Raw genomic sequence first — 72,089 nt, 5'->3', positions numbered from 1 at the left:
TGATTCTTAATGAAATTATTAGTTTGTTTTAGTGTCACTAGAATTAAGATTTTAAGCATTGAATAAAATCATTTAAAATTAAAATTATAGTATAATATAATATCAATTATAAATATTAATAATTATTATATAATCTTTTGTTAGGTAATAGGCCATTAGGCCCAAGATTGTGTTTAGATTAAAAAACATCTCAATTGGGCACCAAAGATCAAAAATAGATAGGTATCCTTTGTGTAGCTCCCTTACATAAATATCTCATACTAATTTAACCAATCTCAGTGGCTTTTTGTATTTCCAAATTTATAACTTTGCTCTTGATACTTCCTTTTGAATATAACTTGAAAATTAAACTTGGCTACGATATGAAAAGAATCATGCTTCATAATCAAAATTGAAACTTATCTCTTATTAACTTTAATTTTAAATTAGCAGTTCCAAAATGGTTAGTATCTTCTCTTATTTCTATCACAAGTCCTTCATTATCTTAATTTCACTTTCATGCCTTTTCCTCAAATTGTAAAGTGTTAAAGAAAATAACTAAAATGGGACACAACGTAAGGCAACCACCAACTACAGAGTAAATCTTTTTCAAGCATCTGACAACATTGAGATGTCAAAATAATTTGATGACAGTCCTACTAGTAATAAGCCTATCAAGAGTTAATTAAAAGTATAATTAGTACAAATATTAATGATTCTTAATGAAATTATTGGTTTGTTGTAGTGTCACTAGAATTAAGATTTTAAGTATTGAATAGAATCATTTGAAATTCAAATAATTGTATAATATAATTTATCAAATATAAATATTAATAATTATCATATAACCTTTTTTTTTAGATAGGTAATAGGTCACGAGGCCCAAGCTTGTGTTTAGGTTAAAAAATCATCTCAATTGGGCACCAAAGATCATAGATAGATAGGTATCCTTCGTGTAGCCCTTACATAATATCTCATAGTAATTTGAACAATTCTAGCACCTTTTTGTATTTCCAAATTTATAACTTTGCTCTTGATACTTCTTTTTGAATATAACTTGTAATGCCCCACCATGTGACCCAAAAGAAATTAACCTAAATTTTCATTAAGTTTGACAAACATATTTTTTTAAGATAATAACTTAACAACAACATCTATAATATAGCGGAAGCAATTAACATACACTCATACATCAACAACACAGAAACAAGTTACAACTCTGAAGGGTCCCATGATGTTGAATCACATTTAATTTTAATTAACACTAAATCCAATATATAATAAATCCTCATCAAATAATAATGTACAAGTATGAATCCATTTAAATAATCTACAATCATCTCAAATGCCACTTGGTAATAATCATAATGCACCATCATCCACTATATAGGTCATAGGGTATGAAGGACCAAAATAATATACATCATAAAATGAATAACATCATCTTATAAGATCTATGAAATCAAATACAATGCACTAAGTATAACGATCCATCATAAAAATACATGAATAGATAGAAAAGAAAATCTACACAAACACATCCAACAACAACATCCAGTGGTTGAGTTTCAATGGTATAAGAAAAAACACTACCACCTGACCTCGTAAAACCCAAAAAGGTCCACTCCCACCGCACTAAGGAGATAAACTCAAGTCCCAAATAGGACAACAAACTCAAATGCCAAAACCAACATCTAGGTTCAAGGAATCACCTAAAAGAAAACTATCTCAAAGGGTATCAAGACACAAGTATCAACTAATCCCAAAGGCAACATAGACACGTAGGAAATCTACTATGCATGTGGACAAGTGTCATCATGTGAACCAACTCTAGGGTTACCCGACTAGTCTTTTAATCCTCTGGCCCCCTAGTGACTATGCGACACTAGTATCCTTTCCTACTGACAAGGCATACTAACAATGCAAGGTCACAACCAAGCATTCTCTCTACTCCCATCCTAGCCTATACTAGCACTCGAGGCATGGGTGAGGAAAAACAATGACTCTTGTTAATTCATTTAAAACCCATTTAATAAAATGTTATCACTTATTAGATAGCCTACAATGGGTTACCTGTTAGCCTCTTTAGGGCCTTGGCCTCCATTGCAAGCCACTTCCCAACACGAGATACAAATAACCTACCCTAAGCTCAGTAAAATCAAAAGATCACAAAAGACCACATATTATACATTAGTTCTTAAACAAGCAACTGACAAGTACTGAAAATCACTGATCATAATCATAGATTCCACCAAAATGATCATCCTAATAGGACTGATCCCAAAATTAAGTATACATAAACCAATACATGTCATAACATGACATTACCAGGAACAAATCATACAAACACCTCAGTACTATACAAGTGAGTAAAAAGCACTCCAAATACAACTGATCAAAGACTCAAGGGTTATATTAGATATATGTCACACCGTTCACCTCAATTTCACACAAGAACATTAGAAAGAAATAACAATCAATACATCAAAACACCTCATAGAGTATACTAGACACATTACCATGGTTGAGTATAAAAGATCGAGATCAAAATGTCATCATGACATCACAAAATAGAACTCCCAAGCCTTTGGTAAACATCCTGAATGATCAAAGCTAAGTCAACCTAACACCCAACAGTAAAATCACACATCATAAAAAAAATGCACACAAAAATGAATTTCATAATTCATTAGGTTTTAAAGACCCTAAAGTTCAATATTTACTAAAGGTTTTTAGATTAAATCACAGACAATTCTATAATGGAAATCAATTTTCTCAAACAAGGGTTTCAACCTAGAGAAATTCTAAAAATAGAAACACAACAAACATGGAGAAGATAGGAATTCAAAGAACAAGCAACTATTGCACAAACCCACAAGATCCTACTTGGATCTAATGCTAAAACAATGAACACACAAACACACAAGAATCTTCCTTTTCCTTCGAAAACCCTCTTTTCAAAAATTGGCTCCTCCAAACTTGTGTGTCTAGAAATGAGCTATCATTTCCTTAATAAAGAGTTTTTTTCCTCCAAATTAGAGCTTTGATCATCTACTCATGCGAAAACTCTCTATCTTTAATTATCATATTTTAATTTTCATGCACACACTTTATGCAATTTAATTAAAATAAAATTTATTAAATTAAAGCTTTCTCTCCCTTATTAATTTTTGAAGCATTTTTAATAATATATTTATTAATTTAATTAATAATATTATTTAGAGTTTATTATTAAGATAAAACTTCTAAATAATTATCATTAAATTGAATAAATATAACTATGCCACAATTAGAACCATAACTTCATCTTTACATTTTCATTCTTTTATTTAAATAAATTCATGAGATGTTTTTTACTAATATATTTATTAACTTGATTAATAACAATTTTTTTTTTGAGATGGTGCAAATTTTGGCAGGAGTGTGTGTTATCTCTGGTGGATCTCATTGCTTCCCTTCTTAGTAGATGCCACTACACTTAGAGGATATAGATCTCATCGATCCACATCATGTCTGACAAGGATTTGAAAGAAAGCCTAGCTGGCAATACCTCCTTTCCCAGGAAGTAAGGAGATGATAAGGTGGTGGTGTTAAGAGGTAATTTCAAGTATTCGCTAGTAGGTAAGGATGGATCAAGGTGCGATCATTCTTCTCCCAAGTATTTTGGTATTAATTCCTCATTTATTTCCATTGTTTTGAATGTTTCCATACATGCCACGAACATCTCGGATGCTTCTAATATCAATGGTAGCAATGCTATCAGAGACAATGATATTGCTGGTATTAAACCCAAATCCTTCCTTAAAGCAGTTTCAGGTTCGGTTCCTGCAGTGGTCTCTGGCGCTCACTTCACCAAATCTCCCCATGCCAAAATCCTTGCGAACGGTAAGTAGCCTTGGGACCCTTCTATGTTTCATTTCATTCCTAACCATGAAATGTTGACTAAGATTAGAAATGAAAAAGAATGATTAAGGAATATTGCCACCTTTTTCTCTACGGTTGAAATTGATAAAGTGCCTGCAAGGAAATTTTTAGATGACTAGTTTTATAATTATTGGAATCTTAAGCTTGGCTACCAGATTTCTTTTTGTTTTCAGATTCAAAGAGGTTTATTTGTCCTATTTTTCAATAACCCTGAATCTCAACTTGTAGTTCTTAAGAAAGAATTTTGGAATGTGGGCAATACCACTTTCCAAGCTTTGGCTTGGAGTGCTGAAGCTAATTTAGAAGAAATTATTGCTCTTTTGGCCCCCAGATGGGTCCTTATCAAGAGCATTCCCCCTTTTCTATGGAAACTCATCCCATAGCTTGTGGAACCCCTTGGTAAATTCCCGCGCATGGATGATTGAGCAAGACTGGTTCCTCACCTCGACGCTAGGATTCTTCTAGCCCTAAAAACCTGGTAATGATCTTCCTAAAGAAGTTACCATTTGCTTTATGGATGAAGTTATTTCTTGCCATGTTGAAACTTTGAGTGGATTAAATGCGTGTTTTCTCTGTAGAAAGGAAGGGCATCTTAGAAGAGATTACCGAATCCTCAAGAGCAAATCTCCCAAAAAACTTGAACCCTCAAATACCCCTTTCACCTCTAATATCAATGATTCCACTATTGATAATCCTATTTCTTCACCTTCTCCATTTGTTACTTCACAATCTTCCCCCTTCACCTCAATGTTGTCCCCATCCTTGCAAGTTACCTCTTTTACTAGCATTGTAGATGTGGATGGGTTTCAAACTGTTACTAAGAAAAGGAAGAACTAATTGAGTAGAAATAATGCTACTCCTAAGGAGCCAATTTGACCTCTTCCTTCTATAGACAATAGAATTGTTCATGTGTAGGAGTCTATCAAGCCTTCTAATTCTGGCTCTTTAGTTCTAAATACCCCCTCTATTTTGAAACTTCCTATCAAAAGTTTCTAGGAAATCTCAAATGACTATTATGTGGAAGTCATACTAGCTACTTCCGATATAACTAAAAACTAGCCCTTAATGATGGATAGTGTCTCCCCTCCCATGTCTGAAAGTGAGGATATCCCCACATCAAAGGGGAAAGGGAGACCACCTGGTTCCAAAAACAAAGGCCAAAGCAATAAAGTTCAAACTAACGTTGCTTATTTTAACATTTCTTCTTTGGAGGATAATATGGAGTTGGAAGCATCCATTACTAAAAATATGTCTCAATGAATTTCATTTCCTGGAATATCAGAGGACTTGAATGTGCCGATAGGAAATATGTGATTAAGAACTTTATTGGTGCTAAGAGTAATTTATATTTAATTATGTTGCAAGAGATTAAAGCTACTGGATTCTATTTGGAATCCAACCTTAATTTTATTTGGAAGGATGCGGTGAAAATTCACACTAACCACCCTCAGGGAAGAGGAGGTGTGGCTATATTACTTACCCAAAATGGGGTCCTCAGATTAAATGTCATGGCATCTCTCCCTATAATAGAGTTATTTGGTTAATTTTGGAATTCAATAATAGGCAATTTGGTACATGTGTTGTTTATGCTTCTAATGATTATATTGAAAGATCTTCTTTTTGGTCTTGGCTTAGCTTGCTTCCTGATATACCTTGGTTCTTTGGAGGTGATTTTAATATGATAGAAAACTAGGAGGATAAAATGGGAGGTCTTCCTTTCTCTTGGAAAGAACAAGAAAGAAAGGCTTGGTATAATTTTAAAACTTCTAAATCCTTGTTTGATCCCTTAAGTGGAAATAGAAACTCTAACCCAAGCCTCTGGTTCACGTGATGTAATTTTCAAAAAGTTCAAGCTAGGATCTATTCCAAGCTTGACTTTTTTTTATCTCAATAGTAATTTCTTTTCTATTCTTCCTAATGAGCATAAGAGCATTGTGAGTATCTTCCCTTCCACCCTCTCGGACCATCACCCTATTTCCATCTCTATTAGCCTTGGCTCTTCCCCACCAACTCGCATTAATCAAGATTACCGTAAATTCTTGCTCAACACCAATCTTCTAAAAGATGAAGACACCCTTGCTGTTGTTTGCATAATAAGACCTATTAATAATTCATAGTATCCCTCCCTATCTCACATTGATAGATGGAGGATGAATGTTGCTGCTTGGAAAAATTTACTCAAAACTGTGGGTCAAAAGAAAGCTAAAGACTTTAGATTTATAGAGTCTCAGCTGAATGAGAATCTCTATGATGCTGAGTTGGCTATTCAGAATAAAGCTGATGATCCTTATCTTTGTCTCCAACTAGCTAATGCTAAACATGCTCTTAGGAAGCATCAACTGCTTAAGACTTTTGGGGTGAGGATTCGATGTAGAGCCCATTGGCTCCAATTTGGGGATAGAGGTAGTAAGTCCTTCTTTAATATAATTAAACAAAAATAAGCTAAAGAGAATATTGATAAATTATTAATTAATAATGAGATGAGCACTGATGTGGATTCTATTAAAGAAGAATTTTCCCATTTTTATGCTAATCTTTTCACCTTCGAGGAATCTCAGGAAGTTGAGCTTCTTCGTGACCAATGTAGATGTCTCATCCCCAATGAGATCTCAGATAATGATGCTTTATTCCTTGAGAAACCTTTAACTATTGAAGAAATTGAGCAAGCCATTAACTCTTTTAAGAACGATAAAGCCCCTAGTCTGGATGGGCTCCCCGCTGAATTCTATAAAGCTAATAGCAATTGGATTTGCAAAGTTCTTCTTAATTTGTACAATGAAGCTATTGATACTGGTACTATGGGTAGTAACATCAATTCTAGTATTATTAAACTTATCCCCAAGGAGGGTGATAAATCCCTTATTAAAAATTGGCATCCCATAACCTTGTTAAATCTTTCCTATAAAATTCTTGCTAAGATTATGGCTCGTAGGTTGGAGAATATTCTTCCTAAGCTCATTTTCCCTTCTCAAACGGGCTTTGTTAAAGGGAGATTTATCCTTGAAAATCTGATTACTAGTTGGGAAGCTCTTGACTAGGCTAAACACACTAATAAAGATGTTGCTATGTTCTTATTAGATTTTGAAAAGGCCTATGACAGAGTTGAGTGGAGCTTCATTATCATGATGCTAGATGATTTTGGATTTCCCCCCTTCTTTTGTAATGTTATTAAAATGCTCCTAAGACAAACTTATGCTCAAGTTGATGTTAATGGATCCCTTTCAGTGCCTTTCACTTTGAGTAGATCAATTAGACAAGGATGTCCCCTTACCCCAAGCCTCTTTGTTATATCCTTTGAAGCTCTTTTTTATATTCTTAGAGACAATACTCTCTCCCCTACTATCAAAGGTATCACCCTCCCAGATAATAAGGACCTTATTAACTGTCAATTTGTTGATGATACTACCCTCTTCTTTGAAGCCTCCGAGTCTAATTTTGAAGCTATGATTAGTAAACTCAATTTCTTTTGTAAAATATCCAGAGCTCGATTATCCCACTCTAAATCTATTTGTCTTGGGTGGAATACCCAACCTCCGAATTGGTTTGATAATTTTGGTTTTTAATGGGGTGGCTCATCTAAGCTCGTTAAGTATCTTGGTATTCCTTTTTCAGTTGATCCTTCTTTAAAAGAAATGTGGAGATGGGTCAAGGATAAAATTCATAGCAAGCTTAACAAATGGCACAACAAATCCCTATCACTTACAGGCAGAATTCATGTGTGCCAAAAAATTATTTCCTCTTATAATATTTACTATGCCTCTGCTTGGATGTTCAATGATTATCAAGTGCTGGAAATTCAGAAAGCCATTAGAAATTACCTATGGTCTGATGGCAAAGGCAACAATAAAACTCATTCTGTCAACTGGACTTGGTGTCACACTGACAAGTTGTTGGCTTGGGTCTTAGGTACCTTAAGTTAAGCAGCATAGCTTTGGCCTCCAAATGGATCTTTCATGCTTTGGAGGGTGAGGACCCTTGGAAGGTTCTGATCCGTAGTAATATTGGAAGAAGCTATCCTAAAAAGGCTAAGTTTTGGAAGAATCTCCCCCTTGCTGACCTTATTTGTGGTGATTTCCCTATCATAGTTCAAGGCTCTACTATTTTTAAGTCCATTTGAAAAGCCCGAGACTATGTTAGGCATCTCATCACCAATAAGGATTTCTTTGATAAGAATGCCCTTCATGGTGAAAGGTCCATTTGGTGGAATCTTAAGCTAGGAAATAAACCCCTTGCTCTTACTCAGTGCCATTCTACCAAACTCTGGGCAAATCATGGGATCAAGCAATTTGTTGATATTTTTGAGAAGGACTCCCTTATTCAGTGGGATGAGTTAAAAGCTAAATTTAACCTTCTTGATGTTCATAAGAGGACTTACAATATGATTGTTAAAGCTAGTAAAAACATCCCTACTTTATGTCATGTTGATTCTGACAGTTATCAGAAAATTAAATGGCCTGGTGGTATTATTGTGCCTAATCTCAAAGCTAAGGATATATACAACGTTATTAATCACAATGAAGATATTTTAAATCATATTAATAAGGTTTGGTATACTGATTTGGAAAACCGTGCTTGGATGAAAAAGTTTGATTATCTTTGGAAAAGTTCTATTGACCCAAAAATCAAATGTTTTAAATGGTTGCTTATTCTTAACAAGCTTCCTATTAGAAACTCTTTCTCTACTATTGATTATTGCAGCATTTGCAGAGTTCCAGAAATGGGAAGGCATATTTTATTTGAGTGCATTTTTGCCAAAGAAATTCGGCTTATGTTTGGTATCTCTGTTCTTACTTCCTTTACTATTTTTGAGATTATTATTGGTTTTATTTGCAATGTTTAAAAAGATGTTAAACATTTTTTGGAATATTCTCTTAGCTAACATTTTATGGCAAATCTAGAAGTGCAGAAATGAAGAAAGGTTCCAAAATATACCCAGGCTGCTTACTGAGTCTTTTCAAAGTCTCACTTATTTTAATTTTTTTTCACAGGTCCAAATCACGATGAGAGCTAGTAACTCCAAGTTCAAAAGGCTGCTTAAGGATGGATATGCTACTTTCTTTGCAAACGAGGTTAAAGATGGGCACATATGGAGACAACATTTGGATAATGTTAAGCTATCCAATTAGACTATTCAAGCCATCAGCAAGGAGATTAAGAGAACACCTCAAAGCTTCACCAATGACATGATATTTATGCTGAAACAAATCCAAGATCAGAAAAACTTGGTTTGGATGGAAGGAAATCTAGGTTGGATAGCATGGATGGATACGTATGTTGATGTTCTCCATTAGTTGCTCCTCTTATTTATCTCTCTTTTGCTCGGTTGATATGTAACTCCTTCCTTCTTTCGTTGAGGCTTGGCCTCCTTTGAACTGGTTCCGTTCAAACTTCTTGTGTTTTATTTTGATCCTACTATACTAAATACAAAAAATAACAAAATTTAGATTTTATTATTAAAATAAAACTCCTGAATAATTATCACTAAATTAAATAAATATAAATACATAAAAAATAGAACTTTAATAAAGCCTTTTAAATTTAATTATTTCATGCACATTTAAAGAACTTTTAAATTAAAATATTCTTTTATATTTTCTTTTCCTGCACTTTATTAATTAGTGCAAGCACTATTTAAAACATAGTTTATTATTTAAGTTAATAAGAATATTAAAGCTCATTATTTAAATGCAACTCTAATCTAATAATTATTAATTAAATAATCATAATAAAATAATATTAAATTTTTAATCTTTTAATATTTTAATTCTATTTTTATTCAACTTCTTAAACTAGACTTTTATAATAAATATTTTAAACTGAAGTACATATTTAATAATGTAATTAAATAACATCATATTCTAATTTCTCTTTAACCAATTTTATAAATTTAGACCTCTAAATTTAGACTTCTAATTTTAGACCTCTAAATTCAGACTTCTAATTTTAGACCTCTAAATTTAGACTACTAATTTTAGACTTTTTATTTAAAGCATAAATTTAATTAAACAAATACTCACATATTCTAATATTTTCTTTTTAATCAAATAATATTTATTACTAAATTAATAATATTATTTAGGATTTATTATTAAAATAAATTTTTTTAAATAATAATAATTATTAAGTTAAATAAATATAAATACACCAAAATTATAACTTTAATTAAATCTTTCAAGTTTAATTATTTTATTTAATTAATTTCTCAATTAATTAAATATTGTATTTTCTTTATAAAATTTTCATAAAATTAAATCATTAAATTATCTTTTAATTTGATTTAATTATAATAGAAAATCACAACAAACCCACAAAAACAAATATGACAACTCAACTGAAAGTCAAAGAACAAAGTCAAACTCTAGGGTCAAAGTCACGAATTCATGTCACTTGACAAATTCAGAAAGGTGAAACTTACTCAGATACTTGTCTTATTTTCTAGGACAATTGGCAAGAGTTATCTCCCTACTTATACCCTTGAAATGTTGCAATAGGGTATGCTCATCTTGGCAATTCATTGAAGTCGATACTCAGTGCCTACAATCTACATAAAATCCATGCATGTACAAACACAATAGTCTAAACTGCTATGGCAAGAAGTGGTACATCATGTAGATCCCAACTAGTAGGTGACTACGACTCCCTTCCTTAACCACATGAGAAATGTCAGATATAAAGAAAACATACATGCACACCATACACAATCAAGTATGGGGTAAGTATCCATAGAAATTGCATAAAAATCATTTGTCTAACTAACATAATTGAAAGTCACTAAATGAACATACATACATACATACATACATACATACATACATACATACATACATACATACATACATACATACATATATATATATATATATATATATATATATATATATATATATATATCATCAAAACAATCATGAAATAACTAAAATAACTAGTACTAAAGTAACTCAACACATCTATTAACTGAATATGAAATACAATTAATCAATTTTAGTAACCCAAAACTACTAAACATAAAGAGAAATAAGAAAACTGGCCTAAAAGAATTCGACAATTCAATCAGAAAAGTCAAGTAGGGGTAGGCATTACATAACCTGAAAATCAAACTTGGCTACGATCTCAAAAGAAGCACGCTTCATAATCAAAATTGAAACTTATCTCCTATTAACTTTAGTTTTAAATAAGGGGTTCCAAAATAGTCAGTATCTTGTCTTATTTCTATCACAAGTCCTCCATTCTCTTATTCATGTGCTCCCATATTCTGGCAAATCGCATATTGTATGTACACCTTCATATTGCCTTTTTTACTTTTTCCCCCTCCAATACTTCACAATATTCATTATAATTCTCGGTATCCCCTCTTGTGCGTATATATGACCCTAAAGTATAAGCCCTAATAATTATGAAATTCTTACATATAAATATTAAATCAAACTCTGAAGCTATTGTAGATGCATATGATTGGGTGAGGTGGTAGAGTCATATTCATACAAAGGTAATAACAAACATGAACACAAATTATTAGTTATAATGTTCTTTGGGTAAATTTTCAGTAATATTTGTTAGGCTTCAAGACACATATTGTTTTTTTAGCAGGGATACATTTTTATTTCTAATGACAAAATTTTTATGTCATTTGGCTTCAAGAAACATATTGTTTTTTTAGCAGGGATACATTTTTATTTCTAATGACAAAAACTTTATGTCATTTGGAGTAATATTTTTTTTCAAAGAAAAAAATTATGAATACTTTTTAAAACAATATGATATGCAAACAGTTGTATGCTTTTGTACATGTAATAATGAGCTAGTGAGAGCATTGAATAGTGTCTCTAATTTAAACATTAAAAAATGACTTTCTAGAACTTTAATAAGTTGGTAGTAGTTTTGAAAGACATTTTAAATAAATCTTCCTAACACCCCCATTAGGGAGTAGTTCAAGTTGGTAAAAATGAAGGCAAAATAGGAGTTTAGGGCAATTTATAATTTATTTTGGAGTATTTTTAGTAAAATTAAACCAACTTCATTATGTTGTTAGTCGATAGACTATTCTTTGAGGGAATCACCCATGATGATTGTAATGTCTCATGCAGATAATTTGGAGACCAAACAGTCCAAGGGACCATGAGATCACATCCTTAGACTAACTCCAAATTTTGACCTCATGCTATGTAACTTTATGATCAAACTAGCATTTTCATTAACGTTATCCTCTCTGAAAAAGTTGTGCATGTTGTCTGCCCTCGAACTGATTTCATATTGAGCCTTGATGTCATCACATGTTGAACTTGTCTCACGAGAACCTACAGATCCTTTTTTCTCATGGTCGTACATTTTCCATCTACGTGTCTCACATCTAAGATAATGGGAACTCATCCTCAACTAAACCACTAGAAATCTAGCTTTCCCTTTAATAATTGACATTAGATAAGCCTTATCATTATGTTCCCAGGTTGAACTGAAGAATTTGATGTAGTGAGCCTTTTTTCACCTATGTTATTAGTCCATATGACAGTTCAAAATTTCTCTACGATGAACTTTTTTATTTCCCTATTAGAATTAAGGCATTCTTGTAACTTGATGTTTCACTTATTCAACCACTTTATGTTTTGTTTTGTCATGTTTTCCTCGTGAATTTTAAATAAAAATTAAAATTTATGACCTGCTTAGAGACTGAAACTTAGTTGTGACTTCATCTCTTGCAATAAATGAAACATTAAATATGAGACCAAATTTATGGGGATGCGGCTATCCTCCCTACAAATTACACCCTAGACTAAGTTTCATAAAAACAAAACCTCCATGATTTTATTTTTGAAATTTTCAACTTTTTATCTTTGTATGTATATTCTGTGATCAAAAGCAACAAAATTTTTGAAAAAATTTCATTGTGTTTTCATGAATCTGAAAAAGAATCATGTTTGACTTTTTTAATATCTTTCATACATTTTGTCCGAATATGAGCCATTAGGCAGCGCCAATTTATTGCGCCCAAATGACAGCATGAGATCTCAATATCATCAACCCATACGTAGGCAGATGAGACGTAGGCTAAAGTAGTTGCATATGTGAAGCATATGAATTCTGTAATAAGTGCAGGATAAGAACACAAACAATGCCAACTCGGCAACAAACAGACGACCCCCACACCTAAGTTAAGACCGCCTCAGAGAAATAGCAACAATGCACTTCTCTGAGACAAAAATATATCGCAAAGGCCTTCCTCTCAGTCGCAGAGGGTGGTTCTAGATTCTTCCTGGACAGAAAATGTAAAGCTTTTAAATCCTTAAATAGCCTCTCAAACGAGTGTATGGTTCACGCTTCACGCTTCGCGCTTTGCAAGATCAATACCTGGTCGTGATCAAGTGTACTCTGGATGTTCCACTTCTCTCTGAGGCAAATACCAAGATTTTCTCTTCCTCACTAATCTCTAACTCGGACTTTGCAAAAGTGTGATGATGGTATCATAGGAAGAGGTTGACATCTTCTGCGCCCACGAACGGTGCATTGTAATTGATACATCTTTCATTCCTCACTTGTTTGTCGTTGAGATGGAGATTGTTGACAGCGTCCAAGTTGGAAGGGAGATTGACTACGAAAACATCAAATCCATAATGCGTTCAACCTAAGGACATAAAAAAAACCACTTTCCCTTTTGACTTCCTCTCCACCTCCCTCATTGCTGCAATTGCACCCATGATAAAGGAATTCTTAATTCTATCCAAGGTGATGAAATACTCTTCTTTCTACACGTGTTTAGTGTAGAAAGCATAGGATGAACGAAGAAGGAAGAGGTGTCTGTATATAAGCTACTACTTCATGTTTAGATTGAGGGGTGACCTGAGCGGTGATGTATGCAAAGTCTTTTTAAGTAGAAAATTCATCTTTCTCTAACATAAGATAAAAGTGCATCTTACAATTTAGGTTTTTTAGAACCAAACATAGAAAAAACATCTTCCTCATCAAATTCTTGGTGAATCAATTGGATTCATCTATTTTCCCAAAATCTAATTCTGAATTACAAATCTAGAATCTGACAAATTCCAGAAATGAAAAAAAATTTCGATTTGCTAATTCTAGATCCTTATCTTTCTGAACAATGTGTAAAAAGACAAGCAAAAGATTATCTAGGAAGAAAATAGTAAAATCATAGAATTACTACAAACTATAATCAAATCAATGGATTACATTTTATTATCTTGAGCTAGGTTTTGCCTCTTGACTCAAAGCAAATGTCAAAATTCATTTCAAGCTTGCAAAGTTTGAACCATCCTTAACATGAATATTATTTCAATAGGGATCAACAAAATTTTGACATTTTCCTTGATTTTACAAATATCAAAGGCACTCATTTCTGCCCTTTGGTGTTCGTAATCTATGTTCTAAACAAACCCACAGTGAAATTTCCTAAACAAGCTAAAATAACTATTGTACAGGACAATGTAGATGCATTCCTAACTCTTTGAATAAGTTTACACCATAATTGTCCTACAATTTTAATTCAATAAAGTGGAAAAATGTACCAAAAACTGTTAGCTCTTGTCGGAGATGGCCAACTACACCAATAGATAAGCAAAATTAATATTTAACTTATTTTTAAGCTAATATTTTTTTCTAGTGTATTATTACATAATTGGAAACATTGTATTTCTTGCAAATTTTATTGGTTTATGGAGGTGAATAGTCATATTAAGCCGATGTCATCTTTTGAGAAAAAAAATAATAATTCAATTTTTCACACTTATCTCCATACTAAATTGACATAATGTGAAGTTTTTTTTCTTGTTGTCAAACAAGCTGAATATTTGGGAGATAAGATCTTATGCATAAGAAACATGATTGAGTGCATTATAAAATTTTTAAATTTATTTTAAAATAAATCAATAAATAATTGAGTGCATTACAAAACATTTTTTTTTCCAATAAATTATTGTTGAACTATGACACTGTCTTCTATTATATCTTTTTCCTTCTCCGTTATCCAAAAATTTCCTCAAATAATTCTCCACAACAAACAAATTTGATACAAAGGACATTAGGTCATAACAAAAAAATTAGCACTTCAACATTGTGGAAGACATAGCAAAAAGCATAACATTGTGCCACATGGCTTTCCAGAACATTGTGAGAAGACAAAGTATATTGGATTTGATATAAAAATATTCAATGTAATCTACTCTTTTTTACTATCATGTAAAAATAAATAATAGTAGGTCAATACAAATCACATCACATTTTTAAAAATTTGTGGCTTTGTTGAAGTTAAGATCTATTAATATGTTACACAATTAGTAGTGTGTACTAGAACTAGTTGATATCTTATATGTTTCTAGTCGTGGTTTGTAAGGCATTGAAGCTCAAATATATAGGAAAAGAAAAGAGGTACACAATTTCTATTTGGTTTTGAAATTTTTTTCAATAAAATGTTGAATATGTTAGACAATATGTTTCCTCTCTGCATTCTAAATTGTGAAAAACTACATAATATAGCTTGGTTTATGGTATTATGTGAAGTAAACCTTATATTTTTATTTATAATGTTGTTGCATCATATTTGTATTGTGAATATTTGACATCTATCTAATGTGTCTACGCTTTGAATCTATGCTTGCAAGAAAGTAGTGGATGAATAGCTATGAGAAATCTAGAATGACTAAATGATAGTATAAGCTATGTTCTTAGTATTTTTCTTAATATGTTGTCATAGTGTTAATTGGTGTTGTCATATTTTTCCTCAAGTGGTTGTTCAAAAGGCTAGGCATAGAATTAACTATGTGGTCAAGCACAATAGGAAAACTATACCTCCACTTTAATAAGGCATCAAATTAAATAATGCACTCTATCTTGCTTCCTCTCCATGGACACTTTGAGCCACTTTTATCATGTCTAGTAAGCCAAACAAAGGGTAGAACAAAATAAACACTCTGTAAAATGGAACAATCCACTAGAAATTAGAATGAGCATAAGCCGAGCACATCTACCTAAAATGAAAGAATAGAGGACCATGAGGTGAAATCATTGTGAATGATAAAGAAACAAATACACATAAAATACATCACAATGTCCATGCACATGTGCAAAATACAAAGACATCAATTGAGTTGTTTAAGAAACAAGTTGAAGATACACCTAAGTATACACGTTTAGTTTGTGAGTGTTGGTTAATAGTTTATCCCTCTTGCTAACTTGGCTTTACCTTGACTCTAGATACCCAGAATGTGAGGGAAAAGAGGATGTCACCAAAAAATATTGGAAATAAAAGAGGAGTGACTAAGAGGGGAGGGGTGAATTAGTTACTACTAAAATAAATCCTAGATCCCTTAGATGTTAGTACAAAATGCAAATTAAAAATTGAATAATGCTAAAGCTCAGTAAAAATATACAGAATGCTATAACTTGGTAAATTCTTGACATATAAACTCTAGATGTTATATTTAATTACCACTACTTTAACTTAGTTGCAAACACATAAAAGAAAATAGCTTGAACATAGTACACACCAAGATTTAATGTGGAAACCCAATTTGGGAAAAACCACCAATTACAACTAGTTACTATTTTTCACTCTTCTGAAGTGAGCCCTGTTACGAGCCAACCTTGTTAAAGGTTACAAAACACACTGTTAGGTGTGACCTTATTAAAGGATTAAATCACCCTATTAGGAGTGGCCTTGTTAGAGGTCTTTACACAATTCAATACAACTGCCATCTTGTTAGAGGATTTGCAAATAGTTGTTAAGCGAACTTTGTTAATAGATTTAGATCACTACTACAATGGTTAGAAAGTAAAAATAAGATGACTTGATTTGAATGCAACTGATTTTCTGATTACAAATCTCTATTCTGGCTTGTACAAGTGATCCTTCTTGATTGAATATAGCTTTTCTGCTTCACAAGGATACTCTACTTATCCTTCAAATTCACCTCCTCTTCTCATCATTAGATCTTCAATAACATCTTCATGCTTTCTCACACACTTTGAAATGAAAACTTGACCTTATACTTATATCTTCCACTTTGTCAAGTTGGCTCAAATACAACTTAGAATAATTAGTATTCATCACCTTAGTCGGCTAGAATCAATAGATAAATCAATTAAGCTTAATATGCTAAAATAAGAAAATCCTTTGTTAGCCAACCTAGCTCGGTAGAAACTAACCCATAAAAAATTTCCTTTGTTAACCAATAGGAGCTTGGTTAACACTGTAAACTTGCCAAATTCCTTTGGCAAATGAGTGAGCTCAGTTAGCACTAGTTCCATCTAACTTTCCTTCATTAACCTACTGAGCTTGGTTAACACTCATCTTCTGCATATTTTCCTTTGACGTTTGAGTGAACTTGGTAGACATTGCTTGTTGAACTAGGCAAACATAGGAATGCTTGGTAGACACAAAAAACTATCTTCAATGCCCAAGTGAGCTCAGTATATGTTGATTGATGATGATTATGACATTTGTGTAACATCAAAGATAATACAACATTAATCAATTGTATCCAACATAAATGGATTAGTGTATGTGTTATATCACCGCCCTCTGAATTATAAGCTATAGCTCCCTTATATGCAATATATGAAATGAATTGTGTTTTTAATAGATCATTGGGATAGGGGGTATGCTCTTAACCTGAGAGTAGAAGCGAATAAACTAGGATGCTCATAACTACAAAAACCCTAGGTAAACATCGATTTGGATGACCTATAACACCCAGTGGAATGGATATCACAAGCTACCTTAAAGCCCCTTTAATACTACTCCTAACCTAATCTAAATGTAGATCAGTCCTACTGAAATGAAATCTAGGGAGAGAGTAGAGATGCACATGAAAGATGAAATGGAATTGACCATGACTGATAACCCTCCACTAAAATGGAATTTAGTAAGGTATCCTCAGCTTCAAATACATCTATCCTACAATCCCATAGAGACTACTTTACTATGCATGGTTAGCTTAGTCAGAGGAGACAATAAATAAAACATTAGAAAAGCTAATCCTAATGGAATTAAGACCACACAAAACCTATTTGCAGATATCAATTAGATCCTCCATTTAATACAACCTCTTGATTCTCACTCAGTATCTAGAAATACAGGGGGAGAAGTTGCATAAAATTGTCAATCCTTTCCATTAACTTGGAAAATTACATATATCACTCTCCACCCCCCACGGTTCTTGGCTAGTTACATATTCATCAGTTACATTGATAGAGTAGTTGAATCACTCAGAAATCCAACAACCATTCAATAGTAAGAAAATATGATTAAGACATGAAAAATATCTAATTTTCAACATGGCATAGATGTGAGACATCATTCTTAATGATGATCATGCTCCCATGGCACCATTAAGAACACCTAGCAACCTATTATCTTCATGCAGCTTCAGAAAACCTTGTTAAATTCTTTGTTTCCTCCATATTCTGTTGTTTGGTGTAAAGCCCATATAATTCATATTCCAACGCTCACTACAATTTTGAATTCTGACCATAGATCTTAAATCGATGATCATAATTAAAACATAATAGACTTCCCTATTTTTCTTTTGTAAACTCCTCCATGGTTCCACCCATGTACATGTGTCCAATTGTCACTTTCTCGCTTTGGCTATTTCACGTGCATCTTTAAAAAGTGAGAAAGTGAGGGACATTGAAATGCTTTTGATTTGAAGATTGTGAAATAAAGCATAACTTCCTTATTTAATTTCGGTACAGGTCCACTTTCCAACTATGTATATTATGTACCTCAGGGCAGACAAATGGTAGTAATTCATTGGCTGAAGAATCTAACGACTGTAGAATGTAATGGGCCCATCGCGTATCTTCACGTCGTTATGTCACTATAATTAATGTTCAAGAAACTTTCCATAGTGACATAATAATGAGTGTAGATCTCTTTTGATCTGATGATGGCAAAAAAAAGTCTTAACCCTTTGTTTTTCTTTGCACTATGGGTCCATTTTCCAGTTATGCACATCATGGCGAATAGGTGGCACTACTTAATTGCCTAGAAGATCTGACGTTGACTTAGTTTTACATCATGGTTAGGTTATGACTATACCTTGTGGAATGTGATGGGCCCAATGAGACATGTGTTGCTCCATCACTTTGTCACATAAATTAGCAACTAAGCATTTTTTCATAATGACAAAATGACATCCGTAGATCTTGTAACATCTGATGATCATGGAAAAGGTCTTATTTCCAAGTTGACTTGACTATTCAAATTGATGACATGGATGTTCAGATGTGTTTGATTTGTCGATTCAATTTCAACTTTGGTCTTCACCACCTTTGACCATGTTCTTTTACTATTTCAAGGGTTTTATACGCTCCTCCTTCATTTGATCTAAGTTCTCTAGTTTCTATGATATTATTGTGACCTACACCTTGGTCCTGAGCTTTAATCCATATGCTTTTAGTCACCATCTACTCTAAATGTAGTTTGATCTTCTTCTTGAATGCATCCTATCTTCACCATGAACACTTGGTCAAAGCATTAGGGTTTTAGAACAACTTCCTTCTCATCTGGAAAATGCATAAACTTACCCTCCCTTTCCTAATCACCTAATATGAACAAATGCAAATGATTTTTTTAAAATGCCCACCTAGCTAGTGTACACAAAGGGATAGATGAGAAGAGAAGTTACTTAAGGGAAATCTAGATACAAATCTTACATCACATTGACTCAACCCTAATCCTAGAAGCTTGAAAAATAAAGGGGACTTAAATCATGGCAGTAACTAGCTCTGATTGGGGAACTAGGCATGTTAATGCATAGGCATGAACCTAGTAATCTTTGGGTTTTGAAAAGAGCTCAACAAAAACACACACATAGAAACATACTACCTACTTCTTTTATTACAAAAAAAACCAAATAACAAAGATCATTGCCTAGTCCATTGGGTTGTAGAGTCTTAAATAACATAGGGAGATGCATGCATTTGGGTGGTGGGGAAACAAGGTAGACAACACAAAAGAAAAGAAAACACAAAAAAAATAGGAAAGCAAGCAGATAAAACTACACTACACACACACTTAACCTAACATATTTATTAAGGTGAGATGAATCTCACCTTATGAAACCAGCAACAAAACATACTCAAGTGAATCCACTTACTAATTGACTGAAGTAGGATCCCTTCCTCCATAGTTGATTTTTCTCTCTAAGTAGGATTCCTACTTGTAATAGGAGGAACAACGTGGGAACTCCATATGTTTCTTTGATTATATGCACTAGCTAGCTATATATCCATTCTGGTCCAAATAACCATGCCTAATCATATACTTCATTAGCTTCGTTTGCATTTTTTATGTCACTCTCTTGATGGTATTCTATTGTGTCAAGGAGAGGAGGAAAGACATACACTTCTTTTAATAAAGTGAGCTCATTTTTGCAGTGACCTATACTTTCTTCATGAGCCTAAGAATAGAAAGATGTCACATTCGCCATGGAATCCACTAGTTGATGATCAATCACCTCATTGCTTTGAAGAACTAAATCAATTTCATCTCTTCCCCTTTTCAATGTATTATCACTACCTTCACAATTTGAATGCATAGAAAGAGAATCAGAAGCCAATGATCCTTCTTCAAGTTTTAGTTTCATAGCTGGGTCATCTTGAGAGGGTTCATCCATTTGGAAGGGTGACAAGAAACCACATACAATCTCCTCTTCCTCACTATAAGGAAAATTTATGTCTACCAATGAAATTGATTCTTCTACAAACTGACAGTTGGTCTCAAGACTGTTTTCTTCAATCAAATCTTTATCAAGGATAAGAGTCTTACCAGTGGGTTCGTGAAGTTTCTCTTCATGCTGAGACAACCATTCTTTAGGCTGAACTTCATTGCTTCTTTCTTCAACTATAGTCAGATTTGTATCTATTGGTAGATCATAAGTAGAATTATCTAGTGTAAGTAGATGATCATCAAAAGATTCTTCTTTAGAGGCCTCAAGTGGAATATTGCCACCTTGATCTATAGCATCAGGAATAGCCTCTTGTCTACCAAAGACTGCAATAATACAAGAACTCGAATCAAGTGACATTACCATGGGAGCTTCATAATCAGGTGTAGATGCTATCTTCAACTTTAGCTCCTTTCTTTTGTCCTTTTGATGATCCTTCAACTTGTAGAATTGGTTACAGAGGTGGCCCCATATCTTCTTTGCTTTAAGATCATCTCCTCTATTGAGGTTCTCTACAATATTCAACAAGATCTTCTAAAAGACCTTGTCTTTAATTGTATGGAGTTCCTCAAGATTAGGCTTAGATCTTGGCTTTTCCTTGGTGTTCACATTAGGGATATTCACTAGCCCATTAAAGGTTTGGAAATCACAAGAATAAAAGTTAGTTAACCTTACCAAGGGTTTTTCATGTTCAACTATTTGTACTTGTTTCAACTTCTTTCTTTTAGCTTCTTGCAAGTCCTTGAGTCTATGGAAATGAGTATAGATGTGGTTCCAAAACATCTTTGATATATGATCATCTTCTATGTTGATATTTTCTTGGGTTGAATAGGATATGCTCTCTCCATATCGGTCAAAAAGCTTACAAAGCACTTTGTCATTTGTGGCATGGAGATCTTCAAGAGTAGGAATGAGTTTTATCTTTTCTTGCTTCAACTTCATCTTTTCTCTTTGCATGCCTTTCAGCTTGTAGAATTTGGAGCACACATTTCCATAGGGATGTAGAAACATGATCATCTTCAATGCTAATATTCTTTTGGGAAGCATGGGAGATGCTTTCTTTATATAGAAGTACAAGCTCTTGCAATAGCTTTTCATTAATCTCATTAATTTCTTGAAGAATGGGCTTAGGCCTTGGCCTTCTCCTAGTATTTGAATTTGACATGGCCATTGAGTTACACTAGACCTTCTCAAACCAAAGAAAGTAGGTCTTTCATATAGAGTCACTAGTCTTCATCCTAGGGAAGACACCTTTAGATTTCTGAGAATGAGAAACCAAACACCGGGCTTAGATACCAATTCCCCAATAGAGTCACCAAAAATTGTTGGTTAACAGTTTGTCCCTCTTGCTAACTTGGCTTTACCTTGACTCTGGATGCCTAGAATGTGAGGAAACAAAAGGATGTCACCAACAAATGGGTCAGTGTATGTGTTATATCACTACCCTCTAAATTATAAGGTATAGCTCCCTTATATGCAATATATGCAATGAATTTTGTTTTTAATAGATCATTGGGATAGGGGGTATGCTCTTAACCTAAGAGTAGAAGAGGATAAACTAGGATGCTCATAACTACAAACACCCCAGACAGAAATAAATTTGGAAAACCTATAACACCCAGTGGAATTGATATAATAAGCTACCTTAAAGACCCTTTAATACAACTCATAATATAATCTAAATGTAGATTAGTCCTACTGAAATGTAATACAGGTAGAGAGTAGAGATGCACATGAAAGATGAAATGGAATCCACCATGACAGATAACCCTCCACTAAAATGGAATATAGTAAGGTATCCTCAACTTCAAATACATCTATCTTACAATCCCATGGAGACTACTTTACTATGCATGGTTAGCTCAATTGGATGAGATAATAACCATAACATTAGAAATGCTAATCCTAAATGGAATTATGACCCAACAAAACCTAGTTGCAGATATCAATCAAATCCTCCATTTCATACAACCTCTCAATTCTCACTCAATATCTGGAAATACAGGGGGAGAAATTGCATAAAATTTTCAATTGTTTCCATTAACTTAGAAAATTACATATATAGACCCCCCCCACTAGGGTTCTTGGCTAGTTATGTAGTGCCTACCCTCGTTCACATCTTTTCTAGACTCATTGTTGCTATTATTATCAGACTTTGATGGACTAGTATTATGTTGATGGATTAGTGGTATTGTTTTGAGACTATCAAACATTATGTTATGGATTCAGTGGTTATGTGATGTGATCATTTAGACTTTACCTTTCATGTATGTATGATGATCATTATATTATTTTCAGTTATTAATGATGATTAGTTAGATGGTTTATTATCTCATGTGTTTTATTATGGATACTTACCCCATACTTGCATGTGTATGGTGTGCATGTTTTCTTATTGTATGGAATTTCTAATGTGGTTAAGGAAGGGAGTCGTAGTCACCTACTTAGTCGGGATCTACACAATGCACCACTTCCTGCCATTGTCTGTTTAGCTTAGCATTATATATTGTATGTACATGCATGGTTTTTTTGCAGGTTGCAGTTACCGGGTATCGACTTTCTTGAATTGCCAGGATGAGCGTACCCTATTATACTATCTCAATGATAAGAGAAGGGAGATAAATTCTCAAGTCCAAATCCCAAACCTTTAAACCAATTGTCCTAGTGAGGTAGGACAAGCATTTGGATATTTTACCCACCGAATGTGTCGGATGACATAATTCATGATTTTTAACCCTTTAGACTGATTTTGTATGATTTGTTCTATGATGGGTTTTCATATTTTATCTTGGAGGTCTATGGTGAATTTTCTATTAATTAAGTCTTAATAAATAGATTTAATTAATAAATTATTTATTTGAGAAAATTAATATTAAATATCATGATCTTTGATATTTTGATTATAATTAATTAAATGTGAATTATTGAGGAAAAAGAATTAAATAAAAGAAAATTAGTAAATTAAAATTAATAATAATTATAAAATAATAATAAAGTAATAAATAAAATAATAATAATAAAAGTTATAAAAAATTAAAATGAAAGTTATAAAATTTAAATAGAAATTATTTAAAAAGTAAATTGGAGTTATAAGCTTGCATGGGAATTAACGCACTTTTCTATTTCTCATGTGTCAACAACACGGGGGTTAGTGCATCAATTAAGCACATGGTGTCTACAACTCTATGACTCATCAAAAAGGTTGGAAAAGACCCATGCTTAGTTGGTGACACCTTCTAGCTTTTTCTAGAAGCATTCTAGAGGTTTCCTAAGAGCTCTTTTATATTCAGGCATCCCTAGAAGCTTAGACATAGTGTTTGGAGTGCAATTGGAGCATTGGAGGATTCGAGAGTTCTGAAGAAGGGAGCTTGCTCTGCAGGTTTTCTGAGGAAAAGTGATTTAGCATCAGAATTCGAGTAGATTCTTGTGATTTTACTTATGCTATTTTCGCATCTTGCTTTCCCTGTCTTCTTTGTGTCTTCCATATGTCTTCTAAGGAATTTCATATTTTTATTGTATGCATTTTCAATTTGGGCATATAAATTTATTTGAGAATTTTATATGCATAGATCAAAAAGGAAAACAGGGCTAGGGTTGAAATTCATAGTCAAACCCATTAGATTAATTATTGGAAATTTTGGAAATCAAAGGTTTATAAAGAAATTTTGAAAATTGAAGATTGTATTCATAAATTTGCTTATACATACTTATATATATATATATATATATATATATATATATATATATATACACACACACACACACACACACACCTTTATATATATATACATATATATATATATATATATACATATACATATATATATATATATACATATACATATATATATATATATATATATACATATACATATATATATATATATATACATATACATATATATATATATATACATATACATATACATATATATATACATATACATATATATATATATATATATATACATATACATATATATATATATATACATACATATATATATACATACATATGTATATATATAATATATATAAATAAGAAATCGCATCGCGATTTATCTCTGCGAAAAGCATTTTAAAAATGCTGTTTAAAATATATATATATAAATAAATATGTCTGGGCGGGTATGTACCCCCCCCCACCTTTATCTGTCCACCGATATTTATATTGGCAGGTCGTAGGGTACCTGCAACGCAGTGTACCTGCGACAAAAGAACTGCCATACGACAGTGGTCGTAGGGTACCCGCGATGGTATGATCGCACATCATCAATGGCGATTCAAATATATCAATTGCTTTCGGCTTTGGTTATAAATTGTGATCAATTTTTATATAATTTAAAAAAAAAATATTATCAATTGATATTAATATATAAATATATATATTTATGTATGTGTATATATATATATATATATGTATATAAGTATATGTATAATAGTTATAAATAATTATTTTATTTAAAATGATTTATATAGATGGATCATTTTGTAAAGATAAAAGATTAAAAGAATATGATTAATAATTATAATGAGGAGATAATAATAATTAACTTAATTTAGTTAATTAAGGTTAATTATTAGAACATGATATAAGTTTTGATATATGCAAATTTTGTTCAATGGAAATGTCTTTTTTTTTTTTAAACAAAGTTTATATGAATAAAATATTATTAGATCAATTAGAAAATTGAGTCTAATGGAGAAACTTTTTATCTATCAAACAAATACATGGGTTAGGTAAAATGTGAAATTTCTCCGCTTGATATAGTTTGGGAAACGTAAACCGAGACTTTTGCATTTGAATTCAAAATTGAAAACTTAGCAAAACCAAAACATGTGTTTACATTGTGTATTCTTTATGCTATTGTTTTGGGTTTTGGGTTGACTAGTGTTGACCAGTTATAGGACGTCTACCAGAGGCTTGGGGGTTTTGTGATTGTGATGTCATGATGATGTTTTAATCTCGATCTTTATAAACCCAACCATGGTTATGTGATGGAATGCTCTATGTATTGGATGTGAATACTAATTTTTATAGTTGAAATTTTTTATTTATGAGACACTTGACTTAACCATTAATTTTGGTCATCGATCAGTTATCCTTGGTTATTTTCTAGTCGCCATGATGGGACTGAGATGTGGATTTATTTTTGATGATGTCATGTTGTGACATGTTTGACTCAACCATTTTTGGAGTCTTCGATCAGTATGATTGAGATATATTTTGGTTATTGAGAACCATTGGATACTTTTGATTATCAGTGATGCTTCAGTTGCCAATAGAGAGCTGTTGTGGTCATGATTTTCTATGGATGTTAGCTCATGGAGATTTGATGCTTTTATGCATATTTGATGATTTTATGGATTATCTTTTGTAATTTTGAGATTTATGAGTCCATGAGCATTAGGGTAGGATATTTGCATGTAGTGACGGGAAGTGGCTTGCAATGGGGGCCAGGGCCCTAAGAGGCTGCCAGGGTAACTCATTGTAAGTTGGATTAATAAGTGATAACATTCACACCTAATACTAACTAAATGAACCTAAAAAGATAAGTGTTTTGTTCTCGCCCATGCCTTGAGTGCTTGTACAGGCTAGGATGGGAGTAGTGAGACGCATGGTTGCGACCTTGCATTCCATAGTATGCCTTGTCAGTATGAGAGGATACTAGTGGCCGCATGAGATCAGTATGGACCCATGGAGTTTAGCTGATTGTCAGGGTAACTTGTACGTGATAAATGCGATGACACTTTACCACTTGCATAGTAGGTTCCTACATGTCATTGTGTGCCTCTGGGATTAGATGTCAGATTTTGTGTTTGGAACTTTTGAGTTAGTATACTTTTAGGATTCCTGGACTTATGGAGATTTGTACTATGTGATTTTGATAGCCTGTTTGGGACTTGAGATTATCTCCTCAGCACGGTGGGAGTGGACCACTTAGGTACCACGCGGTCAGGTAGTAGTGTATTCTCCACTCTTATCATTTGAGACTCATTGAGACATCGTGGCTGATGCATCCTTTGTGATGGTGGATATGTATCCTTTCATTGATGATTAGCATATGTTAGATGATGTTATCTTATGCTTATATTTGCATGTTAGATTACTTTCTACATATGATGTTGTATATGTTAGGAGTGACATTCCTACTATGTTAATACCGATGATCTCTTCGGTGGTTTGGGATGTTATGCATGGAGGGATGGCTAGGGCCCACGATGGTCTAATGATGCTATTAACGGTCAGGAGGAACCGTGCACTTAGTTTATTTTGTTTGATCTTTATGATGGATGTATATGTCTTCTATGGTGATGTATCATGTGATTATCTCTACTTTGATGTATCATGGATTGGAATAGGATGATGCACCTTATTCTACATATGTATATTCTTTGAGCTTGTCATACCCTGTGACATGTACAGAGGATGATTGAGCATTTGGAAATATAATGTTTAAACATTGGACTTATCATTATTATTTCATGTGGATGTTGTACTAGATGGATTCTTGTATGTAATTCAACGTTAAGGGATCTTTAAAGAATGTAATCTGTTATGTATGTTATGTTTACTTTCAGATGGACATTGCTATTGCTTCCATTATTGTGAATAAATTATGTATGGTATTTACTTTCATGTTTAAAAAAAAAAATGTTACCAAACTTAGTGAAACTCTAGGTTAATTCTTTGGATCCCTTGGTGGGGCGTTACAAGTTACATATTCATCAGTTACATTAACATAGCACTTGAATCACTTAGAAACCCAACAATCATTCAATAGTAAGAAAATATGAATAAGACATGAAAACAACTAATCTTCAACATGGTATAGATGCATGACATCATCCCTAATGATGATCATGCTCCCATGGCACCTTTGACAACAACTAGTGATATTTCATCTTTAGGTGGCTTCAAAAAACCTTGTTAAACTCTTTGTTTCCTCCATATACTATTGTTTGGCACCAAACCCGTGTAATTCATATTCCAACAGTCATTGTAGTTTTGAATTCTGACCATCGATCTTAAACTGACGATCATGATTAAAACATAATAGACTTCCTTATTTTTCCTTTGTAAACTCCTTTATGGGTCCACTCATGTACACAGGTCCAATCTTTGGTTTCTCACTTTGGCTATTTCACGCGCATCTTTAAAAAGTGAGAAAGCGAGGGATGTTGATCTTCTTTTGATTTGACAATTGCAAAATAGATCATAACTTTATTGTTTAATTGCAGCGTGGTTCCACTTTCCAACTATGTACATTGTGTGCCTCGTGGTAGATAGATGGCAATAATTCATTGACTAGAGAATCTGATGGTTGTAGAATGTAATGGGCCCATCGATACACGTGTCTTCACATCACTATGTTGCTATAATTAACATTCGAGAAAATTTCCATAGCAACATAACCATGAGCATAGATCTCTTTTGATCTAAAGGTGGTGAAAAAAATTCTTAACCCTTTGTTTTTCTCTATACTGTGGGTCCATTTTCAAGTTATGCACATCATGGCAAATAGGTGGCACTACTTCATTGCCTAGAGGATTTGACATTGACCTAGTTTTACTTTTTAGTTAGGTTTTGACTGTACCTCATGGAATGTGATGGGAACAATGAGACATGTGTTGCTCCATCACTTTGTTGCATAAATTAACAATCGAGCAATTTTTCATAATGAAAAAATGATATTTGTAGATCTTGTAAGATCTGATGATCATGGAAAAGGTCTTATTTCCAAGGTGACTTGACTATTCAACTTGATGACATGGACATCCAGATGTGTTTGATTTGTCAATTCAATTTCAACTTTGGTCTTTGCCACCTTTGACCACATTCTTTTACCATTTCTAAAGTTTTATATGCTCCTTCATTCGATTTGATTTCTCTAGTTTTTATGATATTCTTGTGACCTGCACCTTGATCTTGAGCTTCGATCCAAATGGTTTTAGTCACCATCTACTCTGAATGTAGTTTGATCTTCTTCTTTAATGAATCCTATCTTCACCATGAACACTTGGTCAAAGCATTAGGGTTTTAGAACAAATTCCTTCTCATCTAATAAATGCATAAACTTTTACCTTCCCTTTCCTAATCACCTAATATGAACAAATGCATTTGATTTCTTTTAAATGCCCACCTAGGTGTACACAAAGGGATAGATGAGAATTGAAGTTACTTAAGGGTAGTCAAGATACATACATGACATCATATTGACTCAACTCTAATCCTAGAAGCTTGAAAAATATAGGGGACTAAAATCATGGCAACATTGAGGAATTGTATTTCAACAAAGACATTAAAAAACTTAAAGATAGAAAAATCAAAACATATATAAATCCATTAAAGACAAAATTACTCACATCAAATACTTATATTTCTTCAAAATGTAATTTAGCATTGAAACAATGTAAACTACCCAAATATGCCACACCGTACCACATACATGCAAACAAGTCAATGTGATCTGTGTCAATGCTATCTCTGTTAGAAGAAAGAGTAGTGTCACAAACTGAACCTAGAAACACTTCTTATATCTTGACATTGGCTATTATATTGGTAATGGTTTGTGGATTAGATTATGTTGAATTTTTTACCATCAACATTTTCAATCACACTATGTGATTCATCATCAGGATGAGAGAGAAAGAGTTGCAAAACAAAGTGAGTGACAAATGGAGACAAAATCAAAAGATAAAGAGATAGAGGAAAGACAGGTTGCACACAAACCAAGGGTTGAAACAAACCTAAAAAATAAAAAATAAAATATAGATATAGATAAAATAATGGAGTAAATGACTAAGAAGGAAACCATAAAGACCACAAAAAACTCATAAAAGAAAAAGACATATTTTAACACAAGAATGATATAAATGAAAGAAAATAAAAAATTATGAAATAAAAAATGCAAGTAAAGCAATAGTTGTGGTATTTTACCTCTATTTCAAGCATCTGAGAGTTTTGATCCTACATCACTTAACAACAAAAGGTCGTTGAACTAGATTCAGCATGGTAAATCCATAGCGGTAGTTGTGGATGAGTGGGTAGACGACATAGTCAAGAAAGGAAAATATTTTTTCCATCAATATGCTACAATATTTAATGATTTCCATGCTTTTCTAGGTGAACTTCAAATGAAAATTCCCTCTTGGGAAATAGAGGAGGGTAAGTGGTTAGTTGTAGTCATGCAAATTTGAGGTGTGGAATAGTATGGTATAGAGAAGTTCTTGGTTGAGAATCCTCTCAAAATAATGGATCCTAGTACAATGTATATAATTTAGAGAATTATGAATTAGAGGTGCTCAATCTATAGGTATTTCATTATTAATGTCCAAAGAATTGAAACATAGATTAAGCCCATGTACAATGGTTTTTCCAAAGGTATGCAGTTCAGAAGTCCCAATAGTGTAGTTTAGTTTGATGAGGGGAACTTTGCTATCAAACCACTAGTTAAGTCTTTCAAAGGGGATTTGAGAGTGATTAAAAAGGTAGCTAATCCTATAGCTATAGACCTCACGAAGGTAGCACAGATCAAATCCATGCTAATCCTTTGCATGGAACACCTACCATAATACATGGGAAAACTCAACATAATTAAGTTGGATAGGGACATGTGGAAAATGTGAGTACTGAGTTTAAGGAATAAAAGTTCCAATGTGCTTCAATAATTCATAGGTGCATACTACAAATGGAAATTTGTATGCGGTACATGTGGTGATCAAGAGAAAATTGGAAATGAAGGCCATAGTTCACCCGCATAATGGTTTTTCTCTATTTATGTTTTATTTATTTGAACTTAGAGTAGAGATGTCTTGTTTAGACTCTTTTGTTGTCATAACTACTCTTTTTAACTATTGAGGGGGTTGGTTTTTTAGGGAGACCCTCTTTGACATTGAAAACTATATAAGGTAGACTAATAAAAAAATTAGAGATTAGAATATAGAAGAAGAAAAAAGATGATGGGTTTTTTCTCTTTGTTAGTATATGTCGAATGTTATCATTTTTTGTAAAGTAGGACTAGAACTAAATTGATATTTGATATATGATAGTCTTTTTTTTTTTTTGAACCGGGAGTCAATACAATATGAATGGGTTTGTGGAGTTAGTCTAGATCCAAGTTATTTAAGATTGAACTAAAGAGTATTTCTTTGTGAATGTTTTCTTTTTCCTACACCATTATTATCTCCATGGGTTGATGAATTAATTGATTCTGGTGTTATTATCATCTTCTAATGAAAATTTTGAATTTTTAGAAAATTGAAGGGATTTGTATCATCTTGTTTCATTTACTATTTTTTATAACAATGTATTATTGACCTCTCATCTAAGAATGAGTTGTGTTGCCTTTTGTGTTTTTGAGTTAAAAACAAGCATGTATGTTTTAGTTTAGTGATTTAGGGGAGTTGTACCTTATACAATTTAGAGGTAAGGTAAATATTGAACTTGCCCAACTATTATGAACTTTTATTTTATTTAAGAAAAGGAGTAATAGAGTTAATTAGAAAATATTAGAAAACAAAAAAATATGTTCACTAAAAAGGCTCAAGAGATCCTTTTTAGATGTAGGTGTTGGAAATATAGGATAGGCTAGAGGGTAGGGGTGAATCAAGAACCAATAAAACTTAATCTTATTTCACCAATTAATCCTTCATATATATTCTGATCTAGTTGCATGCATTAAAGACTGAAAGCAATAAATCATTCATAACATATTAAGACAAGATATGGTGACCCATAAACCTTCCAAATAAAAAGTAAAATTAGGGTGGGGATGATACCCAGAAGATTTAGTACTGTAGTATAAAGTTAACCTATTAAGACTTACAACCGATCACTTCTAATGATTTTTCCTATTAGGAGAAATAAGGACTGTTAGATCCACCTTGTGAAAGGATTTAGAAAAAATACTGTAATGCCCCACCAAGGGATCCAAAGAATTTCACTAAGTTTACCAAATATATATATATAATCATGAAATATAAACCATTCATAACATTCGTGGAAGCAATAGTAACAATTAAAATGAAAGTAAACATAACATACATAACAAGTTACATTCTTTAAAGATCCATTAACGTTGAATTACATGTAATCATAACTATCCATATAACATCACATCCTAATGAAATAACAAGGATACATCCAACATTCTTAAACCATATACAAGTGTCCTTTTTGTAACTACTTTTTAGCTCAATCATCCACTGTACATGTTACAAGGTATGAAAGGCTTAAAATAATAAAGCATCCATGTAAATAAAGTACATCATCATCCAATACTAATCCATGATGCAATAAAAGTAAATGAAACCACATGTCATACACTATACATCATCTCAAAAGACATAATCATCCATCATGAAAGATAACCATATATCACAAACATAAATAACTAAGTGCATGGTTCCTCCCAACCGTAAATAACATCATTAGACCATCATGGATCTTAGCCATCCCTCCGTGCGTAACATTCCAAAGCATCAAAGAGATCATCGGTATTAACATAGTGGGAATGTCACTCCTAAAAACATCCTACTAACATGCAAAGTAAAGCATAATATATCATCAACTAACATATGCAAATCATCAGTGTAAGGAACATACTAGTAAATACATCCATCATAAGGTACATTATCAATCATAATGATCCAAGAACATAATGAAGATAAATACCAACCAAGAATACTCCAGCCATGGTGTCCCAACGGATCTCAAATGATAAGAGTGGAAAAACACTACCACCCGACCGCGTGGAACCTAAGTGGTCCACTCCCACCGTGCTGAGGAGATAATCTCAAGTCCCAAACAGGCTATCTAAAACACATAGCACAAATCTCTATAAGTCCAAGAATCCTAAAAGTATCCTAACTCAAAGGTTCCAATCACAAAATTTACATCTAATTCCCAAAGGCACACAATGACATGTAGGAAACCTACTATGCAAGCGGGAAAGTGTCATCGCATTTATCACGTACAAGTTACCCTGGCAGTTAGCTAAACTCCACGGGTCCATACTGACCTCATGCGGCCACTAGTATCCTCTCATACTGACGAGGCATACTACGGAATGCAAGGTCGCAACCATGCGTTCTCACTACTCCCATCCTAGCCTGTACAAGCACTCAAGGCATGGGCAAGAACCAAAACAATTATCTTTTTAGGTTCATTTAATCCCCATTTAGTGTGTAAATTTATCACTTATTAACCAAAATTAAAATGAGTTACCCTGGCAACCACTTAGGGCCCCGACCCCCATTGCAAGCCACTTCCTGAAACTACAAGTAGATTACCTACCCTAAGCTCATGGAATCATAAAATCACCATAGTCTTGTACAAGCGACTGTAAAGAAAATCCAAAAGATAATCCATAAAAAGAATCATCAAATATCCACAATATAAGCACCAAATATCCACAATAAGAATCATCAAATCTCCAAGATAAGAATCATCAAATCTCCATGAGCATCTGGAAAAGCATCCATAGAAAATCATGACCACAACAGTTCTCTATTGGCAACTGAAGGCATCACTGATAATCATAAGTATCCATTGGTTCTCAATAACCAAAAATATATCTCAAAATAAATCACCATATCCATTGGTTCTCAACAAGCAACCAAGAATATCTCAAAATCATATTGATCGAAGACTCCAAAATGGTTGAGTCAAACTTGTCACAACATGACATTATCAAGAAATAAATCAACACTTTAGTCCCATCATGGCGACTAGAAAATAAACCAAGGATAACTAATCGATGACCCAAAAATGATTAGCTCAAGTGTCTCATACATCTCAGCTTCACACATGAAGACTGATGAACAATAACAATCAGTAAATACAAACATTTCATAGAGCATACGATCACATAATGATGGTTGGGCTTATAAAGATCGAGACTAAATAGAATCAACATGCCATCATATCTCATAACCCCAAGTCTTTGGTAACAACCTAGGACTAGTCAACACTAGTCAAACCAAAACAAGAAGCATATAGAATACACGATGCAAACACATGTTTTGGTTTTGCTAAAATCTCATAGTTGAATAATGTGTGGAGTTTCAGTTTTCCATTTGCAAGTATACCTCAAGTGTCTAAGTTTCATCATTTGACCTACAAGTCAACCCATTTGTTCCCCAATAGCATTATCCTTCCATTATTAGGAATTACATTCTAAGAATAACTTAAGGATAAATATTCACTAAACTGATCATCATTGACCTTTAATTAAATTTTTCTCTATATTTAACCATGATCCATATTCTAATTGATTAACTCTTCTTTAAGGTTACTTCAACTTTTCACATAAATCAAGGATCATTATTTGCTACATTATAAGAGAGCTAATTATCAATCTTCAAATAGAAAGATTATAACTTTATTAAAATGATCAATTAAATCAATCAATTGACCTAGGTACACCATCCATGGTCCTTTATCATTTAATAATACTTAATTAAGACTTATTTAAATATTACTAAAATTTAAGCCTCTTAATTCAATCATTGTAAAATTAAAGTCATCACTAATAACCATTAAAATAACTAAAGTCCTTATTCAAGTCATAAGAATAAGACCTATCAACTTGATATCAATATTTCTACAATCTCATTAAAAGAATTATATCAATTAAATCTCTATTACATAACTTAATTATTAATTAAATCCAATTAACTCTAGTTAATTGATTTAATTAATAATTTCATAACCAAACCATCAACCCAATGAATATTAGTTGACTAATAACTAAAAGTCAACCATACTCAAATATTCATGTTCATAGTTCAATAATAATAACTTGCTAATATTTAATGACAAGCTATATGGAGAATTTTGTTAATAGATCACACTCATCATTTCTTATGAATACTAATGTTTCCTTAATTAATTCGTATTAATGATAGTCATTTCAAGATAAATCTCAATCACATAATTATATTGACAACTCAATGAATATTAATTAATTAAAAATCAATCATACTTCAAACCAAAAACTAATATCTTTTACAAAACTTTAATCAATAAATAATCTCCACTAGATTATCTCTAATCAAATTTATTGATAACTATTTAAACCATTATTTATTAATAGTTTGCTAGACCCAACAAACATTAATAAATAATAAACTCCTCAAAACTATTATTAATCGATCTAGAGAAACTTCCATAACTATTTTTTTGATGCATTCCAAAAGATATAAAGTTAACTATCTCTTAATATCATTATCTAACACCTACCTTACATCTCACATCTCCTGAGATTAAACCAATTATTAATTAACCATAGTTTCCATAACCTAAATTAACAACTCAATTAACACTTGAATTAAAGTTCAATGATAACTTGCTAATTACAAGTTATATATAAATCTATGATAATAGATTCTTTACCATTTTATTGAACATCTCTATTCAATTATTATTTAACAAATGCATATTCAACATTGTTAATAATGATTAACAATTTATATATTAAATAACAAATAGATTAACAATTATTAATATCAACTAATATTTTAAATAATATTTAATAATATAAATATATTACTAAAAATGACATTTAATAAAATTTAAACTAAAATAAACTATTAGCGATTTTAAATCACTACCGCTAGTGTGTGCGACCTGCGAATCGCAGGTACCCTACGATATGTAGAGTTGTACCGCCGCTGGGGTTAATGAGGGTGGAGGTGCGATCAGGGTAAACCCTACCCACCCAACATTAAGCATGTCCAATCAAACGTTCTAAATAAGGGTGATTCACATAACATTTTAAGCGATTTTGAATTTAATTAAAAAGATTTCCACTGTGTTTTATGAAAAGATCATATAAAGAGATCAATGCTTAACTATACATACATACATACATACATACATATATATATATAAGTATATGTATATGCATATGTATGTTTATATATATATATACACACATAGATTGTTATCAATTACTATAGCATTTTATAATAACATATATATATATATATATATATATATATATATGTATGTATGTATGAAGATATGTATAAAAGAGAATATATATATATACTTATGAACAAAGGAGTTTTCTAATTCTTTAAAATAAGAATTTCTCTTTTAAAATAATTATTCTCTAAATTATCCATTAATTCTTCTAATAGATTTGATTACAAAATTTAAAAACTTTTGAAAACTCTATCTCTCAATTCGATTCTAATTCGAACCCAAGCCTGATTTAGATCTAGTTTTCTTCTTTAATTGGATCTAGGGTTTTTCTATTGTTTTCTTCTCAAGCAAATAGCATATTTAGATTCCAATTGTAGATTTAATCACAGAGAGTATTCAGATACATATAACAAACATGATGAAGACAGGAAGAGAAATAGTGCAAAGAGAATATGCGAATATCACGAGTGCACCTGGACACTGATGCTAATCCGTCATGCCTCAGAAGCCCATAGAAAATCCCTTCCTTCTCCATCATTCGCAATTCCTCCAAGATCCAAGCCAACCAAAAATCTCCAAGTGACTAGAAGTGTTAGAAGGAGCATAGAAACAAGTAAAAAATATATGAGCATATGAATCTTCTCCAATGCATGTAAGCTTTGAAGCTCCCATTTTAGCTTGAAGCTTGTAGCTTCCATTAAGCTTGTAGCTTGTGGCTTCCATTCAGCTTGTAGCTTGTAGCTTCCATTAAGCTTGCCAAAACACACTAGGAGAGCCTCTATTTAAAGGCCTCTAAGATGCATCTAGAGTATCTCTAGAAACAAGTAGAAGATAAGCATGACAACCAAGCATGGGTCTTCTTCAAAATTCTAGATGAGTCTTAAGGTTGTAGACACCATGTGCTCAAATAAAATGCTAACTTCTAAGTGTAGACAACTTATGCATTCTTAGAGTGCAAACTCCTGTGTTGTCTACATGACAACTCCCGAGAATTTTTCAACTCCTATGTGAGCAAATATTAATACAATATTTAATTTACTCTTTCCAATTTAATTAATTAATTTATTAAATCTCATGCACTAACTTTAATAATTCCACTTTTCAATCTTAATATATTTATATTTTAGTCACATGAAATCTAGAATCTTTTAATAATTTAAAATATATTTTCCACTTTAAAATTTTATTTTCCAAAACTTAATTGCTAAAATATTTATTAGCTTTAATAACAATATTATTTAGTCATTTATTTAAAAATGAATTCCAAATATATTATTATTAAAATAAATATTGTCACATTCCAAATTTAAACTTTAAACTTTTATTTTCAAATTTAATTATTTTATTTAATTAATTTCCCAATTAATTAAATAAAATAAATATTAAAATACCATATTAATTTTCCATTTAATTAAACCATTAATTAAATATTTTAATTAGGCTTTAATTAATAGAAAATACATCAAAGACTCATAAGGTAAAAATATGAAAACCCATCATAGCCAAAATACATACAAAATCACACCAAGGGTTTAAATCATGAATTATATCATCTAACGCATTCGGAGGGTACTCAACTCGGATACTTGTCCTAATTTTCCAATTAGAACAAATGGCTTAAAGGGTTGGGATTTGGACTTGAGAATTTATCTCCCCTCTCTTATCATTGAGATAATGTGATAGGGTACGATCATCCTGGCAATTCAGGGAAGTCGATACCTGGTACCTGCAACCTGCATAAAAACCACACATGTACAAGCACAATATATACTAAACTAAACAGGCAATGGCAGGAAGTGGTGCATCATGTAGATCTCGACTAGCAGGTGACTACGACTCCTTTCCTTAACCACATTAGACATGCCATATAAAAGCAGACACGCAAAGCAAACATGCACACCATACACATGCAAGTATGGGGTAAGTATCCATAAGAAAACACATATGATAATAAATCATCTTACTAATCATCATTAATAACTGAAAGCAATGTAATAATCATCATCAATAATTGCAAACACTAAAAATAATCATCATGCATACATGAAATATAAAGTCTAAGTAATCTCATCACATAATAAACTGAATCCATAGCACAATATCTGATAATCTCAAAAGAATGCTGCTAACCAACAACATAAAACTAGCTCTAAAAGAGTTCAGCAATGATAACAAAATGCGAACCAGGGGCAGGCACTACAAATACAATGAAGTATACACTCGGTAAAGAGATTTGCAAAAGACTGTTAAGTCTACCTTGTTAAAAGATTTAACTGATAAACTTACTAGGATGAACTAGTGGCTGATCTCTGATCTACAACTTTGATTTGCTAGTTGAGATTCCTTTGAAATGTAATGATCACCTTGTTGTGATTGATAGATAAATCTTTTCTGCTCCTTATACTGTTTGTAGCCTTTTCACTTCACACTTATACTCTCTATATTCCCATCATTACTTCTTACATGGTATTTGGATATGATATAATACATTACATATATAGCAATCCAAAACACAATACTTCAAATTCAACTACAACATAGATTACCAATAAGAATCACAAAGTCAGCCCAATTGTTGGTACTTGGGTTTTGAAGACAAACTCAGTGAGGTTTTGATACTCGACAACCATTGTCAACACTCGACATTGTCATGCTCTTAGTAGACATAGAAGATCAGTTCATACTAATCACTTCAAAGTAGTTTGAACTTGTTCAGCACAACTTGGTATAAACTGAATCACTTGGTTGACCCTCCTTGGCTTGGCCAAAACTAGATTCACATCATTGACAATGCGAGCACAGTAGACACTGGAGACCACGATTGACAGTGTGCAACTTGGTAACAACTGTGAAGCTTGGTTTGCACTGTCACTGATCAACTTGGTAGATACTACTTAGTCTGAACTAAATACTAATTCTAAAACTCAGTAGCAACTGTAGAACTTGGTATAACCTGGATTACTCAGTTAACATAGCAAACTACAAGATAAGCTCGGTAGCTATTTAACCAATTGACTAAGTGTGAGTCACTAATAAACAGACTTTACCTTAATGTCAACAATCTCCCCCTTTAGCATTAGTGACAAAACACTTACCAATCCAAAACTAAATTCTCAAAATTTCAAGTCCAAAATATTCTTTTGACTCCATCCCATGTCTTTAACTTAGTAACATACTTTGTTTTGAGATTTTTCAAATTTTTTTTTGTAAAATATTTTTTCTAATTATCTATACATGTATTTGTATAATATTATGTTGCTCCCCCATACATATATACACTTATTATACTTTTTTGAATATATATTATCTTTTATCTTATCTTTTCCCCTTTTTATATATCATATCTTATCCCATCTTCTCCCCTTTATATATCACATCTTCTCCCCCTTTTTGACATAAATGCCAAAGGTGTATACTACATGGTAATGCCAAAATGTGATAGGAAGTCAAAATGTACCTTCAAAATTAGTGCCATAGTCTTGTCGCAATTTTCCTATAACACCTTACTTGCATGAAGTGCAATCTGTAATTCTACTAATAACTCCATCATGTGATTGACTATGGAGAAGTTATTGTCATGGATGAGAGTTTTGGCATGTGCAATGTGTTTCTACAATGCATCCATGTTCGAAAGAATCATGCCTTGGATGTCTACAAGTGTGGCCCTGATCTTGGCTTCTTCTCTTAATAATTTTTCTTGTAAATTAGTTAGAAATATGATCTTTGAGTAGTGAGAAGAACTATAGCTCTGGTCAAGTGACAACTGGTGTGCACTTACCTTCAAGTCTTCATCTATCTTAGATAATTTATCTTTGATTCCCTGAGTGAAGATAGATGTATCACACAACTTTTTGAATGATGAAGTAACATTATTTGTAGAGGTTTCCAATGAGCTGAGAATAGTAGACAATTCTACTTAATTTATCACAATTTTCAATGCAACATGCTCCAATACTTTTTTCTCAAATTTCTTCTCTGCTCTCTGTAGTAAATTTTCTTGTCCATTCAGATCTTCATTGAAATTCTGGACAATTTCTACTAACTGAACCAAAATAGGTTATGTACTATCAACCTTAGTGCTTAGTGCATCTACAAGTATGTTCTTTACATCTTCTAGTACTTGGTTTGCTCTGCTCTTTTCTTCTCTAAGCTTTTGTTTCTTAGCTCTCTTTTGTAATAGTTCACCCATTATGTTCATTTGATTAGGATTCAGAGTAGAGATATCCCAATTTAGAATAAGTATATCCTCATCTAGATCAATGTCTTCTTCTTTACCTTTAACCTTAATTGAAAATTTAGTACTTGGTTGAGACTTGTTCTCAACTATCCTTGTACTTTCTATTTGTTGTATAGCCAAATCTGATGATGGTGGAGGCACTAGTTTCTTGGTAGATGAAGTGGTAATCACTTCAGTCAATATGGTACTTAGATGAGAAGGTACATAGTTTGTTTGAATGCTTGGTATTGCTGTGGTTGCCACAACCAACTCAACAAAATATTTCTTTGAGCTTGATGACATTAAAGCTTTGCTCAGAGAATGAGGAAATGAGGCCATTACTACTATTGCAATCTTTTCTCAATTAGTTTCCTCAATACTCTGAATCTCAGGGAGATTCTCCTCTGTAGCTTTCTATTCTTGCTCCTCATCATCTAGATTTACATCATCTTGAATTTCCACATCATCTTCATCATCTTTGTCATCATCTTCCTTGATATCTTCCTCATCTTCCTTATCATTAACATGTACAAAAAAGTACCCCGTTGATGAAGTTTGTAAATGTTCTTTCATGTGGTAGTAGCTATCTTTAGTATGGATTCTATGTCTTTCATCAACACAAGATGTGTATTGAACTTTAGAGTGAACTTCTCCTTATTTTTCTTTATGGAATCTTTCACCTCTTTGTTACTGAGACTTGACACAAGTTGCCTCAGAGTCTATTCATAGATGCCTTTTGTAGTTTTCTTAGCATTTTCCCATCTTAGCTTGATTACTTGCATAAGCTCATTGGGAATTTGTTGTACAAGTTGATCAGAATAGTATTTCCATTTACCTAATTTTGACATAATCATGTCCTCAATTTGCTTCTTCTCATCTGCATTCCTAGTTTCATATCTAAGGGATTTGAAGTTTTCCATTCCAGCTCCTCCTTCAATTTTCTTTAATTTCTCTTGAGATGTAGGTGGAGGCCTTTTGACAATGACTTCCTCAACATCCTCCTCACCTAATTACAATTTCTTTCTAGACCTTGATGCTCTTCTAGTGAATACTATAGTAGATGACTTGGTAGGTCTGGTTATGTTAATCTTACCTTTCTTCTTGATTGGATTTACTTCTTTAGACTTTGTTTCTTCTTCTTCATCCTCCATTTCATCTTCTTCTGCATCATCTCCTTTTCCTTTAGTTAATAGGAGAGTAGAACTTACTTGCCTTAGCTTTGTTATCCTCTTCTTTCCTTTGCTAGCTGCTTGAAGAAGCTTGATTTCAAGTTCTATTCTATCTTTGGCTTCATCTTAAGTACCAAAATATGTGGCCTTGGGATCCACAAGTTCATTCAATATTGCCTCCATGAGGTCTTTAGTGTCATCAATGTTAACCTCGTAGCTTAGAGGTTTAACCCACACCACTCTAGGTTTGACTACTTGAATGTACATTTTGTCATAGTCCACCATGAAATAAACATCATCCTTGTAATCTTCTACAAGTTTATTTGGAATTCTATATCTGCTACTCATCTTTTCCTTAAATGAATCAAAATAATTTTTCATCATATTGACAAAGTTCTCACCGATCTCTGCTATATATTCATTAATCTGATATAATACTAGTACATCTTTTCTCAATACAACTAAGCCTTTAGAAGGGAAAAAATTTTTCACATAGAAGAATAAAAAAGTCAAGAGAAAACCAAACTTACGCAAATTGTTCTTTGAAGTTCTAATGCTCTCCATGTTCTTGTTGAACTGATTCAACATTAGCTTGGAAAGGTCAAAAGACAAGTTGTTCTTTACTACCTTGAGAGCCAGATCAACTACCTCAGATGACATGTTGTTGAGATGACTGGAGTTGTAGATCTTATGGGAAATCACATGAATTCCAAATTTCACCTCCATGTTAGTCACATTTTTGATCTTGATTCCTCTTCCATCCCACTTGGAAAGAGCCTTGTTTTCCAATTCTATCCGACTTAGGGTTTTGGTAGTCTTTGCTTTGTTCAACATCAAGAGCCCTATAATCCTATGAATCATTTTATTTGAGATTTGGATAGGTTGCTCCAACCATAAATGGCCATTATGCACACGATTGAGAATAAACCTAATTCATTTAATTTGAAAATCTCTGGGCATATGTGGAATGTGTGTCAAACCCTTGGTCTCCAAATGTTGATGCTCAGGTTTCAACACACCATTAACAAATAACTTGTTCAAAGACTCATTCATCTCTAGGGTTCCAAGTTCTTGGATCGAACAATAAAAATGTGAACGGATATCATTAACAAGTAATACCTTGAGTGGAATCTATGATTTAGCTCTAGTTGGGTCAAGTGTTTTTGTAATTACTAGACTCAACTTGAAGTTTAGTGCCTTCCATTCAATTTCATGAATCAACATCTTGGATCTTTTCCTAGTTTTTCTACTGGAAGATGCCATGCTCAATAGGGTTTAAGAAAACATGGAAATCTTTAGCAAAAAACACACAGATCACTTGGAAGCACATAAATCGCCCTTGCAAATAGCTCTCTGAAAATTCACAGTGAAAAATGAATTCAAATTCCTTCCTTTTAACAAATTTTCACTTTCAATCACCATAAATACTTGGTTCAATTGCTCATTCGATGACAGACTATCTTCCACTTGGTTCAACCTTAATGCTCAATAGAGTCATTCATAGCTTGGTGTCCACACAATGTTTTGGTGTATCTCGACCTTGCTTGGCAAGGTCTTGCAACCCGACCTAGCTCAGTATGGTCTTGAATTTCCTCGATCACTCAGTGGTCCCTTTGCATCTTGAATGTTGATATAGATCTTTCCTTCTAGTTGGCTAGAACTGATGTAAGATGTCTGCTCCAGAGTCTCAATTCTAGTCATTCCTTTGGGAGATCAAGTTGAAATGCTTGAGTCACCCAATTCTTGATTGACATGTGCTTCATGAATTGGACTTACATTCTCAGAAGATTTTGGAATCCATTACTATTTCATTTGCTTCCTAATATTGTTAGCTTTGACTTTCTTTTCATCTTCAATCATTCCAGTGTTCATACAGTTCTTGGAAAGATGTCCAAGTTATGTACAAATAAAATATCTTCTAGTGGTGTCTTTTGTCCTCATGTGATGTTTCACACAATTTCCTCCAATGTGCCCAAATTCTCCACAGTAGTGGCATCTATACCAAGTGTTGTAGTCCCATCCAAATATAACTTTCACAATCTGTTATGCTAGGATCAATATCTTAGTTTTTCATTCAGAAGATTTGATACCTTGTTTATTGCACTTTTGACCTTTACCTTCAAACTTAGGTTTCTCCTTGCATTCATTTTCTCTATGACCATGCTTATTGCAATTGTAATATTTTCCATTGAATTTTGCTTTATCATTACTCCAACATTTGTTTGATGTATGACCTAACTTACCACAGTGATTGCAAGTAGGCCTTTGATTCTTTTAAGCTCTTTGCTTGGATGATTCACCTTGTTCTGTGTATCCTATTCCTACTTTGCCTTTCTGTCTATATTGACTTTGCTCAGTCAACTAATCCTCTCATTGGTTTTATTTTTGGTGATTAGATCATTTTGCAATCTTTCATTCTTTGATCTTAGATTCACGATTTCTTCATTTGAATTAGTGAGTTGATCAATGAAGTCTATCTGTTGAAGGGATAGATGTTGAATTTCATTGTTATTTTCTTTTCTCTTCTTTGGCTTTGTCTTTTTCTTCCATGACTTCACATAATCTTACTGACTGAATTTCTTGTTCCTTTTTTAGCTTTCTAACTTCTTCCTGAATATTGGAATTCTTTTCTAATAGATCTTTGATTGCTTCATCGACTTCATCTAAATTTATTTCTGATAGATGTCTTCAATTCTTTCTTTAGTGTAGAGATTATCATTTATTTGTACTGCAAGATCCTTTCTTCTTTTCAATGATTGAGAGAGTTGTTCCTTTTCTTTCCTTAGTTTCCCAATAGCCAATTCCAAATCCATCTTTTTATTGTCAATAGCCTTATCTAGCATCTATACCTCCATTGCCTCTGATCTTTTCTCAAGCTATTAAGCTTATTCTTTGAGAACCTCAAATTGCTCTGATACCAATTTTTGGAAATATAAGATAAGCTAGGTTTTGAGAGGGGAGGGGTGAATCAAAAACCAATAAAACTTAATCTTATTTCACCAATTAATCCTTCATATATATTATGATCTAATTTCATCTATAAAAGTAATAAAACATTCATAACATATTAACAAAAGATATGGTGACCCAGAAACCTTCCAAATAGAAAGTAAAATTAGGGTGGGGATGATGCCCACAAGCTTTGGTACTTCAGTATAAAGTTAACCTATTAAGACTTATAGTTGATTACTTCTGATAATCTACCCTGTTAGGAGTAATAAGTATTGCTAGATCCACCTTATGAAAGGATATACAAAACATGCAATGAAGTATGCACTCAGTAAAGAGATTTTTAAAAGATTATTAAGACTACCTTGTTAAAGGATTTAACTGATACACTTGTTAGGATGAACCAATGGTTGATCTCTAATTTGAAACTCTAATTTACTGGTTGAGATTCCTTTGAAATGTAATGATCATCTTATTGTGATAGATAAATTTTTTTTGCACCTCATACTACTTGTAGCATTTTTTTTAGCACTAATGCTCTCTATATTCCCATCATTACTTCTTACATGGTATTTGGATATGATACAATACATTACATATATACTAATCCAAAACACACTACATTAAAGTCAAATACAACATATATTACCAATAAGAATCACAAAGTCATCCCAACTACTAGTACTCAAGTTCTAAAGACAAACTCGGTGATGTTCTGATACTTGGCAACCATTATCAACACTCAAAATTATCATGCTCTCAATAGATGTAGAAGCTCAATTCATACTAATCACTTCAAAGTGGTCTGAACTTGGTCAACACTAACATTGCAAGCTCGATATAAACTGAATCACTTGGTTGACCCTCCTTGGCTCAGTCAACACTAGATTCACATCACTGACACTATGAGCTTGGTAGGCACTAGAGACCATGGTTGACATTGTGCAACTCGATAACAACTATGAAGCTTAGTTTGCACTGTCATTGATTAACTCAGTAGATACTGCTCAACATGAACTGAATATTGATTTTGAAACTCAGTAGCAATTGTAGAACTTGGTATAACCTGGATTACTTGGTTAACATAGCTATAGAAGTTGTGAAAACCAACTTCACAGATCGCCAAGACCACTTGCATGCAAATAACCAGTTGAATAGAAACCAAAGAAGGAAAGGTAGGGCTTCGAGAATCTCAATGATATGAGAAAAAAAATATTCCAACAATGAAAATGAAATTATTGTACAAAAATACAATAGGAGAGCCTATTTATAAAGGCCTCTAAGAAGCTTCTAGAATGAGCTAGAAAGCACTAGGAGATAAGTATGACAACTAAGCATACATCCACAAAAGGTGGATTATTCTCCAAGTAGATGAGAGGATAAGTATGACAAGGTAGGAACAAAATCCTGTGTTGTCAACAAGTCAATACATAAAAGTATGCTAACTCCTAGATGATAACTAATAACTAATGCATTTATCCTAATTAAACTTAAGTAAAGCGTAAATAATAATTATTTAAACTAATAATAGCAAATTGTAAGATAAGCTTGGTAGTTGTTTAACCAATTGACTAAGTGTTAGTCACTAATATTTAACAAACTTGACCTTAATGTCAATAGTAGGGTATTGACTTTATAAGAGAAATCAATAATAAGTCAAGTGGAGGGCATAGCTAGATTCTTATAGCTATTGATTACTTTACTAAGTGGGTAGAAGCTACACCTACAAAGCAATCTACTAGAAAAGTTGTTATCAAGTTTTTGATGGAGAACATTATAACCAAATTTGGATTTCCTCACAAGCTTATTATGGATAATGGCACGTGCTTTAGATTAGATGATTTTTTTGAATTCTATAACAAGTATGGTATAGTTACTTCAATTCTTCTTCATATCACCCTTAAGGAAATAGTTGGATAGAATCAAGTCATAAGAATTTGTTAAAAATTATCAAGAGAATGCTTGATAAACAAAAGGCTTGGGACACTAAGTTGAATCTTGCAGTATGAGATGACTGAATCATAGTGAAGAAATCCATACGATTCTCTTCTTTTAATCTTTTTTATGGAAAGGAAGCCAAAATCCCTTTAAATAATCAATTTCTAGTATATAGGTTTATGACAAATGACTGACTTGAGGATATCAATTTTATGGAAGAAAGGATAAACAAATTGGTTGAACTAGATGAGATTAGAAGATTAGCATTAGAGCATAATATTGAAAAGAAGAAATAGGTCAAATTCCTTCATGAAAGGAGGTCAAATAAGAGATCATTTAAAGTTGGAGATTGGGTACTCAAATGGAATGTTAAAGACTAGGAAAAAGGAAAGCATGGAAAATTTGATGCCTTGTGGCTAGGACCTTTTTTAATTTGTGACATGGCATGAGATTTTTTTTTTATTGTATAGGAAACCGATGGAAGAATTCAAGAATTCCTCATCCATGCACAGTTCCTTAAACCCTTTTTTCTCTTAGTTCAATCTGGGTCCTTTTCATATTTTATTATTATGTAGTTTTTAATTTGTTTATCTTTCTTGTTTTTCTTCTGTGTTTATTTTTCCTAGAGATAGCTAGATTCTTTCCATATTTCTAAACAATATGCATCCCTAGATAGAGCCACTAGTGGAACCCTCAAATTTTATCCAAATTTTAGCATTAAAAGTTCACCAATTGAGGATGTTTTCATTTTGAAAGAGAAAATGTGGGAGGTTAGAAAAATAGTGAATATTTAGAACTTCATAGGCACTATGTGAAGGGTAGTGCAAAATGGAAAAAAATTGCCAAATTGTAAAGGGCAATCGAGATATGGACTGAAAATATATTTTTTGCTATTTAAGAAGGAGTTTCACATAGGTGGTGTGAAGTCACAATTTCAGAGGAGAAACAAAACATGGCTTGTGAAATGGTGAAATCTTAGGGAGTTTGTGCATGCTAATGTCAAGTGCCTATGATATGACAAGTTTCAAAACTTCATTAGCATAATCAAAGTACCTTGCAAAATGATGATTCTTTTCCAAATCACAGGAAGTGTTTGAGATATGCCTCAAAATAGAAAAAAAGGCTTCAATGGAATTAATGTCCATTTTAGTTTTAGAAGGGGTATTGAGATAAGCAAGCAAGAAAGCTATATGACAATTGTTAGGATATCTTGGAAAATATAGTGCAAATTTTGCAAGTTTGAATTGGAAAAAGACATTAATGGTTTACACATGCAAGATAAACATGTGTGGAATATGTTCAATGAGATTTTGGAATCAATGGATCATTAAATGCCACTATTTTATAAATCCATTCACATGAGGTGGTGACACGGTGAAATTTCAAGGTGCAAGGGTTACACAAATTCTCCAGTTATAGAGTTTCAAATTGTAGGTGCAGAGATGGGTTTTGTGGTGCATAAGAATCTAACAAGGCAAGAGCCAAAACTAGTTATACAAATAGAAATTTCTCCAAAGGAAGAAGACTAATTGAAATCATCAAAAAATGTATATGGCCACATGGTGGGACCTTAGGAAAAACTATGTCAGTTATGTGAGTGATTTTCGTGAGCTCAATTTGGAAGAGGACAAGGCGGAGATCAAGAAGATGCTAGGAGAGTGAGGAGATCAGCTAGGTAATTGTGCCTACTAGAATGAGATGTTGGATATGTTACATGGCCTTCTAACATGATGATTAAGAAAATCAAATTTTTGTGTTTATGTATTTTTGTGTCTGGTTGCAATTAGTTGTAGTTAGTTATTTTGAAGGGTTTGAAGCTATTGTTGCACCTCTTCATTTTCTATAAGAAGAAGTACCATGACCCTATGATAGATATAGATAGATTTTAGTAAAATATATATCTACAAATTGAAGAATAAGGAATAAAATAAAATAAAATGATATCTTATATTTTGAGTAGATATTGTAACTAGTCATGACTCAATTGTACACCCTTTTTTAAATTAATAAAATACTATATTTTCTATTCCAAAATTTGTGCAAAGTAATCTTCACTATTATTTAGTAGATTATCCTTTCAAATCCATATTACCATCGATATATTAAAATTTCATGCAATCTCTTGATCATAAAAAATACAAGCATTGTGCTTTTTGTCCAATTGGTCTTCTGATGTTGAAGTTAAAAACAATTGAACTAGTGTTCTGTGTTAAAGTTTTATCTTGTAACTGATGGTATATGTGCACCATCCCTGAAGGGTTTTGATAATCTTGAAGTTGGTACTAATCTGACTCTATGTTTCCCATTTGGAATAAGGAACCATTCTTGGTTGATTCATTAATGTCTTTTATTAATTGAAGTTGACAGAGTTCTCTATTATACTCAAGTGCTTTGTATTTTCAAGTCTCAATTAAGACATTCTAATATTCAATATTCAAAAATTTTGATTTATTCTTGAGAACTACTTACAACCTCAAGTGTATCATCTAGAAATCTTGTATTTAGAAGCATTGAATCATTGTGAATAGTTATTGCAAAGGTGTATACATTAAGGTATTGCAAGACCTGAAGAGGAGGATTTGATCACCAAGCATCAATCCTAGTAATTGGACAAATTGTGTTGAATTACCTAACACTAAGTAGGAAAGACTCATAGGTTTTCAAGCAAAAATTTGAGGAACCAATACCAACATCTATTGGAAAAAAAATTGTCTTTGCAATGATATGACAACTTGGGACACCTACTTTATTTGTTACATTTATAAGCATAGAACACTATTGGGAACTACTTACAATAACACTTCAATAGTTGCATAAATCATATCAAAAATTAAGAAGTGGTCAAGAATTCAACATTGAATACATAAATTAAAAAAAGTACCTGATACAAAAAGATCCTGTAACATGTGCATGTTATTATAGACATATTATTAATGTAATAAATAAAATGAACGTAGAAGATAGTTCATTCTTTGAAAATATTTTAGACTACTCATAATCAAATTCCAAAATCATGGAAATGAACATGATCTCTTTCTCTTATGGATAAAATATGCACTGGTATATGGAAGTGAAAGTCGTGCAAGCATCTAAAATTTTGTAGACAATTACATTACCGACAACACTTAAAATTTAGCACCAGAATTAGCTATGGTACAAAGACATTACCACACAAAATAATGTAGAAAATTAAGATAGAAAACTTGTTTCTATAACTTTTCATTTCTACCAATGAAAAAAAAATCTTGATCCTGCTAATGCCAGTGACGACTTGATACAATTATCATAGCAAAAAAATACTTTTCACTCTATAGAAAATAAATACTACATTGCATCCTCACATGAAATATTCCTAGAAGAAATCTGTGTTATTGAAGATGAATATATCAATGCCTACACTATTTTTGCAAAGGAAACCTTGTGATATTTGGAACATAAATTTTTCTAGAACATTGCCAAAAATATGGAAAGAAAATACAAATGTAAAATTTGTTTTAAATGCATGTGCTACAACAAAGTAGTGTAGATTGTACATGAAAAAGTATAAAACTAAATGACATCTGCATTTAGAAGAAGTTGTAAAGACTATGAAAAACATATTGTAGATGCAATAAAAATGATAACTAAACTTTGCAAAGTGCTTCTCAACCTGCAAAAAATATATTAACAATAAGATGCTCAAATTTCTCTCTCACTTCCACTTAAATTAAAGCTCACTTGGAATTTTCTATATTCATTGATACAAGAGAATTTAAGATGCTAGGAACTTTATGTTAAAACCAACAAAGCTATTGGGAAAAGAATGGGATGAATCAAAAAAAGGAACATCGAGTTCATTAATAAATTACTATCTTGCAAGACCAAGCACACTTTTTTATATTTGACTTGAAAAGTTTGCATTTGAATGATTACATCCATTGAAGGCTAGTGTTATACACTTTATAAACTTTGACAAACATATAGGTTTAGAGAATAATTATAAAGAACAATTTCTTCTCTACTACCCATTCATAGTGAGTTGAAACATGCTCCTCAATGGTTTCAAAACATGGTATGATGCTTATTTACACCATGAAATAATAAAAATTAAAATGAACCATAAAAGATACAATTATAATGTCAACCTTATTTGGGGAAATCTAGATGATGCTATCAACAAACTTGAAACCAAAACAAACAAAATTGAGATCAACACTCTATAGAAAATGGTGAGGACCCAAAAGACCATTATTACATGTAATCAAATATAGAAACAAATGTGGCAAATAAGAGAAAAATAAATGCTCAAAGTTTATTTAAATTTTTAAAATACCTTTAGATTACTGATAATATAGAGTACTATAATATGAGAATGATGTTAAAAAAATAACAACAAGCATTTTTGAAAGACGTCGTGTTGAACAAATAAAGAAATCTAGGAGAACCATTACACCTATTCTTAATAGGAGGAGCCAGGACAATTTTTTAAAAAAAACAAAAAAGATCATTGGTGAAACTTGCATATGCAACTACAACAAAGATATTGATAATGATCCAAAAAAGCCAAAAGGCCTTATTGTTGCTTATGTAGGAAAATAAACATGTAATATAAGAGGTGTGCCAATACATTAAGTCCGCCACATATCATTCAACAAGTTACAATTCATCCCACTCAATGCTAAAACATTAGATACAATCTCAAAATATTATCAACAATCACTAGTAATAAAACAACAATATATGATTAAATAAGCTGCTAAAAATTGTATATATATGACTAATTTTGATCACATGACCAATGGTAGTTTATTGCCAGACATTTATCTCACTACTGAATTTATGGCTAACCTATTTTAATCATTGATGTGGTCATTAGTTTGATCATTTATTGTTATTACATGATAGTTTATTTGGTATATTTGGTAGTATATTTGGTATTATATTTGGTATTTTTTTGGTAGTATATTTGGTAGTTTATTTGGCAGTTTATTTGGTAGTTTATTTAATCATATTAGGGCACAATGGAATCAGACCACCATCCTCCTCCTTGTAAAGTAGGTGCTCTTCCGTTGAGCTAGAACCCTTTAAAGAACAATAGTGTTATTAAATACATAATATAAAGGTCAAGAGAATGTTTTCATTATCAAATTTATTACAAGTGGTTTATACTCTCCTTATTATAATAAAGTTGTGGAGCTAAAAAAAGTGACTTTTATTTGTGCAAACAAAGGATAAAACTAAGACTAAAATTTTTGGATGACAATTTACTATTTTTCCAAGTTCTTAATTTTTATTTTGCTGAGAGGAATTGGTTTATATGTAGCTTCATCCAAAATATAACATGAATGTACTTACCTTTAGGAAAGAAAAATATATATAAATGTACTCATATGCACATTGCATCATTATTTTCTAGTATAAATTTTCTAATTAATTACAATTTAGTAAAAAGAAATAAAAAACTTTCTTTAATGGTTCGATAAATCAATTGAAGCATTTTTGGGTAAGTGCCTTTATCTATCTAACTATACATATGAGATAACACACAATTTGATCTAGCTAGAGGTCACATTGAACATGCTTAAATTATAACTTAAATTCAATTACACAAATTACTAAATAGAATAGATAGACCTATCACATATTTTATGGAGAAATAAACAAGCATTGTAATTGGTTGTCATCAAGTATTACACCAACAATGCTTATAGCCCCATCCAGGTCGATGTTGTTGATTCAAGTATGAAGGAGCTATAGGATACAAATATGTCATTGTTCCCATTTTCATTTTAATTTTTTTATAGAGCCTATGCATATGTTCATAAAAGGAAGACTTCAATTATTTTATGTGCTATTCAACTATAGAAATAATGTTGTGAATTTCAAAGTTATCTACACTAGTACATTTTAGTGGGATTAGAGTAAGTACATTGAGAAAACTCAAGGGCCTATTATCCTCTAAACCTATGTATGGTTTTGACATAAATTATAGAGGTAAGTAGTAATCCTAGTATTATCTCTTGGACTGATTTAAATTTAAAAGTAAATACAATATGAACTTAGAAGTAAATAAGTTTTAGTAAGACAACCATAAAGATGAGCTAAGTCATTACTCTATTCTAACAAGCTTCTTAAATATCAATGACAAAACTTCAAATGGAAAGTTATCGGTGATACAAGAGATCATATGCTGGAAAATCTTGAATTTGATTGTTATCATCTAAAGAGAGATCACATCTACTTGTCTCCATGAAGTTTTGAAAACCTCTTGCAATAAAAGGTATCCAAATCCAAAAACATCATGTATTGATCATCTAAATTTTAAATGCATGTCAATTATACAAGAAAAGAGAAAAAAAAATGTACATTAAATTTCATGTATGAAGCATGGAAAGAAATCTATCAAACATCATAATGGGCCTGTGGACAATAATTCATGATGTAAATTTCCAAATGCTTTTATATGTACTTGCAAGGATATTTAGAAAGTTTATCCCAACCAGCGTCTTTGGTTTAACTAGAAATGAACAAACTCTATTTTAGTGGCATATAAGAAACAATTTGTAAATACATTAGATTTAGTCTTGTTAGTTTGAATTGACTGCACTATCAAATACACATAAGATTGCATCATGTTTATATAGAAAAAATGAAAAGTTAATTCACATCAATTGGGACTTCATGTGCCCAAGCCAAAATATCATAACATTGACGAGATGAAATCAAACCTTACTATACCTCAAAAATTCCATCTATTACACAAAAACATTTTTTTAAACACTCCAAATAATTTTATTGCCATAATTAAATGGCCTAAGATTTCACACAAGACATTAATTAAGCTAGTATTGGACAAATACATACTTTGAATTTTAAGTAACATTATTATGTTGTGATACACAACAATGTGTGCACAAAGAATCATGACAAGCCTAATGACACACAAGATGACATCACCTATACATTAAGCATGGTGGCACAAAGTCTGTAAAATTGCTCTAATCATGTGATAAGTCATTGTTATATTTGTTATACAAAAAACAACATTTTCTAAATAACTTAAAAATGGACTTCATATGCTACACAAATGTATATAATAACTAAACTAATTATTTTCTTTATTGACCTTACACTTCTCTTCATTATACCCAATAAAAAAAAAGTACTATTACTAACATATATTTATATTAAAAAGATCTCTAACGCAACTTATTGGTAGCTATTCATTCTTTTTAGCAAAAAGAGGGGTAAAAATTTATTAAGACAAAAAGGAATACAACAAGAAGAGCTCAACAAGGAGCTCGATCCTTAGCAACAAGATCATCAAATTCTTGGACCATCTCAAAGGACAGTTGCCTCCTATCCCTAATATTCCAACCCGGATCATGACTAGATGCCCATTTGGCTAAACAATCAACAGTTCTATTCCATTCACGAGGAATATACGTGAACCTAATGAACTGAAAAGAGGAAGAGAAGAAAAGAATCTGCTTAACAACAGTGGCCAGCTGCCAACTAACATCCTCAAGCTCTTGCGAAGAAAGCATGTTCACCACCACTTGGGAATCAGACTCACAGATAATCTTACTCCATCCCGACAAGCAACACTATTCCACAGCATATAAAATAGCCTGAGCTTCCATGAGATTGTTAGTATAATCACCCTTATGAATTGAGAAGAAAAATTTAACATCCCCAGAACTACAACGAGCCACTCCGCCAATAACAGCCGGACCAGGATTCCCATGGGAAGAACCATCAGTGTTAATTTTCAGAACTCCACAGGGAGGAGGAGTCCAGTGCCCATCCCGGTTAACCCGACCCTTCCTCTGATGGTGAAGCTGCTTGGACATAGAAGGAAACCTATGAGCTACAGCCCCATCCTGTAGATGAAAATTGAGGCGATTACAGATAGCAAGATCAACTGGATCCGTACCCCCATCAAGCTCACACTTCACAAGAATAGTTTCCTGAAGAGAATGTGATATTTTCCACCAAAGATGCAAAAAACCAAGCCGAACATCTTGGAATATGCGATGATTCCTCTCCAACCAGATATGCCAAAGAATGAAAGATGGGCCAGCAATCCAAGCAGCATGGAGAAAAGAAGACTTGGAGGGAGCAGTATCCAAGCGAGCCCAGGCAAAGAGGAAGCATGCCGACAAGAGCAACCCCAAGTGCTCCACCAAAGGTGCCATATCTGAGTAGAATAGGAGCAATGGAAGAACAGATGGGAGACAGACTCCTCTCCATTACCACACAAAACACAATAAGAGGGGCCCTGAAATCCACGTTTACAAAGATTATCCCAGGTAAGACAACGGTTGTGAGCCACTAGCCACATGAAAAAATTGCACTTGGACCAAGAAACTTTATTCCAAACTTGCTTCCACCAAGGGACCTCAACATCCCCAAATAATTGTCTAGTTATCTCCTGATACCCAGCAGAGACATGATATTTACCAGACAAGGTACCGCCCCAAGCCAAAACATCTGGACCAAGCAAAGAAGAACACTCTCTAGATGCCAGAATTTGAGAAAGCTCCTGACAATCCATGTCTGTACCTCCAGGAGGCCAATCAGAAGAATGCTTCCATCTGTAACCAACAACAGGTCCCAATTGATAAGGAGTCTTGTAATGAGCCACTTTATCCCATCCAGCGGCAAGAAAAGAGTCACAAAGAGGCTGAAGATGAGGATATATGGATAAAATGGAAGGGAATCCATCCCAAGCATTAGACCAAAACAAAGCCTGAGAACCTCCTTTACATATCCAAAACAGACCTCTCTTTACCAACATCGCACCTGTCTTCAAAGTATGCCAAACCATTGAGCCACGACCTTCAAGAGGAAGTGTAGAAACAGAGCAAAGATCAACACCATGAAAATATTTATGAGTGATAATACGATCCCAAAGTTGATGTTGTCCAGAGCACCATCGCCAATAAAGTTTAGCAGCCAAAGCTTGACTACTCAATAGAGCAGATCGAAGACCAAGACCACCCTCCTTTTTAGGCCTACAAATAGTTGCCCAATTAGCCAAGCTCCATTTAGTACTACGCAAATTACCACTCCAAAGGAATTGTCGAGAAAGAGCATCAAACTCCTTGAGAAAGTAAATAGGCGCAGCGTGAATCATGCTTCGATAAGTAGGAAGAGCTTGGATAACAGCTTGAAGAAGAGTAACCCGGGCAGCAGTAGAAAGCCATCTATGAGTCCAATGATTTACCTTATCCCGAAGCTTGGTAATCAAATTTTTCCAAAAGAGATGTGGCTGCCTGGAAACAGCAATAGGAATGCCAAGATAAGTCAAAGAAAGTGATCCTATCTGAAACCGTAGGATACCAACAATCCTGTGCTGAATAGAATCAGGAGTGTTAAAAAAGTAAATGGAAGATTTGTGCTCATTAACTTTCTGGCCTAAAGCTGCCAAATAAACATCCAAAGCATGTCGAAAGGCTTCAACTTCCTTGATCCTAGCAAGACCAGCAAGAGCAGAATCATCAACAAATTGAAGATGGGAAAGAGAAGGTAAGCCATTACCCCACCGCCAGCCTTGAATAGAATTCTGGGACGCCTGATGCTTAATGAATCTGCCCAAGCCTTCAGCCATGATGATGAATAGATATGGGGAGAGAGGGTCACCCTGGCGGAGGCCTCTAGAAGCACCAAATAGTTGAGAAGATTGACCATTAATAAGAACAGAAAAAGAGGCAGAAGTAACACAACTCATAATCCAACTCACCCAGTCAGAGCTAAATCCAAAAGAAAGAAGAATACTCCTTAGGAAGCTCCATTTAACTCTATTGTAGGCCTTAGCCATATCCAACTTAACAAACATGGCTCTCTCCCTTGAAGTAGCCATAGAGTGAATAGCCTCAGTAGCAATAACCACCCCATCCAAAATTTGTTTGCCAGCAACAAAACCACCTTGTTCTTCTGAGATAATAATGGGAAGCCACCTTTTCAGTCTCTCAACAATCAACTTAGTAATAACTTTGTAAACCACATTACATAAGGCAATTGGTCTAAAAAACTCCAATTGATTAGCACCCTCTCTCTTAGGAATAAGAGTCAAGAATGTAGAGTTCAAAGCTCGAAGCATCTGCTTGCTAGCATAGGATTCTTTAACCACCTCCAATAAATCATGATTAATGATGTCCCAAAATTCCTGAAAGAATTCAACTGGAAAGCCATTAGGACCAGGAGCCTTCCCCTTAGGCATGCCAAAGACCACCTCCTCCAGCTCTTCCAAAGAAATAGGACGCATGAGATAATCATTCATTTCCTGAGTGATAAGGGAAGGAATACAGGACAAAATAAGATTTTCTTCATTATCAGCAGGAGGAGAGTCCTCAGAGAAGAGGGTAGAGAAGTACCAAATAGCCTCCTAGAACAAAGCTGGCAAGGAATTCAGTTGGATACCTTGAAAATTAACCAAAGAAGAGATAGTACCATTTATATCTTTCTGTAATTAAAAAAGGGCAAACCATTCTCTTTGTGAATCTATAAAAGACAGAAGAAATGCTCAAACAAAAACATGTCGAGTAATGGCATTTAATTAAGTTATAAATAGGACGCATGAGATAATCATTCATTTCCTGAGTGATAAGGGAAGGAATACAGGACAAAATAAGATTTTCTTCATTATCAGCAGGAGGAGAGTCCTCAGAGAAGAGGGTAGAGAAGTACCAAATAGCCTCCTAGAACAAAGCTGGCAAGGAATTCAGTTGGATACCTTGAAAATTAACCAAAGAAGAGATAGTACCATTTATATCTTTCTGTAATTAAAAAAGGGCAAACCATTCTCTTTGTGAATCTATAAAAGACAGAAGAAATGCTCAAACAAAAACATGTCGAGTAATGGCATTTAATTAAGATTTTCTTCATTATCAGCAGGAGGAGAGTCCTCAGAGAAGAGGGTAGAGAAGTACCAAATAGCCTCCTAGAACAAAGCTGGCAAGGAATTCAGTTGGATACCTTGAAAATTAACCAAAGAAGAGATAGTACCATTTATATCTTTCTGTAATTAAAAAAGGGCAAACCATTCTCTTTGTGAATATATAAAAGACAGAAGAAATGCTCAAACAAAAACATGTCGAGTAATGGCATTTAATTAAGTTATAAATGGATTCATACAATAGTATGGACTTTCAACATTGACATAATGCAGAATAAGAAAAAATATTTTTGACTGTACACAGGTAGAAAAAAACATGTTATTGCAGAGACTCTTTTTGATTGTGCATGTAGAAAAAACATCTTGACAGAAGGTACTAAGCCATTTGACTTAGCTTCTTAATCAAAACCCCTTATCAGCACGAGACTTGCATACAGTTCAATCACACAAGAAAACTTCCCTGGACATACTAACAAGAGCGATATTTTGAATAAAGAAGAAGACACCATTGAGCTAGATTTTGTTGCTCCTACAGTTAATGATACCAAGCTTAAGGTGGACTTGATAGTATATGTTAGCAGCGCGATTTTTTTCTGATGCAGTCTTAGACGAACAAATTTCAAATGATGAAATGTATTGAGTAACTATAAAGCACATCTCTTGCTATCTTTCAGACATCTCTTTCTATCTTTCATTCTGATGATGGATCACAGAATGTGATCTGAATCACTAATGCAAAAAAATACATACACAATCGAATTTAAAAAATTAAGTAATATCTATAATAAATTGTGGAAATCTAATATCACTGTAGAGAAAATTGTTCCAGCAATCTTTAATCTTTAATAGTACTAAATAAACTTTCTTTTTCATATCAACACATAGGCGGTGGAAAGACTTATACAATGCAGCCCTTGGTGCTCAAGGTTCCTGAGGACATTTTGAGATTGATGTATCAAGTTTATGCAAACTAAGGCTTTCAATTGTATGTTAGCTTCTTCGAGATTTATGGTGACAATCTTTATGGTCAACTAAGTGAAAGAAGGAAGCTTTGAGCATTAGAGAGGATGGAAACAAAAGTCTGTGTTGTTCGTCTGCAAGAACTCAGAGTGGATGATGAAGAGATTCTCAAGGAATTCATTATAAAAGGGAATGTTGCAAGGAGCACTGGATCAGTAGGAGAAAATGATGAATCCTACTTTCTCATGCAAACCTTTAACTTATTTTTACAAGATCAGCTGATAACGGTGAATCAAATCCTGCTCACTTAGTTGGCAAGCAAGGTGCTAATACCACTGACAATGATAGTCAAATTAGAATGTAAAGGGCAGAGATCAATAAGAGCTTGTTGGCACTGAAGGAATGAGTACGTGCTCTAGATAATGATCAAGTTCACATTCCTTTTAGAGGAAGCAAGCTAATAAAATTCTTAGAGGATTCATTTGTTGGTAACTCACAGGATGTCATTATATCTGCATTTCCAAACTCGGGCTCTTGGGAGCATACAGCCAACACCCTTAGATATATTGATAGGGTTAAGAGACTTTCAAAAACTAGCAATTCAAAAAGGGACAAAATATTTATGAGAGAGTCATGTACTGCTCCTTTTACTCATTCATTATCAATGATATAGTCATCTAATGCTCATCTATTATCAATGAGAGAATCATCCACTGCCACTCTCATTTATCCACAATCAATGTCAGTAAGAGAATCACCTGCTGCCCCTATCACTCAATCATTGTCAATGTTAATGAGGAAATCATCTAGTGTCCCTATCTCTCATTCATTGTTAATGTCAATGAGGCAATCATCTACTGCCCTTCTTTCCCAGCTATTCGTAAAGTCAATGAGACACTCATCTACTGCTCCTCTGACCCAACCACCGCTAATGTCAACGAGATAGTCATCCACTGATCAATATCACCATTGCATTCTTGTAAAGCTCTTGAAAATAAAAATACATTGGACCTTCCAAGTGATCAAAATAAATTTTCCCAGAACAAGCAGTCAGATGGAGAGAGCTATCGGTAGATTGTAATGGATCATGGTCCTCCAATTGGAAGGTAGAGAAATCAGATGGATTCTCGTTATGTAGATACTAGAAACACCTTTAGTAATGCTCTTTGTAATGGTTTTGAATCTTGAACACTATACAAGAATCACGAAGAAAAGACAAAACGATTTCATTACAAAGTGCATGTTTGACATGGTTGAAATGCACAATAATAGTATTCAACAGTCTTATAGCCATAACCCACTCATGACCAACAAGTGCACAGTTATTGATGGAAAGAGATTCAAATTTGGAACAATGTTGTCCAATTTCTTTCTAATTAATGTTTCATAAGCACAACCCTTGTTGAAGATTTTAGAATAGATGTCGATTGTTCCCTTTGTTTTGCATTCACGGGAAAAAGATGAATCCATGGTTAACAAGACACATTCACTGTTTCAAGAGTTTATTCTTTGATAATTCTTTTCTTTTCTTGAAAGATTATATGAACCACCGACTGTGCAACTACAAAGGCAGCCTATGCAGCTATCAATTCATTGAATTGACTACATTTTACAAGCAATAAATAATTTTTTTTTCAAAGTCAAATTGTTACTTGCTGCCAATACTGTAGAATCCCGCCTTATACCTGCTGATTCCTTGCCATGATGGGGACCCCCAGATAGTAGGCCAAATACATGGATATGGAACTACTTCTAGTGGGTATGGAACTGGATGATCTACGACTATACTTGACCTTATGACTGTAGGTTCTACCCTTGCTTCTGTTGCGTGTGCCTTTTCTTCTAGTGCTTATGGGTCAACTGTTGGTGTTGCTAACAATGCTTCTCCTGTGATTAGTGCTATTTATGGTGCTTATGCATCAGTACGAGATGTTAGCTATGCCACCTACTATCTATAGGAGATGACAATCAAAAGCGGTGTCCTCCACATAAAGTGAAGACACAAGGCAGAGTAACTTTCATAGATAAAATTTCTTGACAAAACTTTGTTTAACAAGATTTGGCTATGCATATGCATTGGAAAAATTTCATGGTTTTTAAAAATCTAGATATGTTTTTCCTCTTGGCTCAAAGACATAGATGTGAAACATTTCAAACTTATACAAGAATTCTCCTTTAGTTAGGGCAATCTCATCTCAGCTGCAACACATAAAGCATCGATATAATTGTATGGAGAATCTCTCTCTTACGCCTTTCAAGTATTCTTTTGATTCAAAATATTCAATATTGCTTATGGGGTAAGCTAGAAATCCATATAATGTGCCCCTATAATTGGCATGTATTCCACAAGGGGTGCAATCTTCAATAAATTTGATCCACAAAAGGTGCATTTTCTTGATCTTCTTCTTTATTTGTCTTGACAAAAAGCTTGATTTGTCCTTAGTATAGACTCTATGCAGAGCTCATTTCTAGATTATGTACTCTTCTACAATCAAACTTTGATACTATTTTTTAATACAGTTGGTAGATTGTATGCTAGTGAACAGGGTGGAGGGATTAGAAGGGAAGGAAGTTGCACTACTAATAAATAGTTATCCAACATTAGTAGTCGATTATTTGTTTATCCCTAATTTCATGTTCTTGATTATGCCTAGGTCTTGCATGACCCACAACTACCAAGATCAAACTCATGGAGTTCCATCAAGGCCTCGATGAGGAAATTTTAGGACTCGTACTTTAAAAGAAAATCACATCAATAATTATAAAATCATAGAAAAAAGAGAAAAAATCCAAATTTGTTCAACATCTTAATAGGCTAAAAGGTTACAGAACAATATTCACAAGAAATTTTGGAACAATTACGTTACCAACAAGGAATGCAAGCATCAAAGTTTCTACCTAGTGTACTAGTTTTTGGGGAAGATGTGGTGAAATTAGAATGTGGTTATAATGTCACCAACCTAAAAAAAAAAACATATGATGATCAACATTTAAAATGCTTATGAGTGTCAAAACCTGTGAAGAACCTCCTTATAGCAATATCGTGAGAATGCTCGAAATAACAGAATACAAAGTGATAGCAGAACTCAGAATGAATCTACTGATCGCAGGCCACTTCGAGGGGGTAACCTCCTTTGAGCAAGCTCAATACAATAAATTCGTCCGTGCCCATCAAGGGCCTCAACCTATTCTTATATACTGAGTACGATCTAGAAAAGTAATACTACCTATGCATGTGGGATAATAAAATATACTCACGGGACGACTTACAAAGCATATGCGTCCAACAACACTACTCTAACAAAATAAACAGAAGGAACACACAGGTTCCTAACATCCCCTCTCCCTTAGAAAAAAGCTTTGTCCTCAAAGCTTAAGGTGTGGAAATTGTTGTTGAATCTAAAGAAGGGGTTCCCAGGTAGCATCCTCTGGTTGCATGCCATGCCACTGAATCAAGACCTCAGAGATGGAGCGAGAGCGAAGCTGGCGAGTGCGCTGGTCAATGATTGCCACCGGCTCCAAGATAATGGATCCTTCCATATCCATTTCAGGGAGAGTAGTTTGTGCTCTGACAGTGGTACCCAGAACTTTCTTTAGACAAGAAACATGAAAGACTGGATGAATGCGGGAAGAAGGAGGAAGTTCCAGTTTATAAGCAACTGAACCAATCTTCTGCAGAACCTTATAAGGCCCATAAAATTTTGGGGCCAGCTTATGACGCCCTTTCAGCTTTAGGGAGGATTGTTTGTATGGCTGTAGACGAAGAAAAACCATATCCCCAACTTGAAATGAGCGCTCAGAACGGTGTTGATCTGCTTGCTGTTTCATCCGATTACGGGCCATGTGAAGATTATCCTATAAGGTACGAAGAATCTGATCCCTGCTGCGGAGAACTATGTCAACGGCCTGGACTGGTGAGCTGTTGGGAGTGTAGGGAAGGAGCACTGGAGGTGCCTGACCATAGACTGCTTCATATGGAGTCATTTTAGAGGCAGTGTGGTAAGAGGTATTGTACCACCATTCAGCTAAAGGGAGCCACTTGGCCCACTGATGTTGCTGCTCGGAAGTGAAGCAACGAAGATAAGTTTCCAAGCATTTATTGACAATTTCAGTTTGACCATCAGTTTGTGGGTGATAGCCCGAACTCATCTTCAGTTTGGTGCCAGTTTTCTGAAACAGTTCAGTCCAAAAATGACTGGTAAAAGTTGCATCACGATCAGAGACAATGGAAGAAGGGAGTCCATGAAGACGAAATATCTGGTCCATGAAGATTTGTGCAACAGAGGAGGCAGTATAGGGGTGGCTGAGGGCACAAAAATGACTATATTTCGAGAGACGATCAACCACAACCAAGATCACTGTCTTGCCACCGGATTTAGGAAGCCCTTCAATGAAATCCATAGAAATATCAATCCAAATCCGTGTAGGGATGGGCAATGGTTCGAGCAAGCCAGGAAGGAGGGTCGTTTCACCCTTGTGGCGTTGGCAAGTATCACATTCAGCCACCATCTGTTGAATCGTCTGTTTCATCCCTTTCCAAAAGAAGTTTCTCCTTGCTCGCTCATAAGTTTTGAGGAAGCCTGAGTGCCCTGCTGAAGGAGAAGCATGGAGTTCATAAAAAATAGCCTAATGTAGAGCTGGGTTCTGAGGAAGCACTAGCCAACCCTTGTATCGAAGAGAAGCACCATCCCAAGAGTAATGTGGTATAGCAGAAGGATTATTGGCTAGCTGGTGAATGATTTGAGATAAAGAAGAGTCACTGTCATAGCCCTGCTGAACAGACGCTAACCAATTGGGAATGGGCATAGAAATAGCGAAAAGGGAAGCTTGATTATCAAATGTGCGAGAAAGAGCATCTGCCACAATATTCTCCTTACCCTTCTTGTAGGTGATCTCATAATCATACCCCATGAGTTTGCTGACCCATTTCTGTTGTGTAGGAGAGGATACCCGTTGTTCCAGGAAGTATTTCAGACTTTGGTGATCGGTTCTGATGCAAAAATGACTCCCTAAGAGGTATGGCCGCCACTTCTGTACAGCATGCAAAATAGCCATCATTTCTTTTTCATAAGTAGAGAGGGCTAGATTCTTACCAGAGAGGGCTTTGCTAGTGAACGCAATAGGATGGTCATCTTGCAGGAGAACAGCACCCAATCCATTGCCGCAAGCATCACTCTCAATAGTGAAGGGTTTGGAAAAATCTGGCATCGCGAGAACAGGTGTACTGCACATAGCCTGTTTCAGTTGTTCAAATGCAGTCTCAGCAACAGGGGTCCAGGAGAAGGCATCCTTTTTTAACAGAGCTGTCAATGGTGCTGCAATTTTCCCGTAATCTTTGACAAACTTGCGGTAGTAGCCAGTCAACCCCAAAAAACCCCGAAGGCTCTTGAGAGTTTTAGGATGCGGCCAAGTTTTCATGGCATCTATTTTTGTAGGATCCACCCGCACTCCATGGTGTGCAACAATATGCCCGAGATACTCCACTTCCTCCTGGCCAAACACACATTTAGATAGTTTTGCACAGAGTTGATGATCAGAGAGAAGTTGCAAGACAAGCTCCAGATGATGGAGATGCTCAGCCCAAGTTTTGCTATATATGAGGATATCATCAAAGAAGACCAGAATGAATTTCCAGAGGTATGGTCGAAATATGTTATTCATCACTGCCTGAAATGTTGAAGGAGCATTCGTGAGGCCAAAGGGCATGACTAAAAATTCATAGTGACCATCATGTGTGCGGAAGGCAGTTTTAGGTATATCCTCCTCATTAACCCGAATTTGATGATACCCAGAACGAAGATCTAACTTGGAGAAAAAATGAGCCCCATGAAGTTCATCAAGAAGTTCATCAACAACTGGAATGGGAAACTTGTCCTTTATAGTGAGATGATTAAGTGCTCGGAAATCAATGCAGAGTCGCCATGACCCATCTTTTTTGCGAACAAGCAGAACTGGAGAAGAAAAGGAACTGGTACTAGGGCGAATAATACCTTGCTTCAGTAAGTCACGGACAAGTATCTCGATTTCGGTCTTCTGATGAAATGGGTAGCGGTAGGGCCTGATGTTGGGCGGAACACTGCCAGGAAGGAGCTGAATACGGTGGTCCTCTAGACGAGAAGGAGGTAATCCCACAGGTTCAGCAAATACACCAGAATACTTATCCAAAATGTGTTGGAGATCGGCAGGAGTGCTAGAGACTGCTGATGGCTGCATCTGAATGGAATGGAGCTGAGCGATGACACCATGTGAATTCTTCTTAAGAAGTTTTTCCATACGGTGTGAACTGATGATGCTGAGAGACCCGGGTTGTAAGCCTTTCAAAGTGTGTTGGTGCCCCTCGGCTGAAAACTGCATCCAAAGTTCAGCAAAATCCCAGAGAATGGGGCCAAGAGTGCGTAACCATTGTGCACCCAAAACCACATCACAGCCACCTAAGGGTAAGGCAAACATGTCAGAGCGCATGTTATAAGCTCCAATAGAGAGACGCACATTGCGACATTTCCCTTTACAAGGTAAAGTGCCCCCATTGGCAATCATGACTTCAAAGCTAGAGCAGGGATGGATAAAGCAATCAGCCTGTTTGGCTATTCGTGGGTCAATGAAGTTATGAGTGCTACCAGAATCAATGAGTATAGTAAGAGGGATCTTCTTGAAGAAACCCTGGACCCGCATGGTTTGTGGAGTAGTGACTCCTGCCAAAGCATGGACAGATATCTCTGGTGGAGCTTCTGGTGAAGGAGGTTCAGGCTGGTGAGGCTCAACCTCATCATCCACTGTTTCCTGAGCATCTACATATTCTTCCAGTTCCGGTGGAGAATCCACATCCAAGAGATAGAGCTTTTGCTGAACACATCTATGGCCCCGAGACCATTTCTCATCACAATTATAACAAAGCCCTTTGTCTCGCCTGACTCGCATCTCTGTTTCAGACAAGTGCTTGATCGGAGTAGTTCTGGGAGCTGGTATGACTGGAGGGTTGTGAGAACCTGTATTTCTGAATGGAACAAAATTAGATCTGGAGCGTTGTAGAGCACTAATCTTGTCTTCCGCTAACTTAGCCAACCCAAGGGCTTCCATCATTGTAGTAGGTCGAAACATTTTGACTTCTAAGCGAAGTGCATCCTTCAGACCACTGACAAAACAACTACGGAAGAATTCATCAGACAAGCCCTCTGTGTAATTAGCTAATTTTTCAAACTCTGTCTGGTATTCTCTTACAGTGCCTGTTTGACGCAGTTTAGTGAGTGCTCCTGTGAAATCATCAAAGGAACTAGGGCCAAAGCGCTCCAAAATGAGGGTGCACAATTCTCTCCACGTTGGGCCTACATTAGCCTTGATGTACCAACGGAACCATTGAAGAGCTTCATGTTCCAAATGAAAAGATGCAAGGGAGACTTTGTGGTTATCCAAAGTATTATGCAAGCTGAAATACTGCTCTGCCCTATAGATCCATCCAGTCAGATCAGAACCATCAAAGCGTGGAAAATCAAGCTTTGGTCCACGGAAATTGCCAGAAGAGGACCCAGTATCTCCTGACTGGTTTCGGCTCATGGCTGACTGCTGAAAGTTAAGACCCAGAATTTTGTCATCCAGATCTTGAAGTTTGGTTTTGAGGGATGCAATTTCCTCTTCCATGATTTTTGCTCCTGTACGCGTAACAACCATAAAGCAAGGTTTTTTTTTTTTTTTTTTTTTTTTTTTGTTATTATTTTTTTTTTTTTTGGAATGGGTAGAAGATGAGAAACAAAAACTTTTTTAGTTACGGCAAACTTGGATTTGGGTAAAACTCATATAGGAAATGGGTGTTCGACGGGTGGTGGGAGACTATCTAGGGACAAGGGAAAAAGAAAAATGAGGGTTTCAAGGGTAGGGAGGCGAAATGAGGCGAACAGTCCAAGAGGGATAAGGGAGCAAAATGAGGAATTGAATCTTGTGGCTCAGTTTGGTGGCGATTGGATGAGAGGTGAAAAAGATAGGGCAAACCCTAAAATTAGATAAATGAGGGATTTAGGGCTTTGATATGTAAAATTTGGGGTTGGGTCACCAAGGAAGGAAGTATGCGAAATGATATTGTAGACGTTCTGCGGAAGTATGAGCAGAAACAGAAAGCAAACAAGGAAGCTACGACTAAAAAGCAGAAAAATTTTTACTCTTTTTTTTTTGAACAGTCGACTTAGAAAAATTCACTCACAGACAGAACAACTGAAAAGAGTTATTGCAATAATAAGAGATATTAGAAGTGAGAGGAACCTGAAGGCCACGACAGAAAAAAAAAAAATTGATGTAATTTCCACCCAGCGAGCCCAAGAGAGTGCTCTGATACCAGATGTGAAGAACCTCCTTATAGCAATATCGTGAGAATGCTCGAAATAACAGAATACAAAGTGATAGCAGAACTCAGAATGAATCTACTGATTGCAGGCCACTTCGAGGGGGTAACCTCCTTTGAGCAAGCTCAATACAATAAATTCGTCCGTGCCCATCAAGGGCCTCAACCTATTCTTATATACTGAGTACGATCTAGAAAAGTAATACTACCTATGCATGTGGGATAATAAAATATACTCACGGGACGACTTACAAAGCATATGCGTCCAACAACACTACTCTAACAAAATAAACAGAAGGAACACACAGGTTCCTAACAAAACCCTCGTGTTGTAGAACATGTTTTTGCTTGAAATTGATTAAAGCTTGCAGATCATGTGTTTAGTATAAGGGTTTAGGAATTACTTCTCTTTCAAGTCCAAAATTGTTGAAATTTTGTTCATATTTTAAAAATGTCATTATGAAGTAGGGTGGGTAACCTTAGTAGGGAATATTTAGACCTTTTTTTCACACTTCAGTACTAGAGAACCACTTTGCATTTGTTTCAACCAGCATAACATAATAGTTAGACCAAAATAGCAATTGGACTGATAACCTTTTGGACTAAGCTTTGGTTCCCACTAAGCTAGAGTTATCTACATTTTATCATACAACTAGGAGAAAACAAATTAGAACAAAAATTAAAAGTTGTTAAAATCAAGTGATCTTTCCTTTGAGTTATGGTTGCCACTAAACTAGATTTGTGTACATCTTTTCACACGATTAAGAAAATGAGCAGAAATGTTAAGTAACAAGATGCATGAATGAAAGAAAATGTGGTAAATATGTGAATGTAATGAAATATATGTAAATGAAATATAACGTGGTGAAATGAAATTTGATATAATGCAATGTGATGTAATGAAATGAATTGTGATAAATGAATTTTGTGATAACTTCATGTGATAGGATGGAATGAGTTTAGATAAAATGGAACGAAAGGAATGAAATGTAATGAAATGAAACGTGAGAAATGTAATGAAATGAAATATGCAATGTGATAATGTGTAATGAAATGAAATGGAATTGAATTTTTGATATAATATTGATCAGCAATAAACTTTATTAGTGTTAAAGCCAAAAATTTATCATTTGCAATTTATGTCATTGTCATATTGATTTATGATCTTCTTGTTGATGTTTAAAGCCTACCTTCTATGTTATGCATCTAAATATTTATCATAAATTATTATTACAAACATATGACATATCTGAAACTGAAAAAAATACATTACATTAATTCCAATTTTTAGTTATGATGTAGAACCTAATAGGATTCTCAAGGTTTAGTTATGAAGTAGAGCTTAATAGGATTCTCAATGTTTCATTAATTCCATATGTTAGATCTACCATCATAGAATACCAATTGTAATGGGCACTCACATGTATTCCAATGCATATATTTCCTTATATGCATAATTGGTCAATGTTGTACCTTATAGAAGATAGAATTTTATAGGTAGAATGATGCAGAGGTTAGGGTACAATAAGCACAATGCTAATGTCAACCCAACAAGATAGATTATACACCCAAACTTCTGCACCTTGACACAACAATAATACTAAGGGATCATCATTAATCCATACACCTTTACACTAGCAAACTTGGCTGCACACCCATGAATGGTGGATTCTCACAAATAAGGTTGATCATCATGTTAAGGGGTTCATCCCAACACTAAAACTAAGGAACCATGGCCAAATAACAACCCAAACACGAATTTCATAACTCTATCTGCATAATGCAACATCTATGCTACTAGCCCTGCCAAAGACAAATGAGGCAACAAGTACCATATCTTCCAAAAGACCTCAAGAATTAATTAGCATTCCAAGTACCCTTTATTGAGTTTGTTATATCCCCAAAAGGTCAAGTGTTGAAGCCATTTACAAGCCTTCCAAAACTGGACTATTATATAGGCCTAATTGCCCCAATTAGGTCACCTTAACAAAGGAAGTACCAAAATCTAGTGAGAAAGACCAAACCAATTCATTTGATGATTAGGTTACGAAAAGGGAAGGCAGATTCAAAAGTTTCACTTACTAGTTCAAACCTCAAGGCATGCAAATTAGCAAATTCCATAATGCGGCAGAGTTGTCACATGGTAGTGCCAACTCATTTGTGCAAATTCCATAAAGTAGATCAAATGCATAAGATAATCTTGTCAAAACTTAAGAGACAAGGAAACAATAAAACCCCCTATAGACTTGAGTCCTTATCAATCCAAAATCATGACAAGAGGAACATCATTAACAAAACAAAAAACAAAAAGGGGTATGATTTCCTTAGTAATATTTGTGTATTTCAATATGAACTAGACAAAGGATATAATTGAATAGTTTAGGAGGTTTTTCTAGCATGCTAGTCAATCTTACTAAAAAATACTTTGCTTCTTCTCATAGATTTTCCTATTTGTGTATGTGTGCACCTCATAAATCAATCTATCTATCACCATGGAGACTGGATATCTATGTATATGCTAGGATAAGTCAAATGGTCTAGAAAATTGTGTTAGTGATAAGTAGGCTTAGATCTTTTTTCACAAGTCAAATTGTGATATTACTAATGGAATTCAAGTGTATAATTTTTTAGGCAATCTCATTATCCCATGTTTCATGAGTAGTGGGACACAAGAACCCATCTCTTGTGAGAGTGAATAGAACACTTAGCACTCATTGGATCTAGGTGATTCTCATAGAGTTGAGGTACATGGATTTCCTAAGATGTCACTACTACTCTTGCTTGAGCACACTTAACTATAAAGTTTCCTCTATGGTTAAACCCACTCTTCCTAAAACACAATTTGTAAAACCTTCACCAAGTGTTGTGCCTTATGAACCATTTATTAGAATTCCCCTTAAGCTCATTGATTGATAAGTAGGAGACATTTCTACAAGAATTCAAATTGTGATATTGCTATCAAAATTCAACTATGTAGTATTTGAGACAAATTCATTGACCCATGTTTCATGAGTAGTAGTTTACACAAATTGATCTCTCATGATAATGAATAGAACACTTTGTTCTTAGAGAGGTGAAGTACCAATACTTCTTGGGAGGTCACCCATCCTAGTACTACTCCAACTCAAGTGTGCTTAACTAAAAAGTTTCCCCAATGGTTAAAACCACTCTTCTTGCAACTTCATTTGTAAAAGCTTCATCAAGTGTTGTGCCTTATGAACCATTCATTAGTAATCCCCTTAAGCTTTTTAATTGAAAAGTAACATATATATTCAACAACATGTCAAATTCTAATATTTCTATCAAGATTCAACTATGTTGTTTCTAAGTCAAATTCATTGACCCATGTTGCATGAGTAGTGATTTGCATGAACCCATCTCTCATGAGAATGAATAGAACACTTAGGACTCATTGGATTCCTACTTATCAATTAACACTCACCAATCCAAACAATACACTACACCATCTCCTCAGCTCCTAGAAGCACTAATTCTATAGGCCCTCTTGATCTATACAGTCCGTACAATTTACGGAAAAATAGTCTTTTTGCAGGAAAATGATGGTTTTCTTTATTGATTTCAAAAAAAAAGTACATCTATGTCTTCCACCCACCTATAAGGGCTTATGAAGACCTTCCTCCAACTAGTCCAACCGATTTGCAAAGGTTGTGACCATTGAAGGGAACCATTACAATAAATAATCCTTATTATATGCATAAATGTTGCATTCTTGTTCTAGTTATACAACTTATTTTCTTTTTTATGCCTTTATTATGACCTCTAAAGATACTAACATCTCTTAAGACTCCTAATAAGACCTTAAGATATTACTAGACCCCTGTGACCTCATGAATCAACTAGTTTATAGAAATACCAAAGTTGTCAAGGGTTCACACAATAGGGTCAAATTGTAAGAAATAAGCAAAAATGCTAAAATCAAACTTGAAAAAGTCCTAGAAGACCTTAGAACCATTTTTTTTTATAGGAGAAGAACTTATAACAAATTAGTAGCCCTCGAATAGTGTAGACATCATCATGGGGCATCATGGTGCATTCCATAAGGATCCTACACTACACCACCTTCCTAAAGGATTCATGAGCAAGACAATAAGGTTTTAGGATGTTAGGAATAATTTCATGATGTTATAAGCCTATTTGTAAAGACTTGAGGCTCATTTGGTAATTCTATAAACCATGAGTCCCTAAGGCCTATAGGGAATTAAGTAATTAGGTAATAGGTGGAAACACCTTAGATGAGGTTAATAAGGGTCCTAGAATAGTTTAGAGGTCCTAGGTAGTCAATTTCAATAAAAATTGCAAATGCAATAAAAAGTTGCTAAGCAATTTTTGCTTAAAAGTTGCATATTGCTAATGAAGGAGTTTGAACTGATTATAACTATTCCCTAGGTAGTTGATTGGTCAAACATGCTTATAAATGTATGATCCAACCTTCCTAGCAGAACAAGTTGGTTGATGTATTGATTTTTTCTAATTTCAATAAAATTTACTAGTTTTTTTGGCTCAAAACTGCTGCATTTTCATTTTCCCACGTGTTGTAAGATTGGGAAGGGTGGGTGAATGGTTTGAGGAGTAACTTGGTTGACTTGGCTAATGAAAGATAGCTATTTGCTTCATTTTCTTGACATTAAAGTATAGAAAATATCAAATCTTATATGAAGAATTGTTTCCAATCAGTAAAAATAAAATCAACATATGGATGAAGAGATGGATCACCATGCACAATAATTGCATGTCAAATACCACGCTACTTAAAAAAATAGATTTTAATAATTGAACCTCATATAGTTGGGGAATTACAGATTCAATTTCAAACCATTTCCTACAGCTATAGTTTAGTAATCCTTTAAGAAAAAGGGTGCAAAGTTGGAGAAATAAAATGTTGAAACTACCCCTAACTTTCCTGCTTCTATTGTTGAGCATTTTCACTAAGGGGACAGGGTTGAAAATTTTATATTTTTATGTCTATCAGAGAAATTTCCACTAGCAATTTTATTGCTAGGTTAGATATTAGCAAGTGTTATAGATTTCTTAAACTTAAACTACCAACTTTTACTTTTAGTGTTATTTCTTGGGATAAATTTTTTTATGGAATCAATACATTGGATATATATTACACTCTATGCCTGATAGACCAATATAGATAACGTATGATATGAAAATAGTCAACTATTTCTTTTACTGCATCTATCCTTCACATAGTTGCTTCATTAGATTTAGTCAAAATAAACTTTTTCAAAACTATCTTCTCTAGAAGAAATTTATACTATTTTTTAAATTTTACATTGAACATTCTCAATAGACCTCATCAATGTTTCAGGCAAGCCTATTACAATTTAGTTTGGTCCCAGACCAGCCACATTGTTGTTGGAAAATTTGATCCAAGAATCATGGTAAAACATCTATCATTTTCTCTTAACACCAAGATTTCATATAATATGGAAACAATTCATCCCTTTTAGAGCCTAATGCAGATGACATGTAGTAATTTACTGCAGCAATTCTAAGAAGCTTAATCTAATTGTTGAATGGATAAATCTCATAAATCATTATAGCAAGTAAAGACACCAAATGCTGAAAAAATAATAATGAACCTTTTGAACACCATTGCACTCTTTCAATAGGTTTTACCTCCTCTTATACCCAAGCAAGAGAGACTATTGCTATAATAGATTCTAAAGAAAAACCCACTAAAATCATCCATTTTTCAAACTTTGATGTTGGCCATAGGGTGAGGGGAATGCATAATCTTTGTTTCACTAAGAGATGTTTTCTATTCAAGCAAGACAATTTTTATAGAGTTAATTCTGCATCTCTTAGATAGATATAGTAAAGTATGAATGAGAATAACAATTCATGATAAAAATTAGTTAACTTGGAATGGAAACACTAAGCATGAATAATGTCTTGATCCTAGTTACATCTCTTTTTTAAAAATCTGGTTAGGTGTCTATCTATTATATTGTGCAGGAATTGAATTCAAATACTAAAAATACAAGCATCATCGAATTAATTATTCAAATCAATTTCATTTGAAATAAAAAATTCAAAATAAGAATGTTAAGTTATTAATTCTAAAATGGAAGAATATCTATTGCCTTGTTATTTCTAAATTCTAAG

General features: G+C 33.7%; 1 pseudogene; it reads left to right on the top strand.

Annotated features, from left to right (window-relative positions):
- Positions 1 to 24,709: 24,709 nt before the first annotated feature.
- On the top strand, positions 24,710 to 59,580 carry LOC149557098 (kinesin-like protein KIN-13B; annotated as a pseudogene).
- Positions 59,581 to 72,089: the final 12,509 nt, after the last annotated feature.

The sequence above is a fragment of the Cupressus sempervirens genome, chromosome 5 (assembly GCF_028749045.1).
Source record: "Cupressus sempervirens isolate cs-2001-9-10 chromosome 5, ASM2874904v1, whole genome shotgun sequence".
Lineage (NCBI taxonomy): Eukaryota > Viridiplantae > Streptophyta > Pinopsida > Cupressales > Cupressaceae > Cupressus > Cupressus sempervirens.
The sequence above is the reverse complement of the archived record's forward strand: the minus strand, read 5'-3'. Positions and strand labels throughout refer to the sequence as shown.